Source organism: Muntiacus reevesi, chromosome 19 (assembly GCF_963930625.1).
Source record: "Muntiacus reevesi chromosome 19, mMunRee1.1, whole genome shotgun sequence".
Taxonomy (NCBI): Eukaryota; Metazoa; Chordata; class Mammalia; order Artiodactyla; family Cervidae; genus Muntiacus; species Muntiacus reevesi.
In genome coordinates this window covers 42,943,617-43,015,705 of record NC_089267.1, presented here as the reverse complement: position 1 = coordinate 43,015,705, position 72,089 = coordinate 42,943,617, and positions in this window count along the sequence as shown.

Below are 72,089 nucleotides of genomic sequence, written 5' to 3'. Positions count from 1 at the left end.
GCACAGCTGAGGTTATTGATATTTCTCCTGGCAATCTTGATCCCAGCTTGTGCTTCCTCCAGTCCAGCGTTTCACATGATGTACTCTGCATGTAAGTTAAATAAGCAGGGTGACAATATACAGCCTTGATGTGCTCCTTTTCCTATTTGGAACCAGTCTGTTGTTCCATGTCCAGTTCTAACTCTTGCTTCCTGACCTGCATACAGGTTTCTCAAGAGGCAGGTCAGGTGGTCTGGTATTCCCATCTCTTGAAGAATTATCCACAGTTTGTTGTGATCCACACAGTCAAAGGCTTTGGCATAATCAATAAAGCTGAAGTAGATGTTTTTCTGGAACTCTCTTGCTTTTTCTATGATCCAGTGGATGTTGGAAATTTGATCTCTGGTTCCTCTGCCTTTTCTAAAACCAGCTTGAACATCTGGAAGTTCACAGTTCACATATTGTTGAAGCCTGGCTTGGAGAATTTTGAGCATTGCTTTACTAGCATGTGAGATGAGTGCAATTGTGCAGTAGTTTGAGCATTCTTTGGCATTGCCAGATCTTCCGGGATGTCTTAATTTCACAGCTTTACTAAAAATCAGTTCTATTCTTCAAGTTCTAAAATTTATTTTGTTAAACATATAATGTCTAATATAATTTTTGAGATATTCAAATTCACCAAAACATATTCTCTTTCTCCAGCTGTACCCATCATTTTAGTGAAATTCAATGGATAGTCACACTGAAGTCGAAATGCCTATTACAAAATGATATCTTAAAGACAAACTTTTAAATTAAAACATGCCAACCTTACTCAAAAAGATTAAAATCATCCTTTAGGATACTGGTGGTAATACTTAGTTGGGTAAGAGGGTAAAGACCCCATAAGCATAGAACAATTCACAGAGAACAAACACTCATAGTTTTAAAAGGTAAAAATAATGCAAAAGACAAGAAGAAAAGCAGATGAAAGGAAGAAGGCAGAAGATATGGTCATTGCAAAGAAGAATTATTACAAGGTGGTCTTAAAACATCAGGGGAAAAGAATGATTAGAAAAATGTTCTGAAACTGAATCTAATTTATATACATATAATACCAGTAAGTTAAATGTACACATTTTAAATTGCAAAAGCTTTTTCATGTATGCTATTTTATCTTTAATCAGTAACTTTTAATGACATCACCTCATCTATTTAACAGGTTTTTGGTTTTTACTTTAAACAATTATGGCTATTATCACACCTACTGAGAATATAAAGCAGACAAGTATTTAGTCAATTGAAATGAATTTTTAAAAATAGCAATTCTTACATTCTTACATTGTTCAGTATTAAAAGATTTCAGACTACTTAATCTTATTAAAAAGGAAGCAATATCTTGTAGACATTTAAAAATATGGCTACTCTGATCTCTTAAAAATTTTAAGTATTTATTTTTAAAATTATTCCTGCATCCATTTACTCTGTGTCCTTTCACAATGATAACCTTTCATTTTCATCCCTTTTAATACAACATATGTAATGCCCTGGGTAGCCTAAAGTATCAATTAAGGTATGGTATGTGTTGTGAGGAAAACCATTCTCTACCTATGTATATAAAATTGAAATTCTTCCTTAGTCACTTTAAATAAAAGAAGGCAGAAGGCGGCTTTATTCTGTGTGTGTGTGTTTTTTTTTTTTAATTCAACCAAGGGAAAAAATTCTACAAGTGAAGAAAAAACAAGGAAGGTCATTCTGACAATATAACAGATGGACAGGCTCAAGAGGGAATGAGTTCTAGTATAATGTTTGACATTATTAACACAAATAGAATCTGAATTATAAAAAATAACATTAAAATTATAAGTGTAGCCACTAATAAGTGACATGAAATTTTGCAATTTCTTTTATACTTGCAAGGTTTCCACAATCATGAGAACAACTCAGTCTACATTTTAGCTGGGGGTAGGTGCCCATGGGCTACTGGACTAGAGGAAGTCACTTGACATTTCATCCTTGTGCATTTATGAATGATTTGGACCGCCTCCTTTTTTTCAGGGAGGGGTGGAGGAGCTTATTAATAACTTTCTGAAGCATTAATGGGCAGACAAGCATATTGCTGGCTGGCAAAAAGTGGCAGTTGCAGCAGAATGTTAGAGCCCCCTTGACAGAATTGTGGAACACATCCAGGGCCAAGAGCCATACAGGAAAGAATGTACCTTTTGGAGGCTTTGTCAATCAATAGGGTTAAAAGGTCAGTGTGTATCAATGAAGAAAATCTAAAACTCATTTCTCTTTGCTCTGATGACAGCTCTCAGACTGATTAAGATTATCACTAACCACACAGGAACTTTCACCCCTCAGCAATCTCAATGGATCAAATGCATGAACATACATGATAAGCAATTGTTTCATATTTTGTCAGAAAGTTTTTCCAAGGCTTGGAGTCATAAAAACCTCACTTTTGTTCAAAAATTATCACAGAAGCCTTAAAAACAAGATCAAAATTTTCTTTTCATTTTATGTAAGAAAGTCCAGCAGGGTTTAGCAGAAAGAACTCTAGCCTAGATCAGGATATTAGGCTGTTAGTCCTCATCCTAGAACTAACAGGGTAGGTGATCACACCACTGCCAACTAACAATTCTCTAAGATTAATATGTAAAATAAGAAGCTGACTCACAGTATTTAAGGTTATTTCCAATTCTGAAATACTAAAACCAGGATTTGCCTCCTTTAAACTTCAACATCGTTAACATTTCTATTAACCACAGTGTTTTGATTTCCAGTGAAACAAATATGAAGCGTTCAGAATTACGAACTGCATCTACATCAGGCTGAAACCAGCACAAACATTTTGCACTCCGGCCACCCCACTGCTCCTCTGCCTTTCTCGTTCTCTCAACAGAACATTCTTGCCTTGCTGCCCTTTCTAAATCTGGCTCAATTTGCAAACTCAAGCAAATATTCATAATTCCAAGAAGCCCCCTCTTGCAAATGACACTGAAATTCCTTCTTAAATTCAACTGCCCTTGTCATCAATAATGCACAGCTATATTTTGCCTTGTTAACTATCTTTGCCTATTATATTGGTCTTCCAGGAGGTAAAGTGAAATTGTTAGTTGCTCAGTTGTGTCTGACTCTTTGCTACCCCATGGACTGTAGCCTGCCAGGCTCCTCTGTTCATGGGATTCTCCAAACAAGACTATTGGAATGGATTGCCATCTCTTCTCCAGTGGATCTTCCCGACCCAAGGATTGAACCCAGGTTTCCAGCATTGCAGGCAGATTCTTTACCATCTGAGCCACCCAGGAAGCCCATGACTATATTGCAAATTCCTTCTACAGCAGGAACTGCTAAGACTTTTCTGGACCCTATACAATAGTTGGCAAAGTACCAGTGTGTTAGGCTTCCATAAATGTGCTATTGACTAATGAGTAGTTCAGTGTATGAATGTCAGAAACAATTACCATGCACATACCTCATAAAAACTGTGTATCACTTAACATTCCAATTCACTAGACCCTTTTCTAACCTTAAACAATGGAGTGCTTTTAAAAACTTAATCATCTTTGTCTGAATTAACTTTTAAAGCACAGAAAACAAGATGTAGAATAATATCTCAATAACTGTCTCACTAATATTGAGAAAGGTTTTTTTCCATTCTATTCTTTTCACATCTATTCTTAACATAACCTAGGAATATGCTGGCAATTTTTTTTTCTGACAATAGCTCCACAATAATGAGTATAATTTGTACTTCTATTCAGAAATCTATTTGTTTTATTTAATAATCAGGTCAATCCAAAAGGATTCAAACACATTTACACATCTGAAAATACTTTTTGTCAACTCTGACACTAAATTATTTTTTATAAAGCTCATTCCTATTCAGGCAACCTGGATTTTTATTTTTATTTTTATTTCCTTGAGTCTATTACCTTCTACTTTTACTAAGCAAATATCATTCAATTTTTGTATGGACATGTTTTCAATTCAACATTGTTTGAAGTGTTATTTCCTTCTTTCTTAACAAATCTTAGCCTAAAAATAATCTATTAGCATATTATCATTCACTTCATAAATGATGACTGAAATTGTGATTAATATCTCTGCAACTGGCATCAAGGAAATTTCCATAAGAATACACTCAAATCTCAACTTTACTTGAAGAGAGTTTCAGGTTAAATTTCTTCTCCATGTAAGAATCTCACTTTCATCATTTTTTTTATTTTGGAACATTCTTCTCCAAAAGGAGGAAAAACTTACTCTCTTTATGTTTGTGATATATTTTCAAACTATTGCCAGGCACTTTGCATAATAACTTACTGTATTTCCCATTTAAATAGAATTTATTGTCTGAACAAGGCAAAAATAACAGTTTAGTGAATTCAAAACTATCCCTCTAGGAGGGGACATATGTATACCTGTGGCTGATTATGTTGCTATGTGGAAGAAACCAACACAATACTGTAAAGTAATTATTCTCCAATTAAAAATAAATAACTTTAAATAAAAATTTTAAAAAAACTAACTATCCCTCTAACTAGGCCTCCCAGATGGCGCTAGTGGTCAAGAACCCACCTGTCAGTGCAGGAGACATGAGAGACCCAGGTTCGATCCTGGGTCCTGAAGATCCCCTGGAGGAGGGCATGGCAACACACTCCAGTATTCTTGCCTGGAGAATCCCAAGGACGGAGGAGCCTGGTGGGTTACAGTCCATGGGGTCACAAAGAGTCTGACATGACTGAAGTAATAAGTAGGCATGCACGCAACCCTCTAACTAGTAATTTATTTATCACAATCTAGGCCAAGAAGAAGTCTAGGCCAAGAAGAAGAAGTCTAAACTGCCTTTTTCACCTTTCTTATTTTATTTTTCCATTTTAATAATTACATAAGGAATAGAAGCTTATTTTTCTAAAAGGATTGGACTTAGTGAAATTACTTGCTTTACCACAATTAGGGCTCCCCACTTAAGACTGTGCCCACTTTTACAATGTTTGTATATTCATTTCTTCTCTTCTATCTTCAGTCTTACTTGTTATGATTTTATTTTCAAGCAAATGAAAGTAATGCAAGCAGTATTCATAGTTTACATTCAGAAGAAGATTCCACTTATATATCCTATAATGTATATCCATTCACACTTTTCTTGTGAGAAAACTAGTTATCTACATACAATTCCTCTGCTTCCAGCTGAGAACATTTTCCCACCTAATTAAAACAGAAATTCATTTTACCACATTTCATTTTGAAATTCATTTCAAAAATCCACTGAAAGCAATGTATAAGGCTGAATACAGGTATAATTATGGGAAAACAAATCATTTGCCAGAAAAACAGCTTACAAAGAATCAGGGATATTTGCCCATTCAATAGTTGTTCATTTAACAGATATGCTATGAAATGTAAGCTCTCTAATTATTCCAAAGACTTTTCCTAATGTTTTGAAGGATTTAAAAATATTGTACATATTTTTCAAATATAGTTATCTTTCTGCTGTGCTGTGCTTAGTCATTCAGTTGTGTCCGACTCTTTGCAATCCCATGGACTGTAGCCCGCCAGGCTCTTCTGTCCATGAGGGTTCTACAGGTAAGAATACTGGAGTGGGTTGCCATGCCCTCTGTCAGGGGATTTTACCAATCCAGGGATCAAACCCAGGTCTCCTACATTGCAGGCAGATTCTTTATGGTCTGGGCTACCAGAGAAGTTCCTAATTTCTCTATTTTAGATTTCACAGAATGAGGTACTCACTAAAAATTTATTCGAGAGAGTAAATTAAATTATCATACTAAATGAAGTAATTCAGAAAAAGAAAGACAAATACCATATGACATCACTTATATATAGGTTTGTGCAAAAGTAATTGCAGTTTTGCATTGTTGAAATTTGCTGTTTGATATTGGAATACACTCTTAAATAAATGTGGTTATGTTATACATCATTTTAATGTGCACCTCTCACTTTATGTATTTTTGCTAATGGCATTATTTGCTGTTATTTTATATTTATTTTAGACTAGAGAAGTGATGCTAGACAAAAAGCAAATTTGAGCAATTTTCTTATTCGAGTTCAAAATGGGTCATTAAGCAGCAGAGATAACTCTCACTATCAACAGCACTTTGGCTCAGGAGCTGCTAATAAACATACAGTACAGTGGTGGTTCAAGAAGGTTTACGATGGAGATGAGAGTCTTGAAGCGAGGAGTCAAGTGGCCGGCCATTGGAAGTTGACAACAACTAACTGAGAGGATCACTGAAGCTGATACTCTCAAAACTACAGGAGAAGTTGCCCAAGAACTTGAAGTTGATCATTGTATGGTGGTCACTTGGTGTTTGAAGCAAACTGGAAAGGTGAGAAGGCTCAATAAGTGGGTGCCTCATGAGCTGACCACAAATCAAAAAAAAAAAAAAAAAAAAAAAACATCACTTTTCTGTATCATCTTCTCTTATTGTAGGCAACAACAATGAACCATTTCTCAATCAGATTGTGATATATGAGGAAGGGTGGATTTTACATGACAACTGGCGACAGCTAGCTCAGTGACTGGACCAAGAAGCTCCAAAGCACTTCCCAAAACCAAACTTGCACCAAAAAAAGGTCATGGTCTATGTTTGGTGGTCTGCTCCCATTTGATCCACTACAGTTTTCTGAATCCCAAGGAAACCATCACATCTGTGATGTTCAGCAAATCGATAAGATGCACCAAAAACTGCAACACCTGCAGCCGGCATTGGTCAACTGAAAGCCAGCCTGATTCTTTTCCATGACGTCTGATCCTACATTGCCCAGCCAATGCTTTATAAGTTGAATGAATTGTACTATGAAATTTTGCCTCATCCATATTCACCTTACCTCTCGCCAACTACTAACTCTTCTTCAAGCATCTTGACAACATTTTTTTTTGCAGGGAAAATGCTCCCACAACCAGCAGGAGGCAGAAATGCTTTCCAAGAGTTCATCAAATCTGGAGGCATGGATTTTTACACTACAGGAAGAAACAAACTTGCTTCTTGTTGGCAAAATGTGTTGATTACAATAGTTCCTATTTTGATTAATAAAGATGTGTTTGAGTCTATTTATAAAGAATTAAAATTCATAGTCTGAAAAGACAGCAATTACTTTTTCAGCAGCCTAAATATATGGAATCTAAAATACGGCATAAATAAATCTATCTAGAAAACAGAAACAGACTCACAGACATAAGAGATCAGACTTGTGGTTGCCAAGGAGGGTGAGGAGGGAGAGGGGTGGACTGGGAATGTAGGGTTGGTAGACTATTGTATATAGGATGGATAAACACCAAGGCCCTTTTGCATAGCACAAGGAATTATATCCAATCTCCTGGGGTAAACCATGATGGAAAAGAATATTTAAAAATGAATGCATGTATATGTAAAACCAAGTCACTTTGCTATACAGCAGAGATTGGTACAACCTTGTCAATCAACTATACTTCAACTTAATTTTTAAAAGAGGGTGAATTGAGAAAATGCTTATAGTGCAAGTTGCAACTTTCTGTCTAACGTTCTTATTATAAGCTTAGATATGAACCAAACTCAGCATTTACCTAAAAGAGACTACAAAAATACAACAAGTATATACATTGCTTGAGTGACTGCATAGGGCAGTCCTCATGTCTGTTTCTTCAGAATAATTGACAGTTTTCATGTATTCTACCTACATCAAAATTAGAAAAATATCATATTTGGCTATGCAAAAATACATTTTAAAGAGGAAGAAATACACATATATAGGAAAAATAAGCAGAAACATAACTTCTTCCCCTGTGTGCCTTTTAAAGAACCTTGAACTAGACCATCTGTGTGTGCTTCACAATGAAACGCTACAGGCAGCCACTGAGTCTTTTCTCCATAGGTATAAAATGAGAAACTCAGAGAGCTATTGAACATTGCATTTTCTCAGCGGAACGGCTCACATGCATTTACCACAAGGGGTTCTTCCACTGAGACACACTGGGGAAATTCGGAGTGCTCGATGGCTTCAACTTTGCCCCCCATGGCACAGCGTTATGCAGGCTGCTGCAGTCAGCTTGGAGAGTTCCATAAAACAGCAGAAAGCACTTTTAAAAACCAGCAACATGATAATGATTGGAACTGAGCTGCTTTATTCTCGGACAGGCAAAAAGAAACCACAAACCCTCATTTTGAGATGCTTCTCTACATACTGTCTATTCTTTGCTCTGAGTCTCCAAAACGAGAAGGAGAAACACAGAGACTTTCCAAATAATGTTAGTGGTAAATATGTTTGTCTTATAGTACTGAATATTTCTGATGCAGTTATATCAAACATTCCCTGTATTCCAGGTTAGCATTTATTTTATCTGTTTATTTTAGCAAGAACAAGTTCAGGTGTTAAACCACAGTATGCCCAGTGTTTTGACTATACATTATTATTGAACAAACATGCAAACGTGCTGGTTTACAGCTTGACGTTCTGAATACCAGTAACGGTGGCTGCTCATAGCTACCATACTTCTTCTATGATCTTATATTTACACTAGTCTCAGACTTTAAACACCAGGAGGGAAAAACCCAAGTAGCAGAAAAGAGAAAAACAATATAAGAAAGACAACTTGGAAGTCATCTGTTCCATCTTCACCATGGGAGTTAATGGTAAAGAAACATTTTTCTAAAGAGTGCCATCAGTAGGTCTGTAACTACACCAAGGAATTACACAGCAGAGTATTTTGCAAGCATTGTTTAGAAATAACTGTTCAGCATAGCAGCCGTAATCACTAGCACATCATCTGACACTTATAAGAATGTATTGCTGCAACATTTCTCTAGGTAGCAAATGTTCTCAAAAACATTCCACATGGAAACTCAGCTATTCCACTACCAAAAAAAAGAAAATGATTCTAAGTGAAAGAAAAAAGTCAAAAGTCACTGTAGCCTCAAGTTCAATCAATATATGTGGTTACTATATCTCTGCCTTATTTGGCACAACTCTGTATTCTGTGGTACCTGGACTTTTTGCTCTGATATTTCCATTGTCTCATTATATAGAGTGTGTTTATGTTTGTACATATTACAATAGAGAAACCTGAAATTATATAACTCATATGATTTCTATAGTCCATTTTATAACACAATTTGAGTAACAGTCCAAATATGGAGAGCTGTGTGTGCATGCTTGTGTTTCTGCAACTGAGGGTCTGCAAACATACAAACTGATCTCAGTAGTTGAAGAAGTATATGTTCTATTAATGGTGTGTTTAAATGGCAAAATAGTAAAAAAAAAAAAAAAAAAAAAAAGTAAAAATTGTGTTTATTGTGTTTGCTATAACATTGCATGGTATCTGCAATTTTATGTTTTGTAGCACTAAAAAACAACCATAAATTAGTGAGATAACCATCATAGGAAACATTCAAGTCTTGGCCTAAATCACTACTGTTAAGGTTCTTTTTGCTTAGGTAGTGAGTAAAACTAGGTTACCACTATAATGGTGTCACTTGCTTAGAGTCTAAAGTTCCAGTCATTTCATATTACATATATATATTTACATATTAATCAAATATTCATTTTAACAGAGCATCAGTGTGATCAAGTATAATATGTGTTGCAAATTATTTACTGTACTTCAAGGATATTTGGGGGGAATGAAAGAAAGAATGTTTAAAAGGGCTAGAGAATAAATCATTTTTCATTTAACTTTATTTACTTTTCAAAATCAGACTCATATACATTCCTGCTATCTCGGAGTTGTTCATTCCAATCTGCTTGGTCTCACTTTTCTTTTTTGTATCTTGGGAGTCAGAACTACAAACTTCAGAAGTCAGTTCAGATGGTTACCCACAATTTCTCGTTGTAGTGCCCTTCGAGGTCAAATCCATTACAGCGTATATTCAGACTGACTCTGCACACTTAACTCCACTGGGCTTTCAGTGACATACTCAGCACTTCACCTAAGAACCTGTTATCCATGGATTCAGGAGATGTTAAAAATGATACATACAAAAAAATAAAGAGAGTGGGGGGGGGAAATGGGGTTCACACCTACACAGTACATTTATGATCAGCTAATCTACGACTCCTAAAATCATCTAAGATCAAGCCACATTTTGTAAAGATAATTTTTTTTAACCACAAAACAATGCCATTCCATTCCCAAATCACCTGGGCTCCACTCAGAGAAGCATGAAGTGTTGCCTCCATGAACTTCCTGGGAAGCACAGCAATATAATATTGTTATCACATAATTTGCCACTCAATAAGGGAATGTGCAGCAGATGATAAAGTTAGCCAAACATTGGCAACTGCTTTAGAAAGAGAAAACTAAGTGGTTTTCTTCTCACATAAGGAATACAAAACACTGAGCATTGTGAGTATGCCTCATGAGTTCCAATGACTTGGCTTCTTCTTGGAGGATTTCTCTTTTTGTTTCTTTTTTTATTTAAATTTATTTATTTTTAATTGGAAGATAATTGCTTTACAATATTGTGTAAATCTGCTATATATCAACATGAATCAGCCATAGGTATTAATATATGTATGTCCCCTCTCTCTTGAACGTCCCTCTCACCTCCCCTCTAGGATGTCGCAGGGCATCACATCTGAATTCCCTGTATCATACACCAAATTTCCATTGGCTATCTAATTCTATATATGGTAATATATGTTTCAATGCTATGCTCTTCTTATTTTAAAATATAATCTGATAAAGATTTTCTGAACTGACTCTTAATCAAGGAAGAGGGGCCCAGGATATGATGAACACAAATTGATGGATTTTACACACCATTCCTTTCATTTATCTTTCAATGCTTCTTAGGAAACCCAAACATTATTATAAAGAAAACAAAGGGAAAATATTTTAAATTGTGTCACTGTAAGTGACATTTAAAATGGAACAACAGACTGGTTCAACTTGGGAAAGGAGTTCAAGGCTGTACATTGTCACCCTGCTTATTTAACGTATATGGAGAGTACATCATGCAAAATGCCAAACTGGGTGAAGCCCAAGCTGAAATCAAGACTACAGGGAGAAATATCAATAACCTCAGATATGCAGATGACAACACCCTTATGGCAGAAAGTGAAGAGGAACTAAGGAACCTCTTGATGGAAGTGAAAGAGGAGAGTGAAAAAGTTGGCTTAAAACTCAAAAATCAAAAAACTAAGATCACAGCATCCAGTCCCATCACTTTATGACAAATAGATGGAGAAACAATGGAAAACAGTGACAGACCTTATTTTCTTGGGCTCCAAAATCACTGCAGATGGTGACTGCAGCCATGAAATTAAAAGACACTTGCTCCTTGGAAGAAAAGTTATGACAAACCTAGACAACATATTAAAAAGCAGAGACATTACTCTGCTGACAAAGGTTCATATAATCAAAACTATAGTATTTCCAGTAGTCATGTATGGACATGAGAATTGGACCATAAAGAAGGCTGAATGCCAAAGAATTGATGCTTTTGAACTGGGGTGTTGGAGAAGACTCTTGACAGTCCCTTGGTTTGCAAGGAGGTCAAACCAGCCAATCCTAAAAGAAATCAATCCTGAATATTCATTGGAAGGACTGATGCTGAAGCTGAAGCTGCAATACTTTGGCCACCTTATGTGAAGAGCTGGCCCATTAGAAAAGACCCTGATGCTGGGAAAGACTGAAGTCAGAAGGAGAAGGGAATGACAGAGGACAAGATGGTTGAATCGCATCACTGACTCAATAGACATGAGTTTGAGCAAGCTCCGGGAGATGGTGAAGGACAGGGAAGCCTGGCGTGCTGCTGACCATGAAGTCACACAGAATTGGACATGACTGAGCAACTCAACAATAGCAACAAATAAGTGATATTGCAAGAGCAGTAGATGACATTTTGTGCTTTTAATATTAAAAATACAAGAAAAGAGAAAGAGGGCAAAGCACTCACCTAGCATAAATTCAATGGTGGTTTGCAAAACAGCAGTGCTTAGGAGCCAGGATTTCCTTTTCCTTCCTTTTCTTTTTTTTTTGAAGCATAATTGACTTACAATATTATATTAGCTTTGGGCATACAACACAGTGATTCAATATTTTTTATACACTACAAAATGATCACTACAAGTCCAGTTATCCTGTTACTATACAAAGTTTTCACGTTAGTATTGGCTATATTCTCTATACTGTATATTATATACCCAAGTAGTACTTTTTATTTTATACTGGAATATTCACATATATTGCCTTTGAACATACATTGCCCATCTCCCAAACCACCTCGAGCAATCAAATTTGCTCTCTGTATCTGTGAGTCTGTTTTGTTTCATTTGTTCATTTGTTTTGTTTTTAGTTTCCACATCTCAATGAAATCATACAGTATTTGTCTTTCTCTCTCAGTTATTTCACTTAGCATCATACCCTCTGGTGGTGGTGATAGTTTATTTGCTAAGTCATGTCCATCTCTTGCAACCCGATGGACTGTAGCCTGCCAGGCTTCTCTGTCCATGGGATTTCCTAGGCAAGAATACTGGAATGGGTTGCCATTTCCTTCTCCAATGCATGAAAGTGAAAACTGAAAGTGAAGTCTCTCAGTCGTGTCTGACTCTCAGTGACCTCATGGGCCACAGCCTACCAGGCTCCTCTGTCCATGGAATTTTTCCAGGCAAGAGTACTAGAGTGGGTTATCATTGCCTTCTCCAGAATGAGGCACTGCAGTGGCTAATAGAGTTTTTCCACTAGAATGCACTGGTCATGGCAAACACCCTCTTCCAACAACATAAGAGAAGACTCTACACGTGGACATCATCAGATGGTCAATATTGAAATCATGCTGATTATATTCTTTGCAGCCAAAGACGGAGAAACTCTATACAGTCAGCAAAAACAAGATCAGGAACTGATTGTGGCTCAAATCATCAACTCCTTATTGCTAAATTCAGACTTAAATTGAAGAAAGTAGGGAAAACCACTAGATCATTCAGGTATGACCTAAATCAAATCACTTACGATTATACAGTAGAAGTAAGAAATAGATTCAAGGAATTATAACTGACAGAGTGCCTGAAGAACTATAGACTGGGAAAGATTGAAGGCAGGAGGAGAAGGTGATGACAGAGGATGAGGTGGTTGGATGGCATCACTGACTCAATGGACATGAGTCTGAGTAACCTCCAAGAGTTGGTGATGGACAGGGAGGCCTGGCGTGCTGCAGTCCATGGGGTCGCAGTAAGTCAGACACGACTGAGAGACTGAACCGAACTCAACTTTACTGAAGGTCTGTCCATACTGTCACAAATGGCAAGATTTCATTATTTTTATGGCTGAATAATATTCCAGCATGTGTGTGTGTGTGTGTACCACCTCTTCATCTATTCACCTATTCATGGACACTTTGGTTGTTTCCAAGTTTCTTGACTATTTAATCACGCTGCAATGAACATGGGAGTGCATATATCTTTTCAAATTGGTGTTCTCATTTTCTTTGGATAAATACCCAGAAGTGCAATTGTTGAAAACTATGGTAGTTTTTTGGTTTTGTTTTTTTTTTTAATTTTTGAGGAACCTCCATACTGTTTTCTATAGTGGTCGTACCAATTAAATTACAATCCCACCAAAAGTATACAAGGGTTTGCTTTTTGCTGCATCCTCTTCAATACTTTTTACTTCTTCTTGATAGTAGCCATTCTGACAGGTGTGAGGCGATATTTCATTGTTATTTGGGCTTGCATTTCCCTGATGATTAGTGACGTGGAGCATCTTTTCAAGTGTCTGTTGGTCTTCTGTATGTCTCCTTCGAAAAAATATCTATCCAGATCCTCTGTTGTTTTTTTAATTGGATTATTTCCTTTTCTTGAAATTGAGTTTGATGAGTTCTTTATATGTTTTGAATATTAACCCCTTCTTGGACATGTCATTAGCAAATATCTTATCTAATTCAATAGGTTGCTTATTCATTTTGTTGATGGTTTTCTTCTCTGAGCAAAAACTTCTTAGTTTAATGTACAGGCATATCTCATTTTATTGTGCTTCATTTTTTTGCACTTCATAGATATTGTGTTCTTTACAAATTGAAGGTTTGTGGGTTCCTTTCTCTTTTTTTTCTGTATCTATTATAGGTTTTTGGTTTGAAGTTACCATAATGTTCACATATGTCAGCAGTTTATTTTAAACTGACAGTCACTTAAATTTGAACACATTATAAAAGTACTACATTTTACACTCCTATCCCATTTTTGGTTTTTATATCATACTTTAATCCTTCTATTGTGTGTATCCCTTAACTACTTATTGTATTTATAGTTGATTTTATGACTTTCACCTTTTTACTTTCATACTAGCTTTCTAAATAGCTGATCCTTTGACAGTTTGCCTTTACCAGTGAGCTTTTCTTTCAGATATTCTCTTATTTATAGTTGTGGTCTTTTCTTTTACACTTAAAGAAGACCCTTTAAAATTTCTTGTAAGTCCAGTTTAATGGTGATATGCTCCTTTGTTTTTGCTTCTCTGGGAAAATTTATCTTTCCTTCATTTCTGAATGATAAATTTGTTAGATAGGTATACTTGATTGCAAGTTTCTCCGTCAGCACTTTAAATTTATCTTGCTATTCCCTTCTGGCCTGCAAAGCTTCTGGTGAAAATTCATCTCATAGTTTTATAGTGGCTCCTTGGCACGTGACTCTGTTTTTTTCTGGCTGCCTTTAAAATTCTCTTTAACTTTTGCCATTTTACAGCTGGAGGCTTGTTTTTTTATTTTTTTATTTTAATTTTTTTTTTCACATGAAAAGATGCTCAACTTTTGCCATTTTAATTATGATATGTGTCAATGTGGATCTCTTTAGGTTCATCTTGTTTGGGCTGTGTGCTTCCTAGACCTGGATATTTGTTTTCCTTGCTCAAATTGGGGCAGCAGGGGGTGCGGGGCGTGGGTTTCAGCCATTATTTCTTCAAGTATGTTTTATGCCTCCTTCTCCCTCTCTCTCCTCCTTCTGGAACCCCTACAATGAAAAAATTTGTATGACTTGTCCTGTTCCAGAAATCCTTTAAACTATCCTATCTTTAAATTCTTCTTTTTTATATATATATATTTTGATTGGGCAATGATCTTCCAGATCACTGCTCAGTTTTTCTGTAACATCTAATCTGCTTCTGATTCACTCTAGCATATTTTTTTCATTTCAATTATTATATTCTTCAGTTCTGCCTTGTTCTCTTATATTTCCTAACTCTTGAAGTTCTCACTGTGTCCTTCCATCTTCTCCCAAGTTCAATGAGCATTTTTATGCCCATTACTTTGAACTCTAAATGAAGTAAATTACTTCTACTTCACAAAGGTTTTTCTGGGATTTATTTTCTTGTTCTTTCTTTGGGGACACATTCCTCTGTTTCCTTATTTTATTTGATGGTATTTGTGTCTGTGAATTAGATGAAATCATTGCATCTCCCAAGTCTTCAGTGTGGCCTTTTATTGAGGAATCCCCTGTGTAGACTGCATGTGCCAAGTGGTTATGGTAGGCTAGCTGGAGCTAGAGTGGATGCTAGCAGGTGGGAGTTCCAAGACACACTGCACTGGGGCCACTCGCAAAATGGCACCAGGCTTTTCCTTGGAAGAAAGACACAGCCTGCAGCCAGCCACAGAATGTCTGAAATGGCCTCAAAAGCAGTATGGCCATCACTCCAGCCAGTTGCTCCTCTTCCCCCACTACCTCACTCACAGAAAGATGCCAAAAGTAAGCAGGAACCTCCCAGTTCCTCTCAACAGCTTGCATGCATGCATGCTGAATTAGTTCAGTCAAGTCCAACTCTTTGTAACCCTATGGTCCATAGACTGCCAAGCTTCTCTGTCCATGGGATTTCCCAGGGAAAAATACTGGAGTGGGTTACCATGTGCTCCTCAAGGGGATCTTCCCAACCCAGGGATCAAACTGCATCTCTTACATATCCTGCATTGGTGGGGGGTTCTTACTACTAGTACCACCTCAACAGCTTAACCTAATCAAATTTTAGAGGAGGTGAGGAGAAGGAAGATCCAGTTGATATGTTTTATCTTTACTTCCTCTACTAGATCCTATACAGAGTTTTTAAATACCAGCTCTAAACTTCAGAGAAAAGCTCCTCCTCTATTAATTTCACATTATAATTTCAGAATATCTTTTGATCTTTTAATCTCTTTTGACCTTTTATATGTTCTGACCACCCTTCGCAGCACACTCCCCAAATATTCTTTCCTAACCTTATTTCTTTATTTCTAGCATCTATTTCTTCCTTTCAAAATGCTTTTGCACAGGCCTTTTTCACCTAATATTTGAATTCCAGAGCCCTCTAAGGTTGTTTCACTACTTACCACATGTTTAGGTCCTTGCAAGCTAACAAGTTAGTCTGCCACAGTTTCATACATGGTGAAAGAAAACCCAAACTTCTGGGTCAAAGACAAGTAAATTAAATAAATAATTTTTTAAGTAATTAAGAATAAAGAAGTGTACTTAATTAAAAACAAATATATGACTCAGAGCAATTAGCACTAAGTAGCCAAATGCTATTAACATTCCACTTCCCCAAGCCTCAGTTCCCACACGGCAATCTGAAGGGATCAAGTGCCTCCTACACACACACTCCAGGAGAGAAACTGTGAGCCTAGGGAACCCAAATCTTTTATCATGGGTAGTAAACCTGCTCAACCTTTGCCCCAGAGGAAGACATTTATTTTTATTGCACCAGACAATAAGTAAACCTGTCCTTTGCTCCAGGAGACCCTAGTTCTATCTTTCAAAGCTGTTAGCTATGAAAACATCCAGGAAAGGTTAATCCAGAACAGAGGCAGCCAGGGGCTCCGCAATATAGATGTACAGAGGTTCAGGAGACCTATGGAGAATTGTCTTTCAATACTTTGTGAAAGTGTGAAAGCGTTAGTCACTCAATTATGTCTGACTCTTTATGACCCCAAGGACTGTAGTCACCTAGCTCCTCTGTCCATGGCATTCTCCAGACAAGAATACTAGAGTGGGTTGCCATTTCCTTCTCTAGGGGATCTTCCCAACCCAGGGATTGAACCCAAGTCTCCCGCATTGCAGGCAGGCTCTTTACTGACTGAGCCACCAAGGAAGCAGCAAGCACAAGGAGCCGGGCATGCCGGGCCTTGGACAAACTACTTATGCTCTCTAAATTTATCCTGCTTCATCTGTAAAATGCGACCAGCACTACCTTCCTTATCGGTCTGATGTGAAAATTAAAATTTTAAATGTACATTTAAAATGTTTTCGCTCACTGCCTGACTTGATATGTAGTAAAACACACACATAAAAAAAAACCTTAATTATGCATGTATTATTCAAGGTCTGTCCCTTTCTACCCAGTCTGGGCTGAGAAACATCAAAATTTACTTCCCATTTATTTCCATATAATACACGAGTGTTTGGTCACTTCCCACTACGAAAAAAAAAAAAAAAAAGTACTTTTCCCACTTTACAACTTTGCACATCCTCTGTCTGAAATCCCTCCCCATTTCTCACCATAATCCCAACCATCTTTCATGCCCAGCTGAATCTCTGCCAGTTCTTCAGAATTCTCAAAATCACTGCAGGCCCCAGAGAACGTCCCTTCTAGCAACTCACTACATTTGCATATACTCCTCAATAAATGCCAAACTCCTTTCACCTTATTATATTTACACACAGATGGATTTAATTTCTCCCAGCTGGTCTCTCACTTGACTTCTTTTTAACATTTCTGCATGGGCTTTCTTGCTTCCCAAGTAAAAGTCAATTATGTGTACAAAATAAATTATGTGACAATAAAGTACCACAATACAATTGTCATTAAGAACTGTTTCTTCCAAGTTGATTCAGGAAGGCTTTAATTTTTTTTTTAATTTACCAACTGAGTTTTATACATTCCATTCTCTCAATAGTCCTTCTAAATTTTTTTAATCCTGAAAATAACCATTCCATGTAGAAAATAGATGTGTGCTTTGTAACTTTAACTCTCTAAGTGAAACCAGAGTTCAGTAGAAACTGGAAGTTAATACACTCTTTCTGGGAAAGTAGCCTAAGTTGAAGTGAATTGAGAGTTCAGTGCAGGTGTCTACCTGTCACTGGAAATGCCCATCATCCCCAGTGTTCTGTGTTACCAAACCTTGCTAAAGGGAACAGGATGAATTAAGCTGTCATTTGAAATGGCATGAGTCGGTCCAATAGGCAATCCCATAGAGAATACAGTTTGGATCCTAGGGTAAATCCCCAGGGAAACATGTACCTCAGGTCCAGAGCAGTTTGCTTGTCACTCTGGCCATTTCCAAGAGAACTGAGGATAATTCCAAGCCTAGCGGCAGGGAAGGCAGCCAGGCTGCAAGAGAGGGGGCAGCAGCTGCATGTCAGCACAGGGCTGTGTGCGAGCTCTCCATTGACATCTGAGGGGACATAATCTTGATCTGAACCCATTTCCAAACTTTACATTAAAGAAAAACTACTTTTTATATTACAACATAGCCTGTACTATCAACATATGAACTAAAACAGTTAGGAGCCTGGTGCTTCTAGGAAAAGGCAAGGAGAACCTCCAGAGAGTAGCACTGCCCAATAGAACGCTCTGTGATGATGGAAATGTTCCACACGACAGCCACTAGCCACATGTGGCTATTGTGCACCTCAAAAACAAATCCTTTTATTTACTTTTAATTAAGTAACCACGTGTGACTAGTGGCTTAAGTATTGCATGGCATAGTTCTAGAACCTACTACACAGCTGCCCTTACTTTCATGAACATTGTTTCATTTAGCCCTCAAACTAACACTGTGAGACATGTTTTATCATATCCATTTTTCTCGATGAGGAAGTAGAAACTAAACTATTTCCAATAATTAGCACAATACTATATAACTAATATGTAGCTGAGCCAAAATTTAATCATATTTTTCTGATTACAAGGTTTAGTTTTCTCTTTTTTTCATTTGTACCACCTTGATTTTTCAGAATCAAGTGCAAATTCCCTGAAAGTGAAAGTGAAGTCGCTCAGTCATGTCCAACTCTTTGCAACCCCATGGACTATAGCCTACCAGGTTCCTCTACCCACTGGATTTTCCAAGCAAGAATACTGGAGTCATTTCCAACTCCTGGAGATCTTCCCAAACCAGGGATTGAACCCGGGTCTCCCACATTGTATGCAGACGCTTTATGGTCTGAGCCACCAGGGAAGTAACTTTGCATAAGTACATTGCAATCTGATACCAATCTATGCCTTCAGCCTCAACTTCACCACCATCCTTTCTAATCCCTCTATTTTAGGAATAATTTTGCTCTCCAAATCTTGATGTAGTCTCCCAACTCCTTGCCTTGCAATTCACAGCACCCATAATCTGAAAGAATCCCATCACCTCCTATCTCCCTCTGTGAGTGAAGAACTCCTGTATTATGTTCTTACTTTCTGCTTATATGTTCATCTCCTTTCTAGAATGTGAGTTGAAGGGAGGGTGCCATAACCACCTTGCACTCCCACGATGTAGCATAGTACATAGTAAATTCTCCAGAAGTATTTAGTGACACATAAATAAAAGGGAAAATGAAGATATAAATAAATTAAATTCTTCACACTTTCATAAAGCCTGGTAATACATGACCCTACTCTGGCAATGAGAATCATCTGAACATTGAGTATATAAAGAAGACAAGATTTCATACCAAGTATGTTGAAAGGCCTACTTTAACATTTTGTGAGGAGGAAAATGTATACATGACCGTGACTGGTCACGTACACCACCAGGCCTCACACTGGGTTACAAAGCAGGACCATCGGGCTGCCGAGGACCAGCCACCCCTGAGTGGCTGTCACCTGACACCCAAGTTCAAGGTGACTGGGTACTGCACAGACTGTCTAAGTTGAAAGCCACAGGCATGCTTTCCCAATCCTCAGATTAGTATCTGCTAAACCACTGAGGAAGAATACTCAACTGTGGGCTTTCCTGGTGGCTCAGATGGTAAAGAATCTGCCTGCAATGCTGGAGACCCAGGTTTGACCCCAGGGCCAGGATGATTCCCTGGAGGAGGGCATGGCAACCTACTCCAGTATTCGTGCCTGGAGAATGGACAGAAGCCTGGCAGGCTACAGTCCATGGGGTCCCAAAGAATTGGGCACAAATGAAGCGACTTAGCACATGTGCACTCAACCAGTGGCAGATGCCAACTTGGGGTGCTAGGTGGTCAGTACCACTGCTTCCCAGGATGGAAGTTCACCTTGACAAGACCAGGCATATGTTCTTCTGAGAGAAGACCCAGAAATGAGCTCCAGATTTATCTTCTGTGAGTATCAATTGTGGGTTGATTTACAAACAGGTCCATTATCACAGAGAAAGGAAATCTTCAAAGACCTCCCCTCTCACCACCACACTTGCACTCATACAAACATGCAGACCTAACAAGACCCCCTTGAGCTGCTACCTTGATGCACAGCCATGTTGCTGCCGAGAATTAATGGGATTGGGAAATTGACCAAATTTATATTTAGGCATTACTTGTTTTATTGAACTTCACAGGTACTATATTTTTTACAAATTGAAGGTTTGTGGCAACCTTGCATGAAGCAAGTCTACTGACATCGTTTTCCAACAACGTGTGCTCATTTCACATCTCTGTATCATGTTCTGGTAATTCTTACGATATTTCAAACATTTTCATTATTATTATTGTATTTATTATGGTGATCTGTGATCAGTGACCTTTGATGTTACTACTGAAAAAAAAAACATGACTTGCTAAAGGCTCAGGTGATAGTTAGCATTTTATAAAGTATTTTTAATTAAAGTTTGTAATTTTTAAAAGACATAACACCATTGTACTCTTAATAGACTACAATATAGTATAAACATAACTTTTGTATGTACTGGGAAACCAAGATAGTCATGTGACTTGACTAATTGTGATACTCACTTTATTGCACTGTTCTGCAACCAAACCTACAATATCTCTGAGGGATTCCCTTTCTTGGAACTCAAATGTTCATTGGGAATGTGAGCCAACTCTGAAAATCTTGAAAGAGCTCCAGATCTGTGGCTCTCTACCCTGGCTGAACATTAGCATCATCTGGGAGCATTTAAAAAATATACCCATGCCTGTGCCCCACCCTCAGAACTTCTGGTACAACTGCTCTGTGAGGAAGTCAAGGCATAATAGTTTATAGTTTATAAAAGCTCCCCAAGGATTCCAGCATTCATCTGTGGTTGAGATACAGAGCCCTAGCTCATGAAACCAGCAGCATACGCACCAGAGGTTCCCCAGGGAGGAGGGTGGTGTCAGATTTAGCACCGCAGCTGACTTTTGGGGAGCAAACATTAGAGGGTGGTGAGAAAACTGCACAGAAAGGAAAGAGCAGTGGACTTCAGCAGAAAAACACCAACCTAGAGCTCAAAGTGTACGATACATTCTTAAACCAACTCCTCTGCCCCAGAAACTGTGATCCAAGTTCCTTTTATCATATTAAGGAATTCCTGCTCCTATGATTTGTTTGTCGTCATAATTCAATTCAACAAACAATAATCAATCATTTACCATGTGCATTCACTCTTCTGGTCCAGATACTGAGAATGAGATTTTGAAACAACATTTAGAACCTAAGAGTCTGGCAAGAAAGAAAACGCAGTTTAATGTGAAGTGTTACTGGCTGAAATAGATACAAGTGTGAAACTCAAGTTCCAAGCATGAAGAAGGGAGTGTGTTAGATTAACTCTGTCACTCAGGAGTAAAAGCCAAAGGCCTCACAGTGGCTAGGAGCCCTGGATCAGGCACTCTGTTTTCTCTTCATCTCACGTCCTACGACGCTTGTGACGCTTGTGTCATTTATCCCAACCCTGCCTGGGAGTGCTCCTCACAGGACCCCGGGGCACACTCCCAACCTAGGGTGTTGCCTCAGGCAGCTCCTAGGCTTTGACTGCTCCTCTTCTAGCAGCCACATTGTAACTCCTACACCAACTTCAAGTCTTTCCAATGCAATGAGGCCTTATTTAAAACTGAGACCCAGCCAGGCCTCATCCCCACCCTGAGCACTCCAACCTTGTTTACCCTGCCTCACTGTTTTCACTGCATGTATCACATTTTACCATAATACATGGTTTACTTACTATGCTTATTAACTGCCTGAGTTCCTGCACCAGAATACAGACTCCACAAGTGCACAGAATGTTTTGCTCACCAATAAATCATAAGAGCCTAAAACAGAACCTGGCATAGGCAAAGCACTCCACACTTCATGTGGAATGAATAAATAAGGAGCTTAGCAAAACCTGCGCCTCACAGTAGTACAAGTAACTCCTCTTTCTGTTAATACAATCTGATTTGCTCTTTGGTAGCCAGTTTGCTCCTGGGCCGGTGCAGTTAGTAACAGCCCCCTGGTCTACCATGGAGACGTCCCCCCTACTTCTGTGTGAGGACTGTCAATCATCCATCACTCAGTTCATCCATCAACAAATATTCATTCAGCAACTATCATATGCTTCCTGCCAAGGACTGTGAGCATTCAAAATACTGACTTCAAAGGGCATAAGGCTCAGCAGAAGAGATGAAGTCAACACAGAGATGAGTGCAGTAGGAGGCAGGCTGTGCTGAGGCCAGAGGAGACTGCAGAGAGCAATGCAACTTTGGAGTCCTAAGAAGATACCTGAAGCATGACACCCAGGAAGGAAGCTCTAGCCCCTCTAGCTGTGGGTAGCTTGGACACGGACGACACTCATCAGCTCCTTTACCAAAGACAAGGTTTCTAATTTTGGCCTCTAGTAACCTTTCCCCTAGTGAGATGCCTGCCACAGGAGTGGAGAGATGTCATAAAGCTTTCTAAGCACACTTGAGCTGACTTTTCTGATAACCTTTACCTACCAAATCAGGCATGAAAACCACTGAACAATGGTTAAGACGCTTATTATTTTCCTTTTTTTCCCCAAGTTTAAGGCATTTGGTTATTCGTTCTAAGCCATATGCAATACAGTATGTTTCAGGAGAGGCCTGTGAAGCCCACCTAGCAACAGTTTAGCAGTTGGCCCAGTCTTTGCAAACTCACACATGTCTTCACTGCAAATGTAAAATAGATTGGATCAAAATGCATCATGGGTTCCATACGGAGGTGAGTGAATGATTTGTTCCTAGGAATAGAAGCCGTCAGACAAACAGCGCTAATCGCTCTCACCGCAGAGCAGTTGGTGACAATAACAGAGTTAATTTTAAAGAAGGGGAAATTAAATAGTGGTTGCAATAGTCCTAGCCACTCTTAATTATTGTGATGGCAAATTATGAACAATTTCCCGTCACTTTCCCTTCTAAAGCAATTATTGATGTTTGCCTTATGGCTGAACTGCGCTAAAAACTCTCTAAGCAGGAGGCTGTCTGATTTGATGCTTTGTGGGCTCATATTCAGAAAGCCATTTGGCCTGCAAAGTCTCTGGATTATCTGTAAACACAGTGAAAGGAGACAGTGATTGCATGAAGCAGAGGGAATGCTCCTGAATGCCAATAAGGCAAATGTCATGACAGGAACACAAAGCCAGCATTCCCTGTGACCTTTTAGATAGAAACCAATTTACTTTGGTACCATCTCAAACAGAAAATTATGGTGTAATTCTTCATGTCAATACATAATTTATTTTGTAATAAATAACCACCGCATATTTATGGAGCGCCTCTCCCCTGTTTTTATGGCGCTCTCAGGCAGTCTCTCCCAGCACAGGCCACCACCGCAGAATCATTGAAAGCTTTCTCTTTTTAAGACTGTTCTCTTCACTAAGCTTGGTGATGACAGAGGAAAACATTATAGGATTAAAAGCCACTTTATAGCCCTGCAAAGAAACCTAAGTTATTTATTTTCTTATTTTCAAATTACCTCACATCAGGTTGAAGGATTCATGAGACCAAGTTCAAAAAAAAAAGAAAATACCAAGAGATGCAGCATTAAGCCCTAGTCTAAAACACATTTCCTAATAGAGGAAAGCCTCTGCATTTAAAGCAGCAGTAAATTTTTGAGATTAGTCCTTTGTCTGTTTCTTCATTTGCTATTATTTTCTCCCAATCTGAGGGCTGTCTTTTCACCTTACTTATAGTTTCCTTTGTAGTGCAAAAGCTTTTAAGTTTCATTAGGTCCCATTTGTTTAGTTTTGCTTTTATTTCCAATATTCTGGGAGGTGGGTCATAGAGGATCCTGCTGAGATTTATGTCAGAGAGTGTTTTGCCTATGTTCTCCTCTAGGAGTTTTATAGTTTCTGGTCTTACATTTAGATCTTTAATCCATTTTGAGTTTATTTTTGTGTATGGTGTTAGAAAGTGTTCTAGTTTCATTCTTTTACAAGTGGTTAACCAGTTTTCCCAGCACCACTTGTTAAAGAGGTTGTCTTTTTTCCATTGTATATCCTTGCCTCCTTTGTCAAAGATGAGGTGTCCATAGGTTCGTGGATTTATCTCTGGGCTTTCTATTCTGTTCCATTGATCTATATTTCTGTCTTTGTGCCAGTACCATACTGTCTTGATGACTGTGGCTTTGTAGTAGAGTCTGAAGTCAGGGAGGGTGATTCCTCCAGTTCCATTCTTCTTTCTCAAGATTACTTTGGCTATTCGTGGTTTTCTGTATTTCCATACAAATTGTGAAATTATTTGTTCTAGTTCTGTGAAAAATACCGTTGGTAGCTTGATAGGGATTGCATTGAATCTATAGATTGCTAATCTCAAAAATATACAAGCAACTCCTGCAGCTCAATTCCAGAAAAATAAATGACCCAGTCAAAAAATGGGCCAAAGAACTAAACAGACATTTCTCCAAAGAAGACATACAGATGGCTAACAAACACATGAAAAGATGCTCAACATCACTCATTATTAGAGAAATGCAAATCAAAACCACAATGAGGTACCATTACACGCCAGTCAGGATGGCTGCTATCCAAAAGTCTACAAGCAATAAATGCTGGAGAGGGTGTGGAGAAAAGGGAACCCTCTTACACTGTTGGTGGGAATGCAAACTAGTACAGCCACTATGGAAAACAGTGTGGAGATTTCTTAAAAAACTGGAAATAGAACTGCCATATGACCCAGCAATACCACTTCTGGGCATACACACCGAGGAAACCAGATCTGAAAGAGACACGTGCACCCCAATGTTCATCGCAGCACTGTTTATAATAGCCAGGACATGGAAGCAGCCTAGATGCCCATCCGCAGATGAATGGATAAGGAAGCTGTGGTACATATACACCATGGAATATTACTCAGCCGTTAAAAAGAATTCATTTGAATCAGTTCTAATGAGATGGACGAAACTGGAGCCCATTATACAGAGTGAAGTAAGCCAGAGAGATAAAGAACATTACAGCATACTAACACATATATACGGAATTTAGAAAGATGGTAACGATAACCCTATATGCAAAACAGAAAAAGAAACACAGAAGTACAGAACAGACTTTTGAACTCCGTGGGAGAAGGTGAGGGTGGGATGTTTCAAAAGAACAGCATGTATATTATCTATGGTGAATCAGATCACTAGCCCAGGTGGGATGCATGAGACGAGTGCTCGGGCCTGGTGCACTGGGAGGACCCAGAGGAGTCGGGTGGAGAGGGAGGTGGGAGGGGGGATCGGGATGGGGAATACGTGTAACTCAATGGCTGATTCGTGTCAATGTATGACAAAACCCACTGAAATGTTGTGAAGTAATTGGCCTCCAACTAATAAAATAAAATTAAAAAAAAAATAAAAATAAAAATTAAAAAAAAAAAAAAAAAAAAAAAAAAAGCAGCAGTAAAATCAGGCAGTGAATCACCAACCAAGGAGAATTCTATCTTGCCCCATGCTTTCATCCCTCTAAATGCATCTGCTTCTTTGCAGGAGGTCTGGGGGCAAGCGCTGCCTCCCAAAGTCACCTCATTCTCTGTCTTTATAATGCAAATAGGACAAGTTCCGAGAAGCGGTGCCCTTTCCCCTGCAGGTCAGCCCTCTGAAGCTCCCGCAGGCTGGCAGTGACAGGAGACTCTCCCCAGCTGACAGCTGGTCACTGACCTAGCAGAAAGCAGTTGGTGGTCTTCCCTGAGCCTTGAGCCACAGGTCACCTCGGTGCCAGCCGAGCTATCACAGCACACAGTTAGCACACTTGGAACGTGGCCTCCGTCAAGGACAAGTGAGGCGGACGGAGTGGGGAACAGCCCCAGAGCGGTGGCAGCGCGCGCGGCGCACACACACACACACACACACACACACACACACACACACACACACCCCTCACTGTCACTCATTAGTCTGAATTGCATTCTTGGATAACTGAAGAGATTTGGAACCTTAGAGGCTAAGGCCCAGCATCCTTAACATATTTCAAAAAATATGGACAAAGAAGGCAACTCACATGACAGGAAAAAAAGAACAATCTACATGCTGCTTAGAAACAGACTGCTTTTGTACTGGAGCCTTCTGAATATCTGTTTTTAGACCATTCTAGTAGTAATGATTATAAATCTTTGTTGACAATGTGGGTTCCACCCCTAACTAACTTCTGTAGCTTAAGAACCCTGAGAGGTGGAAAAGTTAATATGAGACATTACAGTCATTCCTTTGGAAGTCAGCCACCACGCCACGTAATCCATACACACATACACCGAATCAAACCAAACAAACACATTTCTTTGGCTTCACAGGAGAGACAATAGCCTATGATATGAAGAAAATAAGGGCTCTGATTCAAATACAACATGTTGAGAAGCAGGCATCAATACCCAGAGAAGGTTTTACATAGCTCTCATATTATTTTTAATGAGTTGCTGTATAGAACTATCACAATGGAGTCCAGGATTCTCTGAGGGCTAATTGGCTTCCGTCCGCCAGCATGCCAACAGAGTAGTTTCTGTTCTGTTTGGAAAACAGATGCTGGGACCTAGATCAATGAATCAATAAGAACATAGTGGACATCTAACTGATACCCAGCAAAGACCTTTGCTACATATTTCAAGGAAATATTTTCTGACTACATAATCATCTCTGTGTCAGATGTACATGGTTCAGATAGGTATAGAAGACACATTTCTGATACAAAGTCTGGTGTTCTCAATTTATCCAGAGTAGTCAGAGTTTTTGTAATTGTTTTATCAAATAAGAACCAATCATGACATTTACTTCTTTGAAATTAAAGCATTACAAAACCCTTGTCAAATTATACATACAACATATTTTATGCATCTTTTCTTGCAGGACTTTGTAAAGAATAAGATTTAGGTGATAATAGTGTAGAACTATTGTTTAAAGTGATAAGTAAATTTAGCACTGGAAAGTAATAAGATAAAACCAAATCCTTAAACATCAAAGGTTTTATTTTATTTTTACATGTTGGACTGGAAGGGAAGTAACAAGCTTCCTTACAGCCATAATATTTGATGGTTTATTTTTAGAAGAAAAATAACTGAGTATTCTTCATCACTATTGAAGACAGAATTAGAATCAACTTATGGTAATATATGAGGAATTCAGATGCCTAACAGCAATCTGTATAATATGTGGCCTCAAAGATCACTTGGTTCAATTGTTGAACATATACAAGTGAAGAAGCCGAGACCCAGAAAGGCTTGGACTAGCACAAAAGTATGCTACCTAAACAAACAACAGACATTTATCTCATAGTTTTTGTGAGTCAGGAAGAGGGTTGCAACTTGTCTGGGTACCTCTGGCTCCAGGCGTGTCATGAGGAGGCAGGCTAGCTCAGCTCCTGGCCAGGACTGCAATCTCATTTGAGGACTCAGATAGGCAAGGGGTGTGGGGGATGCAGAAGAGAGGTCCAATTCACTTCCAAAATCCACTCGTGCGGCTGCTGGCTGGCCTTGATTCCTTGCCGCATGGGCTTCTGTAGCACACAATGGCTTGCCCCTGAGGAAGTGATCTGAGAGAACAAAGAGTTCCCAAGATGACAGCCAGTCTTTCCATAACCTTATATTGGAAGTGATATTCTTTCACTTTTGCTGGAAGTGATATTCTTCCACTTAGGCTCTTCACTAGAACAGAAGCAAGTCACTAGGTCAAGCCCACACTCAAGCGGAAAGGATTACAAAAAAGGCATAAATATGAGGAAGTGGGGACCATCGGAGACCATCTAAGAGGCTGCCTGCCAGGGCTACAACCACAATACAAGCCTCATTTCAAACCCAGTGTTCTTCCTCCTACCCGTGCTGGATTATAGCAGAGGATTTCCTGTTATTATAAAAGGTTACTGAATATTGGATGAGGTACTTTAGAAGATGGTAGAATCTCCAACTCTGGATGTCTTTTACAGTAGCACACTCTTTCACCTATTTGAGAAGGTTTCATTTTAATTTTCCTGGTAAGTAGGTAAATCATATATGGTGGGGTATAGATTGGGATTTGAGTAGCCACCAGCTAAGTAATTAAGCAGATAAGGCAACTAATTCTGTTTTCTAGATCTCATTTCCTTACCACCAAAAGTTGAAAATGGTACTAAGTTTCTAAGTTCACTTCAAACTACAGCAAGTAATAGGTCTCCATTTCAGTTACAGCTTTAAAACAATGGCTCTCATATCTAGACTGACCCTACATATAAATAAATTAAGTGATTATCCCAAGGATTTGACATATAGATAAATTAAATTATTATCCCCAAGATTTGACATAGAGGCAAAAAAATGTTCTATACCAAATTTGGCTTGAATTTCTACATTAGATACTCTTTTCTATTTGTTCTTAAAAGCTTCTGCTAAAATGCAAATGTGTTATCTAGGATAACAAATTAAACTATCATCCTCCATTAATATTTAACTGAATTTGTCTCTCTTGTTAACTAACATGTCAGCTGGTAAAAAAAACCAGAGAATTGGATAGAGAAACAAGTACATTTAAATAAAGATGGATTATTTTGCCCAAAAAAGTTTTTAGGGTTTGAAAAGACAGACTCTGATGAAGCTATGTATTAGGGAGTAAGACGTGGTCAGTATCCTCAATAGCAAAATATGCAGATGGACACATGGAATGACAGAGACAAATCTAGAGAAAATGAGGCTACCAATATAAGCAGACTTCCAAGGACATCCACCACATCCCTCTAAACCCTCTCAGGGGAAGGTCCTTAACACACACTCAGATGCTCACACTTACAGTTGCCCCCTGGATACTGTCTCTGGCTACAGACCATGAACTCCTTTATTTGCTGCTTACTTTCTACCTGTATGATCCCACCTACATATACTTCCATCTTTCTTCCTGTTAGGTCCTAAGATTAATTCGTAAATGTACTGTCTTGTATTTTGTACTCCCCGAGACTCTTCAGCATCCCACTCATGAGCAAACAGAAAACAACTGAATGAACGCCGTTGTCTAACCTGCCCACACCTACACCTACGCAACTGAATGATGAGAGAGAAGAACAAAAAACTGGACATGTTGTCTTCAGTATAAATTCATGATGACCAAAAGGAAAAATCCACCCTAACAAGCCAGCCGACTGCCAACATCTCTGAATACTCCAAACCACTTCTAATGTCAGAAATTCTGGATATGCAGGTCTCTCTGCCTAGAATTTGCCCAGCCACTTCTTTTTAACCTTCAAGTTTCAGTTTGAACTTCTCTTTCTGAAAGAGAGTTTCTCTAACCCTGTGTATACATCACTTCCGTATCCTCATTCAGTTAAAACATTTTACAGCATCTGTTTATTTCCCTCATCATACTTAAACACAATTAGTAAACATTTATTTACTTGTTTGTCATCTACTTATCATCTGTCTTCCACTCTAGACTGTACTCCTCAGGGGACCTGAGGCATGTTTCACTGACCATTTCTATCATGCACACCAGCTAGGACATAGTAGGTATTCAGTAAATACTTGCTGAATGAAAGAACAAATTAATGTAGTCTTTCTTTTTTCAGATAGGAGCAACCCTATCTACATATCTTCAGAATTCATGAAGCTTCTCTCTTTCTATTTATTTCTTTACTTAATCAATATTCTTTTAAACACAGACATTTCTAATGGAAACACTGGCACTGACTGCTTCAGCAGTATAAATGGCATCAGTAGCTGACATGGACCCTGCTGTTGCCACTAGCAACAATTAAGTTAGCTATATAAAACCAACACAAGAGCTGCAGCAACCTTTCAGTAAAATAATCATTCAGTCTTTCAGCAAACATAATACTGACCTGTGTGACTGTGCTTTTAGTACATGAGCAAGTGCTAAGCATTGTCTGCCCAAGACAAGGCATTAACATAGCTTCTGACTCCTGTTTCCACTGTTACTTAAGAAGGTTTACCTAATTAATTGATTTTATTGAATCTCTACCAAGGCATATTTGTTCCTTAGGAAGCTACTGAAAAAAGCAAAGGAGCTACTTTTGTAAAATCCAAGAAAGAGGTCTCGTGACCCCCAAGAAAGGAGGTCATGTTTTATGCTATGCATCATTGTAAATAAAAGTACAGTTGACATGCTATGAACTGCTGAATGCCAAGAGGTAGATATGAGCACATTTGTAGATCTCTGTGCTCAGGGAAAGGCATTTTATCTGAAACAGCAGAATATCCTCACCCCCTTACATCCATATATGCGATAGCTCTCTCCTGACCCCACTGGCAGCGTGCACTTTGTACACAGCAAGTATGGTAATTGCACTTCTAGAAAGGTAGAAGAGTCTAGGGAGTGAAGTAACGAGCTTTGGTATAATCCTCCACAGCTAACAGGCTGCTTGACACTTTGCCTCGGCCTATGCTCGCCAAAAAATTTCCCACGTACACATTATTAGGCCTGTTCTGCAGATGAGGAAATTAAATTGCAAAGAGTGATGACCCACTTGATTTTACACATTTGGAAACCTAAATCAACATTCTCTGAGGCCCACATGTGTGAAAGAAAATGAAAGTGAAGTCACTCAGTCGTGTCTGAATATTTGAGACCCCATGGACTCTAGCCTACCAGGTTCCTCCGTCTATGGGATTTTCCAGGCGAGAGTACTGGAATGGGCTGCCATTTCACATGTGTAGCATGGTTAAGAAACACAAGCAAGAAAGTGCACACGCTTGAACAAAAGCAATAGACATAGAAATGGAAATAAAGATAAAAGGACAGATTGAGATAAATTTACAGAATTGTAGGAATTATGACTGATTTAAGATAGAGTAAGGCAGATTCATGTACTGTTAAACCTGGCTTGGGGAATTATGAACATTACTTTACTAGCGTGTGAGATGACTGCAATTGTGTGGTAGTTTGAACATTCTTTGACATTGCCTTTTTTTAGAATTAGAATGAAAACTGACATTTTCCAGTCCTGTGGCAGCTTCTGGGTTCTCCAAATTTGCTGGCATATTGAGTGTGGCACTTGAACAGCATCATCTTTTAGGATTTGAAAGAGCTCAACTGGAATTCCATCACCTCTACTAGCTTTGTTCATGTGATGCTTCCTAAGGCCCGCTTGACTTCACATTCCAGGATGTCTGGCTCTGGATGAGTGATCACACCATCGTGATTATCTGAGTCGTGAAGACCTTTAGTGCATTGTTCATCTGTGTATTCTTGCCACCTCTTCTTAATATCTTCTGGTTCTGTTAGGTCCATACTATTTCTGTCCTTTGTTGAGCCCATCTTTGCATGAAATGTTCCCTTGGTATCTCTAATTTTCTTGAAGAGGTCTCTAGTCTTTCCCATTCTATTGTTTTCCTCTATTTCTTTGCACTGATCACTGAGGAAGGTTTTCTTATCTCTCGTGCTATTCTTTGGAACTCTGCATTCAGATGGGTATATCTTTCCTTTTCTCCTTTGCTTTTTGCTTCTCTTTTCACAGCTATTTGTAAGGCCTCCTCAGACAACCATTTTGCCTTTTTGCACTTCTTTTTCTTGGGGATGGTCTTGCTCCCTGCCTCCTGGACAATGTCATGAACTTCCATCCATAGCTCTTCAGGCACTCCATCTGTCAGACCTAACCCTTGAATCTATTTCTCACATCCACTGTATAATCGTAAGGGATTTTATTTAGGTCACATCTGAATGATCTAGTGGTTTTCCCTACTTTCGTCAATTCAAGTCTGAATTTGGCAATAAGGAGTTCATGATCTGAGCCACAGTCAGTTCCCAGTATTGTTTTTGCTGACTGTATAGAGCTTCTCCATCTTTGGCTGCAAAGAAAATAATCAATCTGATTTCGGTATTGACCATCTGGTTATATCCATGTGTAGAGTCTTCTCTTGTTTTGTTGGAAGAAGGTGTTTGCTATGACCAGTGCGTTCTCTTGGCAAACTCTGTTAGCCTTTGCACTGCTTCATTCTGTACTCCAAGGACAAATTTGCCTGCTACTCCAGATATCTCTTAACTGCCTACTTTTGCATTCCAGTCCCCTACAACGAAAAGAACATCTTTTTGGGGTGTAGGTTCTAGAAAGTCTTGTAGCTCTTCACAGACCCGTCCAACTTCAGCTTCTTCAGCATTACTGGTCGGGGCATAGAGTTGGATTACTATTATATTGAATGGTTTGCCTTGGAAATGAGCAGAGATCATTCTGTCGTTTTTGAGATTGCATCCAAGTACTGCATTTCAGACTCTTTTGTTGACTATGATAGCTACTCCATTTCTTCTAAGGGATTCTTGCCCACAGTAGTAGACACAATGGGTATCTGAATTAAATTTACCCATTTCAGTCCATTTTAATTCGCTGATTCCTAGACTGTAGACGTTCACTCTTGCCATCTCCTATTTGACCACTTCCAATTTGCCTTGATTCATGGACCTAACATTCCAGGTTCCTATGCAATATTGTTCTTTACAGCATTGAACCTTACTTCTATCACCAGTCACATCCACAACTGGATGTTGTTTTTGCTTTAACTCTGTCTCGTCTATCTTTCTGGAGTAATTTCTCCACTGATCTCTAGTAGTATTTTTGGCACCTACCAACCTGGGGAGTTCATCTTTCAGTGTTCTATCTTTTTGCCTTTTCATACTGTTCATGGGGTTCTCAAGGCAAGAATACTGAAGTGGTTTGCCATTTCCCTCTCCAGTGGACCACGTTTTGTCAGACCTCTCCACCATGACCCGTTTGTCTTGGGTGGCCCTACATAGCATGGCTTATAGTTTCACTGATTTAGACAGGCTGTGGTCCATGTGATCAGATCAGTTGATTTTCTGTGCTTGTGGTTTTCAGTCTGTCTGCCCTCTCATGGAGAAGGATAAGAGGCTAATGGAAGTTTCCTGATGGGAGAGATGACTGAGGGGGAAACTGGGTCTTGTTCTGATGTGCAGAGCCATGCTCAGTAAATCTTTAATCCAATTTTCTGTTGATGGGTGGGGCTGTGTTCCCTCCCTGTTCTGGTTAAACTGTGGTGGAAGTAATGAAGATGACCTCCATTAAAAGGTCCCATGCACACACTGCTACACTCAGTGCCCCCAGCCCTGCAGCAGGCCACCACCCACCCACACCTCTGCTGGAGACTCCTGGACACTCATGGCAAGTCTGAGTCAGGCTCTTATGGGGTCACTGCTCCTTTCTCCTGGGTTCTGGTGCACACGAGGTTCTGTTTGTGCCCTCCAAGAGTCTGTTTCCCCAGTCCTGTGCAAGTTCTGTTGGCTCTATGGTGGGGTTAATGGCGGCCTCCTCTAAGAGAGCTTATGCCACACCCAGGTCTACTGTGCCCAGAGCCCCCGCCCCTGCGGCAGTCCACCGCTGACCTGAACCTCCTCAGGAGACTCTCAAACACAGTTCTGTCTCAGCCTCTGTGTGGTCTCTGGGTCCTGGTGCACACAAGGTATGTTTGAGCCCTCTGAGCTTCCCTGGCGGGTATGGGGTTTGATTCTAAACGTGATTTCATCCCTCCTACCATCTTGCTGGGGCTTCTCCTTGCATGAACCATGAACCGTGAACTTCCAGATGTTCAAGTTGGATTTAGAAAAGGCAGAGGAACCAGAGATCAAATTGCCAACATCCATTGGAACACTGAAAAAGCAAGAGTTCCAGGAAAACATCTATTTCTACTTTATTGACTATGCCAAAGCCTTGGCTGTGTGGATCACAAAAAACTGTGGAAAATTCTTAAAGAGATGGGAATATCAGACCACCTGCCTTGCCTCCTGAGAAATCTGTATGCAGGTCAAGAAGCAAGAGCTATAACTGGACATGGAACAACAGAATGGTTCCAAATTGGGAAAGGAGTACATCAAGGCTGTATGTTGTCACCCTGCTTAAATGCTCGTCTGTATGAAGCACAAGCTGGAGTCAAGATTTCTGGGAGAAATATCAATAACCTCAGATATGCAGATGACACCACACTTACAGCAGAAAGTGAAGAAGAACTAAAGAGCCTCTTAATGAAAGTGAAAGAGGAGAGTGAAAAAGTTGGCTTCAAACTCAACATTGAAGAAAACTAAGATCATGACATCTGGCCCCATCTCTTCATGGCAAATAGATGGAGAAACAGTGGAAACAGTGACAGATTTTTTTTTTTTTTTTGGGGGGGGGTGGGCTCCAAAATCACTTCAAATGGTGACTGCGGCTATGAAATTAAGAGATGCTTGCTCCTTGGAGAAAAGTTATGACCAACCTAGATAGCATTATTAAAAAGCAGAGACATTACTTTGCCAACAAAGGTCCATCTAGTCAAAGTTATGGTTTTTCCAGTAGTCATGTATGGATGTGAGAGTTGGACTATAAAGAAAGCTGAGCGCCAAAGAATTGATGCTTTTGAACTGTGGTGTTGGAGAAGACTCTTGAGAATCTCCTGGACTGCAAGGAGATCCAGCCAGTCCATCCTAAAGGAAATCTGTCCTGAATATCCATTGGAAGGACTGATGCTGAAGTTGAAGCTCCAGTACTTTGGCCACCTATGCGAAGAACTGACTCATTGGAAAAGACCCTGTTGCTTGAAAAGACTGAAAATAGGAGGAGAAGGGGACGACAGAGGATGAGATGGTTGGATGGCATCACGGACTCAATGGATATGAGTTTGAGTCAACTCTGGGAGTTTGGTAATGGACAGGGAGGCCTGGCGTGCTGCAGTCCTTGGGGTCACAAAGAATAGGATATGACTTAGCGACTAAACTGAACTGAAGGCAGATTGGTTTCTGATCCAAGTAGGTATGTTGCAGTGTCACTCCCCAGAACAGAGGGAAAGAAGGACACATTTCAGGCAACTAAAGAGGAAAGGGGGAGAGATAAAGTAACATGTTTAGATCAGAACATTTGAATGTGGGAGGGCTTTGGTAAGAGGTTAAGAGTTAGATATAGGAGTGTAGCTCACAAAAAAAAAAAAAAGAAAAAAAGTATCAAGAAGAAGGTCAGTGATGTAAATACTGTTAAGGGTAAAGTAATATTTGCACTGAAAGCTGCATTGGAATTTTCAACTGGGAGACTACTGGTCACCTTGAAGAAAGGAATTTCACTTGCTGAGAGGTACAATCCTGGCTGTAGAAAAATAAAGAGCTGAATACAAGAAGTGAAGGCTAATTTCTCAGCAATTTTTGGCTATAAAGAAAAAACATACTGAATGTGTAATACCTAGAAAGAAATGTAGAATTTAAAAATTGTGATCTTTTTTAATTGTCCATTCTAAAATTAAATCATCCAAAAGAGCTGTAGAAATAGTACAAAGTATCCCCATATATTCTTAACCCAGATTCTCCAAATGTTAACAACTTATTGTATTTTCTTTATTGTGGGTGTATGTTTAAGTTTTCTGAATCATGTAAGAGTATGCTGCCCCTTTAACCCCAATATTCTAAATATTTCAGTATTTTACTAAAAAGCAATAACATTTTACTATAAACAGTACAATTATCAAAATCAGGACATCAACAGTAAAACAACTCAGATTGAGAGGGGCATCAACAAGATGGTGGTATTGGAATTTCTAGCAGGTTCCTCCAGAAACACCACTTTAACAACTATCCATACACAAAAATACCTTCAAAATTACCAAGAATTCCAGGTGAGGGGTTAAGCACTTAGGCAAATCACAGAAATAAGAAAAGATGCTTGAAAAGGGTGGGAAACATAGATTCACCCTATCCAGTTACCCAGATGCCCCATGCAGATATTTAAGACAGATACCCTCCCTATAGAAGAAGGAAGTAAGTGCCTAACTCTACCACGAGCATCAGAGCTGGTCCACCCAGCACCCACCAGACCCCTTCAGAAACCTTGGAGGTCAGGAGAGAGTCAGGTCACTCAAAGTGCTAAAGAAAAAACTTTCAAACCACGACACTTTACCAGCAAAGTTGTCTCTCAGGAATGAAACAGAGGCAAAGACAGACCCAAACAAACAAAAGCTGGGGTATTTTACCACCACTAGATCTGTTTTATAAGAAATTCTTTAAATTGAAATGAAAGGATGCTAATTAGTAACAAGAACATAGTGTTTCATTACCATACTGATAAAGGTAAGCATACAGTCAAATTCAGGATACTCTAATACTATAATAGAGTAGTGGTGTGTTAATAACAATTCTACTACAAAAGTTTAAAGGACAAAAGTATTAAAAATAACCACAAGTTCAATAATTTGCTAATGCACATGCAATAAAAAAGAAGTAAATTAAAACATCAAAAACATAAAATGTGCGGAGGGTAAGAGAGTAGAATCTGTGCAAGCAGTTGAAGTTAAGCTGTTATCACATTTAAATATACTACAATACCTATAAGATGTTTTATGTAAGTCTCACGGTAACCAAAAAGCAAAACCTACAGTGAATACACTAAAGATAAACAGAAGGGAATCAAAACATAACGTTACATAAAACCATCAATTCACAGAGAAAGACAGCAAAAGAACAAAAAACAAGAGAACTACAGACTAGCAAGAAAACAATAAGAGGTCATTAGTAAGTCCTTACTGTACTGTTCAGCTCAGTCGCTAAGTCGTGTCTGACTCTGCCACCCAATGGACTACAGCACACAGGCCCCCTGTCCTTCACTGCCTCCCAGAGTTTGCTCAGATTCAAGTACATTGAGTTGGTGATGCTGTCCTAACCATCTCATCCTCTGCCGTCCCCTTTCCTTTTGCCTTCAATCTTTCCCAGCACCAGGTTTTTTTCTAATGACTTTCCACTTTGCATCAGGTGGCCAGAGTATTGGAGTTTCAGCTTTAGCATCAGTCCTTCCAGTGAATATTCAGGATTGATTTCTTTTAGGATTGATTGGTTTTATCAAATTGGTGTTCAGCCTTCTTTATGGTCCAGCTCTCACATCTGTACATGACTACTGGAAAAACCATAGCTTTGAATATATAGATCTTTATTGGCAAAATGATGTCTCTGCTTTTTAACATGCTGTCTAGGTTTGTCATTTTTCCTTCCAAGGAGCAAGCATCTTCTAATTTTGTGACCACAGTCACAGTCCACAGTCATTTTGCTGCCCAAGAAAATAAAATCTATCATGGCTTCCACTTTCCTCGCCCCCCTCTATTTGCCATGAAGCCATGGGAAGGGATGCCTTACCTATAAATAGTTACTTTAAATATAAGTGGATTAAATTATCCAGTCAAAAGGCAGAGAGTGCCAATGAATTTGACAACTTAAAAGAAATAAATTCCTAGAAATATATCATATTAGGTATGATAAAACACATTGATACAATGAAGGATCAAATTCTTTTAATCACCTAAATATATGGGGAAAGAAACAAGTGACAAAATTCAACATCCATTCATGACTAAAAAAAACTCAGCAAGTTTGATATAGAAAGGATGTACTTCAACATAATAAGGATTATATATGACAAACTCACAGCTAGCATTATACTCAACAGTGAAATGCTTAAAGTTTTTCTACTGAGATCAAAAACAAAAAACACGATGCCCATTTTGACCACTGTTTTCAACATATACTGGAAATCCTAGCCAGAGAAATTAGGCAAGGAAAAGAAATAAAAGTGACCCAAATTAGAAAGAAGTACAATTGTTTGTTGATGATATAATCTTAAACATTGAAAATCCTTAAAAAAAATAAAAAACTCTTAGAACTAACAAATGAATTCAGTAAAGTTGGAAGGTACAGAATCAACACACAAAAATCATTTGCATTTTATACACTAACAGTAAGCTATCTGAAACAAGAAATTTTAAAAAAAAATCCTACTTATAATAACATTAAAAATAATACTTAGAAATAGATTTAACCAAGCAGTAAAAGATCCATACACTGAAAATATAAGATGAATGAAATTGAAGAATTCAGAAATAAATTAAAATGGCTCCCTTATTCATGGGTCAGAGGAATTAGTACTGTTAAAATGTCTGTACTATTCAAAGTCATGTATAGAGTCAATGCAATCCCTAACAAAATTCCAGTAGTATTTTTCATAGTAATAGGAAAAAACAATTGTAAAATTTGTACTGAATCACAAGAATCCACATAGCCAAATCAATTTTGAGAAAAGAAGAATGAATCCTAAGGAATCACACTTCCTCCTTTCAAGCTAAAGTACAAAGCCATAGTAATTAAAACAGTATGATAACAGCATAAAAATAGACACATAAAACAATGGAACAGAATCAAGAGCCCAGACAAACCCACATATACATAGTTAACTAATAAGTGAGAAAGGAGTCAAGAATACTCAAAGAGAAAAGGATAGTTTATTCAATAAATGCTGCTAGGAAAAGTGGATATTCATACACAAATAAATGAAATTGGACTCCTATCTTAACATGACTCACAAAAACTAATTCAAAATTAATTAAAGATTTAAATGTAAGACCCAACATTATAAAACTACTAGAAGAAAACTTACAGAAAAAACTTCTTAATGCTCTTGGCAATAATTTTTTGGACATGACCCCTAACAAGTATCAAGAATAAAAATAAGCAAGAGGGATTACTGCAAACTAAAAAGTTTATGCACAGCAAAGGAAACCATCAACAAAGTGAAAATGCAACCTATAAAATGGGAGAAAATATTTGTAAACTATATAAATATATTATAAGGGGTTAATATCCTAACTATACAAGGAACTTATAAAATTCAATAGCAAAAATAAATAAATAATCCAACTTTTCATGTGGCAAAAGGCCTGAATAGACATTTCTCCAAAAAAGACAGAAATTGCTAACACATATATGAAAAGATACTCAATGGCACTAATCACTGGGGAAATGTAAATGAAGACCACAATGAGATATCATTTCATAGCTGTTGGAATGGCCATCATCAAAAACAAGAGATGACAAGTGATGGTCAGGACATGCACTGTTGGCAATAATCTAAATTGGTATAGCCATTATGGAAAACAGCATGGAAAAACAACTAATATACAACACAGCAATCTCATTTCTGGACCTATATTCAAAGAAAATGAAATTGCAACCCTGAAGAGATATCTGTAACCCATGTGACATGTTTCATGTCGCAACAGGTAAGACATAGAAACAAGTATTCACTGACAGATGAAAGAATTTTTAAAATGTGAATTAAACGCTATTCACCCATCACAAAGAATTTCTGCCTTTTGTGACAACATGGATAAACTTGAGAGCTTCATGCTAAGTGAAGTAAGTCAGACAAAGACACATACTGTATGTTTCTACTTATATGTAGAATCTAAAAAAGCCAAACTCATGGAAATAGAGTATGGAATGGTGGTTGCCAGAGACTGTGAGTGGAAAAAAGAGGGAGATATTGGTCAAAGGTGCAAACTTCCAGTATAATACGAACAAAATCTGAAGATATAATTTACAGAATTGTGACTATAACTAATAATACTATATTATGTACTTGAAAGTTCTTAAGAGAGTAAATCTTAAATGTTATTACCAAAAGAAGATAATTATGTGAAGGAATGGAAGTGTTAACTAATCTTACTGTGGTAATCATTTCACAATATATACAAGTATCAAATCATCACATTTTACACCTTAAACTTGTACATGTTATATGTCAATACCATCTCATTAAAGCTGGGGAAAAATACTAATATAATATTACTATCTAATCAACAGACCTCAATGCAAGTTTTTTCCAGTTGTCTCACTGAAGTCCTTTTAGCAAAAGAAAAAAAAATTTATTCCATGCTCTAATCTAGAATCACATAGTGTCCTGTCTCTTTATTCTCCTTTAATCTAGAAGCCCCACAGTCTTTCTCTTTAATGACCTTGATATTTTTGAAGACAGTTCCTTAGTTTTGGTTTGGCCAAGGTTGTCTCACGATTAGATTCACGTTATGCGTTTGTTTGTTTGTTTTTTTACAGAAAAACCACAAAGATAATGTTGCTGTCTTCTCATCGCTTCATATTAGGAACTGCAGTTATCTCTACGTCTCATTCCTGAGACATTAACTGTGATCACTAATTCAGGTGGTGTCACCAGTTTTCTCCTCTGTAAAGTTACTAATCATCTCTTTGTATTAATAAGTGTTTTGTAGGAAAAGCTTTCAAGACTATGTAAATGTCCTGTTAGTCCTAAAAATATTCACCCACTAATTTTAACCTTCATCAATGATCCTTATCTGAAACATTAACAGGCGGCTGCCAAATTGTGACTTTCTAATTCAATTCTGTCTTCTATTTGTTGCCATGTGAGGAAGATTTTTCTCCATCACTTTTTCATTTTTCATGTATTTATTTAAATCCATTTGGACTCATGGGTCTTATTTTAATCTACAGGTGACTCAGTTACTCTCCCTATTTATTTTGGTGCTGAGGTTTATACAGATTTGGCCACTGGGAGCCAAGAGAAAGAAATGTTTCCTTAGGGAAGAAGGTTTGACAGGAGAGGTAAGAGAGTACACCACTGACGGGCTGAAGTGAGCAGGAGGAAATAGGAAGAGCCCAGGAAGAAGGATGCCTTCAGGCAGAGATGAGATAATTTATCCACTGAACTCATGGAAAAGAAAGAAAGATGATAGATGGGTAACGGCAGTGTTCAAGAAGTTGAGAAGTCTATAATAACTTCTATTCTGGGAAGGACTGTGGAGTAGGAAACAGTAATCTACTTCAGTATTCTTGCCTGGAAAATTCCATGGACAAAGGAGCTTTGTGGGCTTCCGTCCATGGGGTCGCAAAGAGTGGGACCTGATTGAGCACCTGAGCACACACATACCGGGAAGGAAAAAGTGAAATGGTTTGCAAGGAGTGAAGAGGCTGTGGAAGGATATGAAATCAAATGAAAATAGTGACAGTGTTACGGGGAACAGAGAGGCAGATGACTAGCAACCTAAAAGGAAATCAATGGCCCTTGCAGAGGTCTTATCGTTCTGACTCTCCCCAATCTGTAGAATTGTCTAAATCTGTTATATGTTTCCTATAACCCTGCCCCATATCTCCACACTGCTCACAGCCAAGCTGTAAAACAATTGCAACGATACACAGTTGAAATGTTTTAAGTGAGTTAAATAAAAGTATGGAGGGGGTAAGTAAGAGAGCCAAGTTTTAAAAATAATGCATTAATAATTATAAGCAATGAGATCATGTCATCTGCTCTAGCTAGAGAAGGTAGTAAAAACAAAAGAAACTGATAATGAAGAAAAATTGAAAAGGTTAAAGCCCTAGAAGTTCAAAAGTATTTGAGAAGAGACAGATAGGATGAAGGGAAGTGTAAGAGTTGAATGATGGAGGTTATGTATGAAAGATGGGACACTGGAGTTTAAGATAGAGATGCAGCATTTCTAGGTAATAGCAATGTCTTTTCATTTAGTACATGGCATGTCAAGTCTCACTTGGTTCAGCAAGAAAAGATGTAACACATTATTGACTCAGAAGTAGCACCTATTAAACCTTCATCATCCAGAACTCAGCCAACATCCAGAAGGTGAGCAAAAAATGCCAATAAGCAGCAGTGGTATAGATGAGAATTTATGCACCAATCTCATCCCTTTCACCACATTCCAGCTCCTGCCTCCCAAACAGAGAAACTGTTTTCCAAGGCTATATTATGTGCTATATGCATTGTCTCACTTCTCTTCTGTCTCTGATTTCCAATTATATTCCACAGAAAAGATAGAAAAATATTGCAAAGTAAATATAGGAACCCCAAAAGTAAACCAACATGATATCACCTAGGGAAAAGTTAAAGATCCCTCACAGAGCAGTAATGCCTTAAAGATAATCTTACAAAAGCAAAAATATTATATCCATTATATCCAATATAATATCTCCATTCTTTAGGTCCTGAGCCATCTAGAAATGGTTAACTGACTGACTATAGTCAGATCAGCAAATATTGAAAATATGCACTATATTTCAAAAGATTTCCATATGAAAGAGTAAAATAGAAAAGGCATTCAGTGCTTTAAAGGGGATAAATTTCAGCAATTTGTGATAGTCATTTCTGGAGAAAATTGTGAATCTCCTTGAGACCAAATACAAACACAGAAGGACAGAGTTCAGTGTAATGTTTATTGGACATTTTCCATCACGCGGGAAACATGGTAAGTCAGCTCCTTAAAGTGTTGTATTTCTTGTAACTCTTAGAACAACACCTTGAGTACCATGTATGTGCTATCGCTTCCGTCTTGTCTGACTCTGTGTGACTCCATGGACTATGGCCCACCAGGCTCCTCTGTCCATGGGATTCTTCAGGCAAGAATACTGGAGTGAATTGCCATGCCCTGATCCAGGGAACCTTCCCAACCCAGGGATCTAATAAAGGTCTCCCACATTGCAGGCAGACTCTTCACCAACTGAGCCAGCAGAGGTTTTCCCAGTTTAATGGCTGAGAAACTATGACAAAGTCAGGATTCAAACTCAAACTCCCTGCTTCCAAAAAGCTGTTTCCTTAATGAATGTGTTACTGTGACAAACATTCTGGTCTTTAAAAAGTATCCAACATAGGCAAATTCCAAGATAATTAAGACCTTGTACATTTAGCACAAATATATTAATAAAGTTGGTATACATGAATGCAGTCTAAATATTTTACTTGAGGATAACTGTATACACAAAATGACAAAAAGTATATGACATTGTTTAGAGCTCTTATATTTTTGAAGTTGTAAACTTTCTATAATTTTCCAGGAAAACTATATCAATAGGTGATCTGTCATAATCATTGATGATATATAAGGTATTAGATCAACACCTATTTCCTTGGCAAAATCTAGTTTGAGTCCTTGATGCATTGACTTTAGTTGATCTTAGCCAATGTAGAATCAAAAATAGAATCAAGAGGATTTTTTTATATCTTTTGGAAATATCCTACCAAAAATGCTTTCATAAAAAATGGAATGAAAGCAAAATGATAATTCACTATAGTTTAATATTTTATATCTCTTCACATAAATTAAAAGATAAGAAACCATGAATGATTTGGTTTCAAAGAGACAGTTCCTGGTCATTTCTTATGCTTTATCCATGTTCTGTTTACCAAAGCATTTTTGTCCTTTTCTCCTTCACAAAAATATAGAGCCCTGTAAAATAGAAAGCCACAAAAACTCTTGTGCAGAAACCAGGTATTATTCAGTATTTTCCCTGAAGTTCTTCTAGTTCACTCCATTTTCATATTACAACGTTTCTAATATTCTCATCCAGGCTTTTGTAATGATCAGTCTAGATATGCCAAGCCAGGGCATAGAGTAGTTTTCAACTACGGGAGAAACATCAATGAGCTAAGAAAACTCATTTCCTGTGTGTGCCAGATGTCACAGAATACCTGACGGGTTACTGGATTATAAACTGAGAGGGAATACCAGAGAGAAGGAAAGAGAATGGGTATCATACTACCCAGATCCAAAAGTCCTTTTGAGGGAGCTGCTTGATAAGGTAAGAAGCCTGAACTAAAACACAGGTTCCATTCCCCCAACGCTAAACAATTCCTCAGTTCAGAAATGTCAACCAAATCAACTGTTGGGGGCTGCTTAAGTAAACAGAAAAGGTAGTTGTGTTTGCCACACTTAAACTGATTATTTTGGTGTTAAATGAATACAACCATCGGTACTACACATATATGTGTGTGTGTGTATATATATATATTTGATTTTCATTTACAAGGCATATGGGAGGTATGTGTGCATGCATTACACATTTAATAGATGATCACGGTACTATTTAAAGCTAATTTTCTAACACAGGTTTTAAATTGGCATTTTTAAGAAAATTACAATGACCAAAGAAATCTTGAGATCATGAAGCAGTTTGCTGGTTTGTCTATAGGAAGTTGTCTTAGAGCAACACCTAGTGGTTCCTTGGACTCTTCAAATAAACGCTAGGATCAAGGAGTAATTTAAAATGTTCCTTTCAAGAAATTTTAAGATGTAGATAAACGTAGGATAATGTACACTCACTGCTTTTTCATACTTTGAAAAGTTGTATTTACCATTCACTTGGTACAAATTAAACCCCAAATGCTGATTTCAATTAATTTAGTGTTCTATCACATGATTTTTGCAATAACTAACAAAGGTATGCATATTTTGTACAAAGGCATTATTCTATACCAAAAATAACTTCACAAAAAGCCATTGTTAAGAAGGGGCTAACTAAAAACTTGAAATAACTTATGTAGCAGCTACAGAAAGATTCAGTAAAATATTTTTAAATCATCAAAACCATGAGGTTAATTTGAATCTAAATGTTATTATATGAACCTCTAGAAATTGTTAGCTTTGTTTTACATACTTTTCAGGAAGTTTCAGAAACGTGTCTTGTAATTCTGGGAAAATCTATTCTCAGAATTTGGTGGTGAGTTTTTAAAAATCCTTTTTTTGGTCATGCATGATATAGAAACTCCTTCACCTTTTCCAGTATTATAATCATAAGTGGAGAAATTCTAATGTAATCATTTGCAGTGTCTGCAGAGGACTGCCAGACCACCATCTTCAAATTGATTCAAGAAATGTTGACATTTATACCATTCCCTGGTCGTGTTAGAATCATTGTCAGCAGCGAGAATTTGTGAGGCTTTTGTTTTATGTTCTTGTCAAAATCTCTGTCGCAAAAATGGGGCCAAAAAAGTTTAATGCTTTATGTGCTCGCTGAGAGATGATAATAACCCCAGCTTCTCTGACCTCCTCAGTGTTTGGAAATTTAGTGGCTGGTTCATTTTCCTCACTCCTTTTGCAGCCTCAGCAGCCTGAGAAGCCAAATCATCAACCAACCAAAATGCAGAGTACAAAACTGTTCCAGTGCATTCTCTCCTGCTATCAGCCAGTTTGCAGTGCATCTCTGATCTCTCCACAGCCAAGCACATAACTTAAACCTTTCCCAATCACACTTTAAATATAATGGAGAGCAAACACTAGCATTTCCTTCAGAAACATTAAAATGTCTGATGGCCTTCACAATCAAGATACTTCATGTTAAAACCAGAGGTTTTTAAAACCAAGTCCAGTTACAAATTATGTATCCCTAAATTGACTGTTGTGTCCCCAGTGTGTAGCCCAGTCAAAGGTGTTTTCCATCTTTCTCTGCTTATGTTGTAGTTATTCCATTCAACTATTGTTTACCTGAAATATCAATGCCAAAATCACAGATTTAGTATTTGGACAAACAGGGCACCTAGGTAGGGACTGAGCCTTATTTTAGCATGAGCTGGTGGAAAGCACTGATCACCTCAGGAAGGAATTCTTGTAGGAATATTTCATGTTTCCCAACAACATAATATAATGTTACCTGTTACCTGTAACTATAGAAAAAGGAATTTTCTTCACCAAGGCCATCCTTCAATCCAGCACTGCAGGTCAACGCCCTTTGCTCCCTACCCAAGTCTACCTCCTTAATACTGATAGAGAGGCATCCTTTTCACAGCATCATACCTCAATTTCCATCTTCTGCATCTGTCCACAAAAAAAGAGTCAAAAACAATTTCAGGGAGTATAACAAAAAATTCAAAAATTTCCACAAATTATTTTGTTAAGGATGAAGTTTGTTAAGTTTTAACTACATAAAATTAATCCTGGTTGATTACACTGCAGGTGTCATTTGTCCAGCTGGTGCCTATTTATTGCCTTCTACTTTCTGTCTAAGATCCATTTGCTCTTATGCCAATCTATTTTGGGGTATAATTAGTTACACTCAAGTATGAAAGCTCTTTGATTGTAAGTCTAAATGGTAAATAATGTGAGTTTCCATCTTTCTTGTGATAGCCTAGAAGTAGTACATTTTACCCTAGCATTTTCATTTATGCATACCTCAGCATGTGATTTGTAAGTTTTCTTAATGCATCAATAAAACCATGATGTTAATTTCCTTATTTTACACAACTACTTAAAATCAGTGCAAATACTTCGTTAAATGACAAGACGATGTTCTAAGATTAATTCCTTCTACTCTGGCACAATAAGTATATATTGTGAGAACTAAGCCTGTTTAAAAGATCCAAATGGGTTTAGTATTCTGCATTTAGAAAAGCCCAAGCAAAACAGTCGAAAGAAACACCAAATGGTCCTCAAAAACATCTATTGAATTCATACTCTCCAGGCAATGCTTTCTAAAATGTAGAATTTCATCAGTTCTGAATTGAAAAGATTGATCTGCTTGTCATGTTGAATAGACTCTAAAAGTAGTTTAAGCAACAATTGACCCCAAGCACAGTACCAGCAAGTCTTCTGGGCATCAGGCTGAAGGCAGCTCCAGATTTCTAAGATAACTGAAATTGTCTCTGTTGTGAAAAACAGCAAAGCAGCGCACAACAGTCTGAAATGCTCAAGAGGATTTTCATAATTACAGCTAAGAGGAATGAGATTTACTGGAAGCTGCATTTATATCAGTATGGCTGTGTCTTTCCTCACAATTCCTTATGCTTAAAAAAATCAATTCAATCCACTTTTCATAATTCCATTTGCTTCCTTTTTTTCTCTCTGAATACTAGCCACTAAATTTAAGTCATATTACAAAAGGTAACTGTGAAACTTTTTATTAGTAGTTAATCCATTTCCACTACTGAGTTGTAATTTTTGTCAGCTATTTCACACTCCACTCCATCCAAAGGACATAGGAATGTACTAGAATTCACATGCTTTAGCCACTGATGAAACGTTGAGGCGAGATTCAAAGGAGAACAACAGGTATAACAATAATGAGCAAAAATGCTTTCTCTAAATGAAGGGGAAGGCTGCATGTGAGCTATGCAAGATATGTGAACTGAATACTAAACATACCATTGTGATATGTCAGAAAATGTTATGTTAAGAACATAAACCACATGCTGCTACATTCCTTTATATTAAGAACCGCATATTCCTCCTTATTTGGTCTAGGACCAGTTTCTTCATTCTGTTCTTTCAGCTCCTTCTGAAGGGACTTGTTCTCCAGTTCAGCTCCTTGGATGAACAAAGGAAGAGCAGGAACAATGCAGCCATTTTGCAGCTGACACATGTTGCTGATCTGCTGACTCACCTGGCTGATGTGCAGAAACACCCAGGCTCAAAATAAATTACCTGGATCTCCTTCAGCAGCTTTAACTCCTGGACCAGGTACCTGGGGTTAACTCTCTGACAAAGGGCCCCAGCTTCCGCAGGACAGACTCATCAGTTAAGCCAGAAGCAACAGGAGCCAACAGGGTTTGAGTTCATCCTGTGGGTTCCAGCCTGCTCGTGATCTCACCTTCCTAACTGCCTCATCTCTGGATGTCAAGCCCCAGCAGCAGACGTGAAGACAACAGCCTTACAGAGACTGTTGAACTAGACTCACAAATTCATAAGCCAGTTCTCTGTAACAAAAACAAAAATAACTTTATAAATATGTATCCATACAGTGTTTATATACATAATACAGATAGACATAAATTCTGCTTCTGAGGTTAAAACCTGACTGATACAGAATTTGGTTTGAAAAATACAAGTGTTTGAAAAATCTCATCCATATAATAAGTTTTTGTTGTTGAATATTTTAGTGACATTTAACTTTTGAAATAATTTTGTGTTCAGGCTGAATAGGATTCCTGAAGTTTTCAAGACTGGCCCTGCTCACATTAACTAAGACCCCAGGAGTCGTATTATAACCATGATCCAAAGGCTAGAGCAATAATATTTGAAAACAAGTAACTTTTAAAGGAAAAAGAGGCTTTGGCAAGTGATATTATTGATGTTTAGTTGATAAGTCATGTCCAACTCTTCGCTACCCCATGGACTATAGCCCTCTAGGCTCCTCTGTCCAGGAGATTTCCCAGGCAAGAATACAGGAATGCGTTGCCATTTCCTTCTCCAGAGGATCTTCCTGACCCAGAGACTGAACCCACATATCTTGCACTGGCAGGTGGATTCCTTACCACAGAGACACCAGGGAAGCCCCTTTGGAGAATGCAAAAAGAAAAGGCAAATTTCAACTACAAGAACAGTAACTGATCAGGAATGAATGGTGGGCCCATTTGCATGGAATTGGAGATTGTTGTAGCCACGCGTTCTGGGAAACAAACCCACTCAGAAGGACAATACAGAGAGTGGAGTGCAGTTTATTACACCGGTGAGCCAAGGACCCTGACCAGTTTTCCCAAAAACCTTATATACCCTAAGTGTACCTGCCCAAACCCACCTGCCCAAATTCTCTGAAACTAGTCTAACAAAGGAAAAGAAAGATACAATCAAAGTTAACCCGTGATTCATATGCCTTAAGCCTAGGTAGTTAACAGTGGACGATTATCAATAGGCCTGTGGTCATACCCCAATAAGCACAATAGAATTTAAGATTCTATTCAGTTACACAGATAATTAGGGTATTCTTTTAGGCAACAGAGAGTCTAGGTATGAGCCCTGGGGCTTTTCCATCCAGGGGGCATGGTTTTCCAGTTGGCATGTTGTTTCCATAGATACTGGGCTTATAACTCAAAGTCCACAGTCTGGCCCAAGATGGAGTCCTGCTTCCAAGATGGAGCCTGTTCTGTCTGTTTCCTCCTTAAGGATTAGTGTCAACAAGAAAAACTGCAGTTGACTGAATCTTCTATTCTGAGCTCTTTGGATGCCTTATATTGTAATTAGGTTGTAAAAATTAGAAGATGAGGCAAATGCAGCCATTTAGCAAAAAGTTACAGAAAGCATAAAAAGAAATAAAGTTGTATTTTCAACATACTGCTTTGAATATTTATAACTTTTATTTTTCCTTCAGAGCACATTGGTTCATTGTTGCAGGTATCAGTTAGGGGCATCAGCTTGATTTCTATCAAGAGGAGTAACTTTCCACTAAACTACAACGATGTTTCAGATCTTACCAGCAGCAACAAACGTAGTTCCAACATAGTCCTTTCTACACTTGTCCTTTTTCTAGTTTATAATTTGATGGCAATATTTATGGCATTCTTTTTCTTAAACTCAGTAACAATTGTTCTCCAACTGTTTTGTAATTTATTTTAACAAATTTAATTTCCTAAGGAGATCAAACCAGTCAGTCCTAAAGGAAATCAACCCTGGATATTCATTGGAAGAACTGAAGCTGAAGCTCCAAAACTGTGGCCATCTGATACAAAGAGCTGACTCACTGGAAAGACCCTGATGCTGGGAAAGATTGAGGGCGGGAGGAGAAGGGGACGACAGATGAGATGGTTGGATGGCATCACTGACAATGGATATGAAAATGAGCAAACTCCAGAAGATGGTGAAGGACAGGGAAACCTGACATCCATGGGGTCTCAAACAGTTGGACATGACTAGTGACTGAACAACAACAACAATTTTTAATTGATACATGTTAAACAGAAAACAATTTTATTCAATATGGCTCCAGCCCAGATAAATTCTTTGTAAACAATATTTTGAGAATTTTACTATTCTGATTATAGCATACTATAAACTAAATTGAGTTCAACATATTTCAGGAAAAAAAAATGCTCTCCTCAAATTTAATTTTCCTATTTTTGTTTGGAACACATTGCATCAGAGATAAAATTCATTTTATAATGCATCTAATTCTTAGGCATGAAGTTAGATGTCTTTTCAAAGATTCTTACATCCTATTCCTTATTAGATTACATACTAACACAAACTCTTTTGGTCATACCACTACAAAATGACTTTTCTCCAATCCATAATGATGCTGTTATCCTGATTAAAAAGAAAATATGAGAAATTAAAGTTTACTTTTGACTCTAATGCAATAACCATCAATCAAGGTTGTCACCTTTTTGATCATTTTTATTAGAATTTTATACCAATATGCTACATTGAAGCTGTTTATTTTATATTCTACTTTCTCCATTAGTCAATTTTACTGTAAACATATCTTCCTGACATTCTGTAATAAAGAATGCTCTACCTGCAGATGTAGTTTATCCAAATTCAAACTAGATCATTGTTCAGTCTTACATTACTTGGCACTGCCTCTGTATTATTAAATTACAGCATTTTTTTCCCTAACATACTTAGCATTTGCAAAAGTTCAGATTGTTCTTTTTTAAAAGAGAAACTATTCTTCAATGTCAACCGACAACAAAAGCAAAAATACAGAAATCTATTAAAAGGAAAAAGGAAAGAAGTAGTGATATTATTAAAGATAAAGTGTGAGTCATTATCTAGTCATTTTGATGTAAGGGCATTGGTGTCCAAATATCATAAAATTAAAAACAAAACAAGCATGAGTCTTCAACATTCTCAAAACTTCTTTCCTCCTACTTTATTTTTAACAATAGTTAAGAAAAAAAATTGATATTTCAGAAGTATTAGAAGAGCTCAACTTTTCTATTCATGTTATAATACCTCTCTCTAGTTATGGGGGAGAAATATAGATCTTCTGTTATTAAAAAACAGAATCTTTTTAGTGAAGATAAGAAGTGTCAAATTACACTGTTTCCTAGACATGTAGGTTTTAATAAAATCCTCCTAGAAATCTGGTCAGGAGATGAAATTTTGGCAGTTTACCCAGCCTGCATCATAGAGGTGATCTAAACAAACTTTTCAAGCTGAGATGCAGCACCCTCACTGATTCTGAACACTATAGCCTTAGAGTCATTGCAGACCCTTATTAAGATGTCCAATGTGCTTGATTAAATTAGCACATTTATACTCAAAAAATTAAATCCCAACTCTGAGAAACAAAGCCAAAATAATATCAAATACTAATACCTTGCTCACCAGACACTTTGAAGACTACAGTAATGTAGAATACACATTTGTTGCCTTCACACTAAATTTGAGGAAACAGGCCATACACATTTTCCAACTTGGGCTCTACAAGCAATAGGTACACAGTAGACTTTATTTCTATAATTGTTGTAAGAAGAAAGAAAAAGATAATTACTATAGAAGAACCAACTAGCAATGTGGAAAATAAGCAATAAGGAAATTCAGAGACTGGAGAAAACAAATTGGTTTGGCATCATTAAGAAAGGCTTAACAGCAGTGAAGCTTGAATTTAATCTATAAATGTAGTAAAACTGAGACTAGTAGAGAAGAATGAATAAGGTTTTCTGGGAATATGGAAAGACAGAGGTAAAGGTATGGTGGAAGGGAGCCCCAAAATTTCAGTGGTATAAAACCATCACATTTATATCCTCCTGGTGTAACAGTTCAGTCTGATATTCCTATTCGGTGTCTTTCCTCCATACACAATTCAAGTTACTAGAGTCATACTGTCTTGGAGTCCCCCTGTTCCCCGAGGCATCAGAGTCTTCTCATCCAGGCAACAGATGGACAGAAAGAGTCCAGAGAAGATTTACTCACTTCTCAAGTACCTTGCCTAGAACAAACACACCGATTTTGCTCACACTGCTTTGATAAGTATTAGAGAATGACCAGATCTGGATTTAAGCAACCATTGGAAAAATGTAGCTCCTACCTCAGCTGTCACTTCTCAGTGAAAATTCTAGACTTCAAAGGAGGAACACACATTTTCTTGGACCGTTTTCTATCTCTGTCACACCAAGACTGCCAAGAAGGTACAGAAGGTAAAATGCTCATCTTTTCCATCACCTAAGTGAGAAAGTTTCTTCAATGTGCTATAACATGCTAGAATATATAGACCTGGAGAAGATTCCAAGCCAGAGAATGAAATAATCAAAGCAGCATTTAAAGAGGGAAAACAGGCAGTGGTATCCAGCAGGACTGCAAGTAAAACAAATATTTTCCAGAACAAACAAGAAGGTTGGCATAGGCTACAGAAAAGCCTGGGAAGAAGAGATATGGTCCTAAGTAAGAAATGAAATTGGTCCATGATTCAAATGGGAATAGGGGTAGAGAACGAAAAGAAGACAGACAAAGGAAAGAGGAAAGCAAAATAAAATGTCAAATATTCAAACTTACATGATAGGACCCCTAAGTGTTACCAAACTCGGGTTTGGCTGCTCAGAGCTCAAAAGCCAATACTAGAGAGATGAGGGCTAGTAGGAACAGAAAGATTGCTTTATTCAAGAGATCAGCAATCTGGGGATTAGGCAGACTTGTGTCCCAGAACTAACTCAGAAGATTCTGCTTGACTATGGAAGCTTTTAACGGTAAAAAGGGGAAGTAATCCCAGTTAATTATTGAGGTAGGGGGTCAGATTTGTCACCATCTCCCATTGCGAGCAGATTTCTTGTCTCCCTATGATTTTTCTTTAGATGCTATCTTGTTCACACAGTTTGTTCATGAGATTGCTGTAGGGGAAGCTGGAGAAATGATTTAGTCATCTCTTAGTTACTTATTCTTCATTTCTACTTCTTTAATTTAAGGAAAGAATCAACAGGTTAGATGAGGTATTGTATATGATCAAAAGATTCGAAAGGTATACTTGGGCCAGAGGTTAGTTAGAACATAGCTTTGCTAAAGTGACAAGACTAAAGACCTCCTGCAGACAAAGAGTCACTTACAAATCCCCACTGTCAGACATCACACCATTTCCATGGGATTAGAGGCAAAGGTCTGTCTTCTGTAACTTCTTCATGCAGACACAGGGCACTGTATTCTTAAAGTGGAAGATGCTGACACGGATCTGTGACCTTTCTTTGCTGATAGTTTTAGTTGCCTGCTTACATATATCAACAGAACAAGCTGCAATTCCATTGATGCCCACAAGGATATAGATTATTATGAGCAGTAGTGTTCATCCCATTCGCTTGAGGACAGTTCTTGGAATCACGCTCACCACAGTTTCATTATCGCTCAGGTTGGAGCGGTTTATGTCATGGCTACGTTCTGGTCATCATGATCTAGCTTTGTCCAGCTGGTGGCCGTTGTAGTATCTGGAAAACAACTCAGGAAAGTGCTTTAGACACTGAAAGAGTCTGTGACTCTAGTGTCTCTGCTCTTTTGTGACTCAGGGTGGCCTGGGAGATTTCAGTTTTTCTACAAACAAGAAGCAGGTGATTTGGAGGGGACTTTGTACTTGGGAGCAAGAGGGAAACAGGGTTCTGCTTGGCTTCATAAGGACAAGTAGAAAGTAATTTTAGAGAGAGAAAGATGAGTCCAAGAATATTTCAACTGCTCCATGAGAGCCTCTGGTGGTCACACAGGGCAAGATGAAGATAAGAAAGGACCAGGAGAAAAGGCCGTGTGTTCTGACACTCACCACGGTGCAGTTTTTCCTGAACTACTACAGTATCTGCAGGAGGCAAATGAACTACTCTGTGGCATGCCAAATCCATTCTTCTTTGCCCATCTACACAATCGATACCAATCGCCATAGCCAAATTGATCCTGCTGCAACTCACATCAATTCTTAGAAGACTGAAAAGAATGGATTGGCTGTGCCGTAGGCCAGCCATTTCACATCCTCAGACATGCTCTATGCTATCTCAAGAGTTATTAAGCCAATGGAAGAGGAATTCAAGGTCCCCACCCTGTTCATTTTATTCAGGCTCTAATATCACATTAATTTTTTTTTTAAGATCCATAGCTGCCTAAGTACTTGTGATGTGAAAATTAAGAAAATTTGTTTCAATTTTTTAACCAAGCTGATAATATTTGAGTATCTTCTACATGCAAGGCTCAGTCTTGGTTAAAAAGTTTTTATTGGCGAATACTCCAACAGGAAGAGAAGTATATTGACACAAATCCTTTGCAACTCCATTCAACAAACAGTCAGTCCTATTAGAGAGAAGAAAGCGACGTAATGAGTATGTCCTCTATGCTACGTACAGCTCAAGTGCAATTATGTCACTTGCATCTCAGATTAGCCCAGGATAAGCATTCTAACTCCATTTTAAAGGAGCTTAATAATTTATCCAAAGTGATACCCAGTAAGTGACAGCAATGGCAATTAAAGCTTTGGTGTGACCCAAAGCTGAGGGTGTTTTGACACTACAAAGTTTTTCCTGTGGACCTAATGAGGCCCATTAAAGCAGCCATGTAAAAAGCCAGTTCCTGCCGCCATATGATCAAAAATCTCAGACCAGCATCATCTTGCACTCCTTTAATTCTGACACTGAGAATCAATTCAAGTTAAAGTCAACAAACATCTCCCTGGACACATAATTATACTAATATAAAACAATTATTATTTTGAACTTTGAGTATAAAGAAGGTCAAGAAAGCAAACTCTAGTTTATTACTCCTAGTTCATCACTTTGGTCTGTGAAGCAGCCTGGAATCTGCCACATGTAGTAAGATGTGTCCATGACAAAACAGAAAAAATATACAGCCACCTGCTTAGAAAAGCAAACCTGCCGTGGGGTCCAGGTCAGTCCATGGCCCAAAAGGACATTTCTGTATCCTCCTCCATGGATAAGCAGGACTCAGAGAACCCAGGAGACTCCAGTAGGGTGGCATCCCAAAGGCTTGGACAGGACATTGCAATATCCCCAAGATCATCTCCAGCAGTATATGTCTTCCAAAGGCAATCATTTGAGGCAAGTACCATGTCAGAACTAGCTAGCAGGTTTGGAATCTGACTTGCCATTCAAAGAGGGTTAGGCAAAGAGGTTTCAGATCTCAAGTCAATATAGACAGAGATTAAGGAAAAGCTGAAGAGAGGGGAGGCGTGACACAGAGCCAAAGGGCAACAGAGGCTCTGTCGTTTTTATCTGGTGTCAGGGCAGAGCTAGAGAGGATTTTAAAAGCTGGCCACGGACCGAGAACATATTTTACCTTGCAACCTGAAATATCTACAGGCTGTGAAAGATCAAGGAAAATAAAAAGAATATTGTTATTGAAAGGGCATCACAGAGAGAAGCATCATTTCAGAGTCACCTCTGAAACAAATAATAGAATAAGCTCCATCAGCTTCTCTCTAAGCCTTTGTAATTCTTCCTCCCCCAGCACATACTCTGGGTCAAGTAACAGATCATTTCTTTTCTAAAATTCACTGGAATGTGTGCCCTTCCTTTGTATTACATTTCCTCAACACAATAAAATAAACTGTACTATGGAGTGTGTTAATTTCCTATCATCTTTGGAAAATCATGCTAATAAGACATTTAGCGAAAAGAGTAGTTGCCCAGTAAGTGGCAGTAACATTTTATGAGTGCCACTGTGAAAACTATGAGCGAATATGTTGACCTTGAAAGTTCCAGCCTTACCGTGAGCACAAGAACAATGACACAAATATTCATTTAGATGAATGCTTACCACGCTTGGCCTTATCATTTTGAGCTTCCCACATTTCAATTTTCTTAGTTATGCTCAGAAACTATGGTTTGTGATGGAAAGCAAGAGAAGGATATTGTTGCCATGGTAGCAAAAACATTTTTTTTCTCTCTCTCTAAAATAGTATGTCAGAGACCAGTGGGGGCAAAAAACAATGCTAACTGCACTTGCAGAGAAAATTAAATTTAAATACAAGTTCTTGTAATTTTATCAAGTGTTATTTATATATCTTTCCATCTTAATGTGCAAGGATGCCTTACAAGGGGCTCACTAGTTAAAGTACAGGTTACTTTCCTCTGCTTTGAGCAAGCTGTTAGTCATGCAGAACACATCATTTACAATCCATGAAAGAATGAAGGCATCCAGATTTACAATTGCATAAAATGATATTCAAAATAAGTTTTTAAAAACTGCCTCTGCTTAATATGGTTATTTAAAAAATAACAAGCAAGCAACTACAACAATAACAACAAAAACAATGACTGTTATCCCTTTGAATTCCTTTGCCTGTCATTCAAATGGGATATTACCCTTTTCAGGACTGGCTGAATTACGGAGACTAATGTACAAACCTATGCTCTCACATTCCCTAATGCATTTCATTTTGGCGGTATTACTTTTGCAGCTACTACCTTGACTTCCTGCAAAATAAAATCCCCCAAATTTCCCTCCATTCATGGAACTGCTGACATTTTAAAATAAGAAAACCCAACGGTAATGCTGCTATCTTAATTCTGCAAAATACTTTCCCGCCAAATTCACACATAAGCCATCCGTTAGAATCAGTCACCTCTCCAGCCATTGTTATAGCTCCTGTATTCCCATCCTCAGCATACTTTCTCCTTTATGTACTAAGATGAATGTCAGTGTCAGGTCTTTATAGGAGCGGGTGATCTTTTTACTGTGTATTTGAAAACATGTTCTTACTTCTTGTTTCTGCTCCATGATAAAAATTCTAAATCACAAGTGTTTGTTTTTCATATAGATGCGCTTGAGAAAATCAGTTCAAGGTGTGTTCTAATGTAATTATCATCTGTATGTTATCATATGTAAATGTACTTAAGACATTCTTAAATGTGTTATTTATTTCTCTTACTGTGTTCATTTTATTGATGCATTTATTAAGATTTATTTAGAAATTAATCTATTCCCAGTCTTCATCCCAAAGCCAGTTTATCCTGTGAGACTTGGCTCTCAAATAAATCTTTTCCTGAGCAAAGAATGGACAGACTGATTATTGTATTACAGGGACCAATTATATTACTCTTCCCTGAGAGAAATAAAAAGTACAGTCCTTATAGCTCAGTTTGACTGTGGAGAAGACTTTCTGCCTGTTCAGTGTTTTTCTTTAGCACCAACACAGGGCGTCAGTGAATTTCCCTTTGTGATTATAATCAAATGGGTTTAGAAGTACAAGAAACCAGAATGACCTTTGGAGAACAGGTCTACTCCTAACACCTATAGCCCCCTCAACCATCTGACAGAAAAGAATAATAAAGCAATATTTTGATTCTTTGAGGAATCATCATAGAAAAAGGGGGTCTGTTTACGTGAGTTAAGTTGGAACTAGAGGCAGTGAGGTGAGATCGAGTGGCAGCTTCCTGAAGAAGGAAGGCTTCCCAGGAATAACACAGATTACTCTGAAGAGTGCTCTGTCTTTTGAAAATAATTTTCTGCTTTCCTACATCTTTATGATGTATAAATTCATTTGGTAATTGTACTTTGGAATGTGATTTAAAGACTGTGCTTCAATCAGGGCCTAAAAGCAATGTAGGCTCCAAGCCTACTCCATCTTTGGCCTCATCTGTGACTGCTGTCAATAGACAGGCCAAAAATGATGCAAATGGTTAAAAACAATGGGCTGCTATAGCCATCTCCTATTTGCCTCTACCCAAGTCTCACATTGATTATTTTTGGCATCTCATAGAGACTGTATTAAACTGAACTGGGTAACCAGTTGCTGTCGGTGATGGTGGTTTAGTCCCTAAGTCATGTCTGACACTTGCAACCCTATGGACTGTAACCCACCAGGCTCCTCTGTCCACGGGATTTCTCAGGCCAGAAAACTAGAGTAAGTTGCCAGTAGCTTGCCTCCTTCTCCAAGAGGTCTTCCTGATCCAGGAATCAAACCTGCATCTCCTGTATTGCTGGCAGATTCGTTAATAACTGAGCCAACAGGAAAGCCAACCAGTTGCTGATAAGATACATTAAACAGGAAGAATTATTTCTGCATCTCATTTTTAGCTTCAGCAAAAATATGAAGATGATAGGACACAAACTAATCAGCTGACAGCCATACAGAGAAGATCCAGCAAATCAACAGAAGAGGATGTCACCATGCATAAAGTAACAGAGGGAGCTGGTACCAATGTCATCGTGCCAAGGCTGACCTGGGCCCCGTGGTTCTTATCCTCCCTTCTTGCCATGTGAACCACCTGATGCTGCTCTTTTTTTTACCTTCTCATCTAGTTGTTTTTTCTTTGTATAACTTTGCCTCTTTTCATGAGAAAATATCATATTTTTACCTTCATTGTATAAAAATATTTTTTACTCAACTTTCTTTAAAAGTGGCTTTTTTTAACCCCAACCGCATTTGTTCACCTCCAATTTACTCCTCAAATTTCTGAAATTAGTTTCTTCCTTTCCCCAATACTTGTCAGAAACTGCTATCGATGTAGCACTATCTAAATTCAGTGACCTCTTTTTGAATGTCTCACTGGACCTTTATGTAGAATCTTGCATTTCTCTTTTGGAAATGCTTTTCTTTAACTTCTATAATATTCAAGACTTTGTCTTCCTGCTTCTCTGAATGTCTCTTCTTCATTTCAATTTCTTAAATATCAGCATTCCTTGGATACCACCTTTAATCTTCTGCTGTCCTCAATTTACACTGTTTCCTAATGGAGCATCATATAGTATCCCATGGCTTCAACCATTCCTGATGATTTTGGGGTATGTATTTCTATCTATAGCCTGATTTCTAACACATATGCAAAACTCCTGAATTTTTGATAATAGCCACATGAAAAGTGTTAGTCACTCAGTTGTGTCCAACTCTTTGTGACCCCCTGGACTGTAGCCAGTAGGTTTCTCTTTCCATGGAATTCTCCAAACAAGAATATCGGAGTGGATTGCCATTTCTTTCTCCAGGGCTTCTTCTGGACCCAGGGATCAAATCTAGGTCTCCTACATTGCAAGAGGATTCTTTACTTTCTGAGCCACCAGGGAAGCCCCGAAATAGCCACATGAGTGTCATGCAAATACTTTGAAGTTCGAATGTCCCAACAAAACTCATTATAGCAAAATAATTTTTTTTTCTTTCACACACTATATCTTGTCATCATCATCTAATCAGCTCCCAAGCTAGAACTCTCAGAGTAATCCTTAACTCTTTCTTCCCTCAATTTATATACCAGATTAGTCTCCAGTTTCAGAAACTGGGAGTACGCATTTAGAAACTTACATAGTAATCTGACACTGCTGCAGTACCCACCATTTTATTTTTTTACTCATTCACATAGGTGGAATAGAATACTTAACTAGTGAATAATAGAAGAGTGATAACATACCCTTACTATTTCTTATGTGGATTATAAAGTTTTGAGACTCAGATCCACAGTTTAGAGTAGAAGAGCTGCCACAAGAATATAATGAGTCTATAAAGCTAGAAAAACAACTTTCTCAACCAGGAAGTAGTATACCAGGGTCTATTCCATTCTATGGCATATAAAACAGATTGTTTGCCTATATATATCTGCCCTCACTCCAAATGAGGATGTCATGTACCTCATTGAACGTGTTTTTTAAATAAGTATTTTGTTTAAGCCAGAAAGAATGGAAAATAAAGCTGAAAAGAACATGTGCTCTATAAAGGCAGGGGCCACGCCTACCCTGTAAACCAGCACATATCATGTTGCAAATGGCAGATGCTCAAGATAAAGGCAAGGATGGCATCAGTACTCAGATGGTATAATGAGTAACGGAAGGCTGCAGCTCCCTGACTTTCTCTGCCAGCAAAGCAAAGACAAGAGTGTCTAAGATTTACTTTGTCCATAGGTAGAAAGCAGTAGTCAGGAGAGGCACTGCTTTTAGAAGAATAGCAGATCACCCTAAAGGAGGCATTGCATCCCGTGACAACTATGCTCCCTGTGATCAAGAAACATCATATCCAGTCCAGACAACTGCCTTTTACCATGCCCCTTAGGACAAGTTGAGTATACAAGATCAAAGCATAACTCAGTAAACCTGATTCCAGAGGGAACAAAGAAACACACCTTGATGGTTTGACATAATCCAGACATAAAATGTGGACATCTAGCACAGGTGTTTACAAACAAAGGCTCATCATCTATTTTTAGAAAGAAGATTCTTGGAGCCAGGACACCCATTTGTCTACGTATTGTCTGTTGCTGCTTTCAAGAATTGAGTAGCTGCAACAGAGACCATTTGCCCCACAAAACCTAAAATATTTACTCTCTGGCTGTTTCCAGAAAAAGTTAGCACATCTTCTGTCCAGCAGAATCTATCAACTGCTATTTTAGTTCTTTGAAACTGAGTTTAAGAAGCGCAGAGTTCAAAGTCACATGTTGAGAAAGTACCTGCAAAACAGATATATTGTCAGTTTAGGACAGATCTATACAATTTGATAATAGCTGTGTGGAAAGATAGTGTTTTGACAGCGTCTGCTTCAGTCAAGCCCCTGGATGTTTCTTCTTTCACTCTGACTATAGCTCCTGAAAAAACTCACAATTAAAAAGCATTATGCAGGTGGTTAACTTGACCAATTAACTGTCTAGTCCATATTTCTTTCTTATATTTTAGATTTAAACCCAAGTAAACAATAGACCTGAAGATGTAAAATAAAATACTTTGCAGCAAAATGGAGCCTAACAGTCAGAGAAGAAGGTAAACAGTTCTGACAAGAACGTGAGTGATTAATTAGATTTGTCACTAGAGCTTGGTGATTTACTAAACACAGGTTAAACTTCACAGAGTCAAGGTAAACACAAACAAAGCCTTAAATTGCTGATACTTTTATAACAGTCTGCATTAGTCAGGGTAACATATAAACCCAAACATCTCAGCAGCTCAATACAAGAGAAGTTTATGTCTCATCTACAGTCCAATAGAGATATTCTTGGTCAGTAAGCAAGGCTTCTCCCTGCATGATTTCAGGAGAAGGATCCTTCCTCAAGCCCAGAGCTACATGGGTGACAGCACCCCTGGGTCAGGGCTAGAAATGGCCTATATCACTTATACACATAGCCGCATCTAACTACAAAGAAGTCTGGGAGATGAAGCCTAGCTCTGGATCCAAACTATAATTAGCCAAGCTCCTCCATACCCATTGTCAAAATGTGAAACCTAATTCAAATTCGCTCTGCTGATCTGAAAGATGCAAGCAATTTTCCAGGGATTAAACCAAGAAACATCTCTGGAAAGCATACAAATATCATTAGAATATGCAAGGAAGAAGCTTGATGCCACTGACTCTAGACATTTCACCTAGTAATGCCGCCATGTGTATGCTGACCCCATCTCCCAGTTGGGACAACTCAAAATATGCTCTTAGTCATCTTCTTCCATGCTTTCTACCTCACATTATATTTAGCTGCAGAGTGTATTGCTTTAGCAAATTCAAGCAACACTTAGATGTGCCACTAGTGAATCAAAGTGAAAAACTATGATCCCTAACAATTAAACCCTAAGGTCACTGCCATTATCTCTTTTCTGCTGTCCAATACTCACAGACCCTGTCAGCTTAATAGAGATGCTCTTTGCTCTGGTTCTTGTGCTCTTTGTAATTAATGGATGTTTAATGCCTCAACAAGGTTCAAAGCTGATTACTGCAGCCTTATCTTCTAGTGTCAGGATATCTGTTTACTTCAGCTAAACAAAATGCTTAGACTTTTCAGATGGACCAGGGCCAAGCCTGCTCTAGGCCCAAAGATGCAGTAGGAAGTAGGACACAAAAGTACATCACTGCGGCACAGCCAGAATGGCTTCACACGGTGGTGGGTAGACCGTAGCGTACTGACGTGAGAACTCCACCAGCCTAAGAGCTTAAAAAAGAAGAATACTGCTCTAGCCTTTTCTGACTTGGAAGATTTCTCTTTCCATAATGAGTCTATTGGCCACTGAATTATGGACTCACCTCCAAAACGAAGTGAGAAAGCATCTAGGACCTGGGTCCACTGATTTACCTGCACCCTGATATCATATATCCTTTGCTTATTTGCTATTTCAGTAAAAACCCAAAGTGAAGATCATTTAAACTAAGTATACTTTATTATTCTCATCAACATTCTAACTCAGTATAAACTTTCTGAGTCTGGTCTAGCTCAGGTTCCTCATATACTTAACTCTATCTCCTCTTACAAGCTCTTGATAGTTATCGTCACCAACGTGCTAGATATTTCCCACAACAATCACACTCAACTTGACAACTTCTGTTCCATGTTACTCCCTATTAGAACTTAATTACACTAATCGTTTTTGTAGTTACCTGGCTTTGGAACAAGGGTCATGTTTCACTCTTCCTTGTCCTCACTGGTCCTCTTACATTCTAGCAGCCAATAAAGTTACACTGTATCCTTTGCTCAGTCAGGGTGCTACAAGGCAAAAGGCTGAATTAACTCCGACTAGTTAAGTAGAATCAGAGCTCATTTAACAATGATGGGGAATTCATAGACTGCCCAGAATGGCCAGAGAATGAAACCAGGGAAGCAGGAACAGTGCCCCAGACTGTGCTAAGCACCTATCCTTGGAGGATGCACTTGCCACCATCTAGTGTAACAATCACAACAGTTCACATGAAGACACCAAGAATGCTGGACCTGGATGTTGCCTGCAAGAACCGTTGCTTCTGTCTGATGTCTCTGGGAAATTGGTACAAATCACCTGCATTTCTGCTATGACTGCTCCTTCTGCACTGTCCTCATCTCATATCACTAATGCTCAGTTCAATGTCTTGATTGGGTGGTTCTGATTTGAGAGAGCTCTGATTCCACAAGGAACCACAAGAAAATTGGAAACATAGAAAGAGGTTCAGATGCTTGATGTTTGAGGCAGATACTAGGTTTTCAATGCCCATTCTAACCCATTTTTGTCTTTGAAATCTCACTTTCTTAGAAACTCTTACAGAAATTCCGTTCTGACTGATAAAATAGAAGCAGTGCTGTCTCTTCTGCTTTATTCTCTTTATTTGAGTATAAGACCAGTTCTTCATAGGGCATTGGTGACATGTATGTCACTCACAGACATCTTAGTTCCAAACAACATAGAATCTGGTAACTGGAATTGAGAATTATGAAATCAGCTTACTGAGGGCTAGGAACTTGCTAGCCTTTAAAATGTAGTGGTGAGACATTTGGTCACACTTGTCACCCACTGAATGCAGAGTAGACAGCACCCAAGATAGTGATAGAAGAGATCCACAGAGTTGGCATATGCTGATCATATCGTAAAAGAGAGGGATGAACCAGGGTAGAGGCAGCAGTCTGCAAACGGAAATTGAGTGAAATGCCACTTTGCTAAAGGCGGGGCCTTCTGCCTGAAGCCTGCTGTCTAGTTTCACTAAGGGCCTCACAGTGCTGAGGCCCACATGTATGAAAAAGCCCAGTCTGCTGCACCTTGACCTGTGATTGTTATAAGCAATGGCTGGAAGATGTGACTCTAAGTAGTAGATAGGTCCATGTCCTCAAAACATTTTCAAGCATTGGAAAAGATGGTTGAACTGGAAGTGAGAAGGACTCTGCTTCATTGACTATATACTGCTGAAGTCTGCACTCTGGACTTCCAGACTTCTCACTCTACCCGGCTGAGGTTACTCTTTTATAGTTGACAATTCTATCTGACACAGGGCCAATCGGAATGGCAAATAGACATACATCATCTTGTGAACTAGTCCTCCCATACTATATTCCACTCTACCCTAGGTGTTTTGCCCTGACCTCCAGATTCCTACAGTAAGGATGGCACCAACCCACCATTTCTCCTATTCTTTTTTGGGGCTCATAAACAACTCCACATTTGAAGCTGCAGCAGATCTTCACTCCTCTAGCACAATGCCTGATAAACAAAGGTTGATCCATACACATCTATTGGAACCTGAGTAACTGGAAATCACACTGGCCAAAGAATTGGAAAATTATTCATCAGTTCCTATCTGCCAGGTTCAACAGGACAAACAAACAATTCTGGCAGTATTTCTGGACTTTAGGCTTTTTATTCTGGAAGAAAAATCTATTTATTGGCTACTAATAGAAGCACAAGCTGGAATCAAGATTGCCGGGAGAAATATCAGTAACCTCAGATATGCAGGTGACATCACTCTTATGGCAGAAAGTGAAGAGGAACTAAAAAGCCTCTTGATGAAAGTGAAAGAGGAGAGTGAAAAAGTTGGCTTAAAGCTTAATATTCAGAAAACTAAGATCATGGCATCTGGTCCCATCATCTCATGGGAAATAGATGGCGAGACAGTGGAAACAGTATCAGACTTTATTTTGGGGGGCTCCCAAATCACTGCAGATGGTGACTGCAGCCGTGAAATTAAAAGACGCTTACTCCTTGGAAGGAAAGTGATGACCAACCTAGATAGCATATTAAAAAGCAGAGACATTACTTTTCCAACAAAGGTCCGTCTGGTCATGTATGGATGTGAGAGCTGGACTGTGAAGAAAACTGAGCACCGAAGAATTGATGCTTTTGAACTATGGTGTTGGAGGAGACTCTTGAGAGTCCCTTGGACTGCAAGGAGATCCAACCTGTCCACCCTAAAGGAGATCAGTCCTGGGTGTTCATTGGAAGGACTGATGCTAAAGCTGAAACTCCAATACTTTGGCCACCTCATGCAAAGAGTTGCCTCATTGGAAAAGACCCTGATGCTGGGAGGGATTGGGGGCAGGAGGAGAAGGGGAGGACAGAGGATGAGATGGCTGGATGGCATCACCGACTCTATGAACATGAGTCTGAGTAAACTCCGGGAGCTGGTGATGGACAGGGAGGCCTGGCCTGCTGCGATTCATGGGGTCGCAAAGAGTTGGACACGACTGAGCAATTGAACTGAACTGAACTGAATAGAGGGTATTGTGAAAGTCCTTCCAAAAATTATGAAACATTACAAAAAGTATTATTTTAGTTGTCATTATTTTAAAAAACCCATAGAAAACCAAATTAGGTTGATACATAAAATAACAGTAACATGGAAAACATTACTACCTATACAACTTCACTGTCAGGTAGAATATACTGAAAGATACTAGAAACATAATCACCGTTTAATTTTCAATGTTAGGACTGGACCAGAAGATAGCAGTTCAGGAGGCAGAAATAACTATCTGCTGCTTACTGTGTCATAACGAAATACATACCCTGTAATTACCTGATCAATATTTACTTGCTGATTATATAGCTTTTCACATGGTTGCTTGAATCCAATAAAATAAAGGAAAAGCAGTTATCTTGATTTTCCTAGGAGATAGATTAGTCTTTTTTGGAAAAGTGAAAGAGAAGTCGCTCAGTCATGTTCAACTCTTTGAGAACCCGTGGACTGTAGCCCACCAGGCTCCCCCATCCATGGAATTTTCTAGGCAAGAGTACTGGAGTGGGTAGCCATTTCCTTCTCCAGGGGATCTTCCCAACCTAGGGATCGAACTCAGGTCTCCCACATTGCAGGTAGAGGCTTTACCGTCTGAGCCACCAGGGAATCCCCAAAACTTTTTTGGAAGGTCTTCCTTCTTGGCTTATATAGTCCTGAAAATCGCTAATATTTTAAAGCCATAGGAGCTCTTGTGGCATGAGCTTGCATTTGTGAACTTCAAATTTCAAAGTCAATCCCCAGCGGAAAAAGATGACCCCTTTGTCTGAAGTCCCGTCCTACGTGCCTGCACTCCCAAATAGCAGGACAGTATTTTTCAAGACAAATATGATTGCTTGCATTTTTAAACTTGTCACTTAACGTGATTAAAGATAAAGACCAAAGTATTTGAAGCTGCTCCCAAATCCCAAATTCCAAAATTCTGCAAAGACTACTAATATGGATTTGTGGTTCTTTAAAATTGTCTTACAGATTGCAGGTAAAGATGCTCTAAACTCTTCCGTGTTTTTATTTTTCAGCTTTGCATTGTAAAGTCTCTCCTGTGAATTCACTGGAGGTTTACTGAGGTATGCTGGGATCATCATTTACTTTGAGAATATGAAAGGGTCTAGCTAGTGAGAAGACTGAGTTACTTTCCAGAACAGCACCTCAGGATCCAATCTTCAATCTGAAATGTGACACCATTCCCAACTATGGCAGATTTATTGTTTTGCAGGTACAGTGAAATTTCTTTGTCTTGTATTTAGGAAGCCATCTGCTCCATGTAAGGTACTTTAAGAATTCTAGAACTAAGGCATCTATATTTGGATAAACAAAACTGAAAGAAATCTCTGAGAGAGATTTCAGACAAGAAGGAAAAATAATACTATAAAGTTTCAAAGCACATCAAAAACCCAGCTTCTCTGTTCAGTAGACTTGAGTATGAAGAGGGCAAAAAAGATCTAGCTGATTGAATTTAATTTGGAATCCTTTTGAAAATTGCTATACTTAATGGATCTATATATTTCATGATCACCCTAATTGTTTCTAAGATGGACAGAGTGAAACAATTAAATATTGTTTGAAAAAATACAACCTAATGGCATGTATGATACCACTGTCATTGTTGAAATAAGAGCAAATAATGCATACACCACTCATGGCCACTAATAGCATTTCCTTCATATTTAAAAACAGCATAAGCATGGTATTGGTTTCAGACATATTTACATGTTTCAACAACACATAGTGAAAATATGACCTTTAAAGGTTTAAAATTTTTTTCCTAAACCAATCCCTTATCACAATAAGCAGAGAAGAATAAAACATACATGGCAGCAATGTATAATCAGAATCTCTCCAGTCCCTTATCACTTATACTCTAAATATTTCCAAAAAGGAAATAAGGCCAAGTAAGAAAAGCTGTAGAGATGTGTGTGTGTGTGTGTGTGTCTGTGTGCGTGCATACAGATGCATATGGAAGGGGGAGGGAACAGAGTGTTGGAAGAGGGTATAAGCTGTGCCTATGAACTCAGCATAAGAAAGGAATTATATTTTTTGCAGAAAGGTAAAAAAGGAAGCATAATGATTTCCAGAGCTTTTATTTTATTAATAGATTTTGTAACATACAAGTGTGTTATCAGAGGAATCCATAAGATAATGTGTCAAGCACCTAGCACAGACTCTGGCACATAGAATATTCAGTATTTATTCATTCACTCACTCATTCACAAGAGACCAAGTACTGTCCTGCTAAATGGGAATCTGAAATCTGAATAAATTTCTCACATAGAATTTTTAAAGGAATAAAAAAGAAAATGTTAATGGCTAGACCTCAAATGCAGTTTTACAAAGACCCAGAAGCTTCTGGGTGTTTTTCAAGCCCATCTTTGATAAAAAGTCACAGACTTAATGTTAAAATTTGGATTCTGTGAAGGCATTTCTACACAGAAGTAAAGTACTACAGGTTATACATGAAGATTTCTAAAGCCTGGACTTGACCCAGTACTAGAACTGAGAGAGTCTATTCTGGAGGAATAGAAGTTTACGATGAAGTCACTGAAAAGAGTTTTCAAGATTGATATCCATGGCCTTTTTCTGAAGTTCAGGTACTTTAGATTGTTGATTAAAGTATCAATTTGCTTTTGGTAACAAAAACGGACATGTAGTTTGAAGCCCTCCTTACCAGAGTTATCTTTCCTTCCTAGTTTTAAGGTACCTGAAACCTGAAATTCTACTGTTAGAGATTTATTGCACTGAAACAGAAATGTTCTTCAAGCATCCTTTGTGATGCTTCTATTATCATGCTCCTTACACATGGTTTATCTGTCTTTCTTTAATAGATGTGAACATGTTTTGTTTCCTTTTCCATAATCCCAGAAGTCAGCACAGGGCCAAGCATATAAAAAATACTCAAATGCTTACATAGCAAACGGATAAATGTGCAATTTCCAAAGGTGCAACTCTTTACCAAATGGTGAAGAACTACCCATAGATAATATGAATGTTATTTAGACTGACACACCCTTGCTGTCGTGGATAACCATGAACATACCTGCCAGCAGCACCACACTGCCTTCAGGAAGGAGCATTAGACATGTTCAGCCACTCAGACAAATTTGTCATTAAAGCTGTAGAGTCTGACAATACAAAGCATGAAAAATACTACCTTTTCCTGGAGAAGCTGAGGGCAGGTATTATCAATCAACTACTTCTGCTATAAAACAATCATCCCACAACTCACCATGCACTTTCACAGGCCCCAGGAAGTTTAGCTACCAAACGCACCCCTGACCACAAAATCAATTCACCTGTGAAATGAAATAGTTTGCTCGGATGGCCTTGGTCTTAGACAAGGTTAAGAAAGAAAGGGCCAAAGAGTCTAAAACATATCATCCATCTCCTTGTTTAATGAAAATCAGGACATCTAATTACAAGCAATTTTTTTTTTTTTTTTTGCTGTTTTACTTTTTTTTTTTTAATTTTTTTTTTTTATTTATTTTTTTTTTCCAGTGGGTTTTGTCATACATTAACATGAATCAGCCATAGAGTTACACGTATTCCCCATCCCGATCCCCCCTCCCACCTACCTCTCCACCCGACTCCTCAGGGTCCTCCCAGTGCACCAGGCCCGAGCACTTGACTCATGCATCCCACCTGGGCTGGTGATCTGTTTCACCACAGATAATATACATGCTGTTCTTTCAAAACATCCCACCCTCACCTTCTCCCACAGAGTTCAAAAGTCTGTTCTGTACTTCTGTGTCTCTTTTTCTGTTTTGCATATAGGGTTATCGCTACCATCTATCTAAATTCCATATATATGTGTTAGTATACTGTAATGTTCTTTATCTTTCTGGTTTACTTCACTCTGTATAATGGGCTCCAGTTTCATCCATCTCATTAGAACTGATTCAAATGAATTCTTTTTAACGGCTGAGTAATATTCCATGGTGTATATGTACCACAGCTTCCTTATCCATTCATCTGCTGATGGGCATCTAGGTTGCTTCCATGTCCTGGCTATTATAGACAGTGCTGCGATGAACATTGGATTTTTTTATCTTATATCATAAAACAACTTAAATCATCAATCAGTGAAATTCAACAAAAAATAAACTTTGAGTGCCCACTAAATGCCACAGAAATGAAACAACTAAGAGTTCCATTTTAAATGACCTAATAACACAAAAGAGTTATTTTCCACTGTTGTGAGTAACAATTCAGGAAAACCAAAGCTTGAGAACTTCTGGTCTCATAAAGAAAGTAAGACAAATAGATAAGAAAGAATTATATGAGGCAAAAATAGAATAAGTGTCACAAGAGAGCCAAATATTGTATCAATAATATCTCTTTAGGATACTTCTTGATATTTTAAAGACATTTAAGAAAAGAATCAATACTTTCATTACAAATAAAATACACATGTAGATGGTAAAGGCTTAAAATATAGCTCTGGCGGCCCCACTCCCTGAGTCTCACACCACAGAGCAGCAACTTCCAATTCTTCGGGCTACATTATAATATGGATCTCCCTGTTTTTAAATAATAATGTCAAAGTGTGTCCTGGTTTACGAATTTATCTATTAATTCTCTTTGTGGTAAATAAAGATTGATCTCTTTATCCCACTACCTCATTTTCCTTTTTAAATTTTCCCAGCATAGTTATTTCACAATATTTTAGGTTGACCATCAGTGTTCACTGCTAAGCAGTATTAAACAGGAGTATTATGATTATATTTCATTTCTGTTCAACTTTGTGCTTTACTTAATTCAAATTGTCTTGTTTTCCATTTAGCTCAATATCTCCATCTCTAATCCTTTCCAAATATTCCAGTTTATCTGTGAAAATGCCTCAACTTTGTTTTCCACATAGTTCTTTGTGTAGTTCATTTTGTCTTTCACATTAGATTGTGGATCCATTCTATTCCTCTCTACCATCCCCTACCCAAACGGTACCTTTTTGTCTCCTCAACTCTATTCCCCTGCTCCAATCAGCTGTAGGTACTCTCAAAAACTGCTGTGTAAGTGTCCTAGGACTCTCTCTTGTATATGCCCATGGTCTTTCCACTGTTACCTGGATCTCGGGTCTTCGTTTTCGGTCTGTGACTTCATTTCATTGAAGAATATCCTTGGTGATTGAGACAGGGTGCCTCCAAGGCACAGTCACAGTACTGGCATATCTGAGAATATCTTCATGCTACCTTCATACATAATTGATGGTTTGCTTCCACACAGAACTCAAGGTTGGAAATTATTTTCCCCCAGAATTTTGGGGACATTTTCCCTGTTGTTGTCTAGCTCCCAGTGAGTAGTTAAGATGCCAAATGCCACTCTAATCTGAAACACTCCTTTTCACTGCAGAACTTCATGTGACACTTGTTTAAAACCACCATTTATATTTCTTCACCCTCTCTCCTTAACTCATTTCAGTTGGGCTTCCTTTGTCATCACTCCACTAAACCAGGTCTCACAATTATCAGAAAGGCCTTTCTCCAGCCATTTGCATTAATCAATTCTCTGTCCTCAACTTAGTTGAAATATCAGTGGAATTTGACATGGCTGAATGCCCCTGCCTCTTTAGAACACTTTCTTCCCTGAGCTTCTATAGAAAAAAGTTATCCTTACCAACCCCTTTCTCTGACTTCTAATTATTGAATTACAGTGGGGTTTGCTCCTTGGCCTCCTTTTCTGTAGTCTTTCTCAGATGGTCAGTTCCATGACTGAAAAGAGCTCCCACGTGTTGATATCTCTGACTTTGTCTTGAGCTTCAACTACCTGCTCAGCACCTTCACTGACAAGTCTAAAGAGCATCTCAAATTTAACATGTCTGAAGCAGAACTCTTGATTCTCTGTCCCACATCTGCTCCTTCTGCCAGGCTTCACCATCTCAGTGAATGGCAACTCCATCTGAAACCAAAATTGATGCCCAGACCTAGGCATCAATTCAGACTCTACTCTTTCCCTTGCACTCCATATCTAGTAAATTAGGAAGTCCTGGTTGGACTAGTCACAAACTATATCCTAAATCTCAAGTCGAAGCTACCATCCTGCAACTGACTATTCCCACAGCCTCCTCTATTTCTTGGGCTCTCACACCGTCTAGCTTCAGGGTTGATTGATGGCAAGTGCTGGCAGGGACCGAAGGGCAGCCCCCTCACGGGCTTCAGCTTCCATCAGGGAACACTCTGAATCTTCACATTGTCCTTCTGGGCCTTAGGGTAGTACCAGTTTCTTACTGTTGCTAATCTCTGGGTTTCCTTGACAGCCTATTTGACTTCCCAGCTCTTCCAGCAACAATACAATCATCCCATGTTAAATTCCCTATATTTGAAATTCCTCGACTTCTTTCCATTTTCCAACTGGATTTCAACTAAAACCAATTCTATTTACTTATTATTAGCTTTGCCACATTGAAATCTAAATGAAATCATGTAACCTACATGAAAACAGGGAACTGAGTGCCCAGAACACAGCCTAGCCTATTTTGTATACTCAATAAATATATTTTAAATGAAAAAAGTGTTCAAGAATTTACATACAATAACAAGTTCTTTGGATTATATACAGTTAAAATATAATAACTATGATAAAACTTGGAATTTTACTAGGCTCATCAGAAATGTTTAGTTTTACAGAGCAACCAGAGCAACTAAAGTCATCAAAACCAAAATTTTTAAAAAATCAAATTAAAAGTAAATAAAAATAGGCAAAGGGTTCAAATGACCTGAATATAAAGAAATTACTTTCTGAAGGTCATTTCATTCCATTAATTTGGGTACCAACTTCAAGTTATTTTTTAAAGTTTATTTTATCTATAAAATACATGCTTTCATTAAATGCATCATTACTTTTATGACCCTTGTAATCAATCTTTTTCCCCTTCTAAACATGAGAAACAAACAAGACAGACACAAACACTTATATTGATGAGCTTTAAAAAATACGTGGGAGATGGCTTAAGGGAAAAGGAATTAAAGATAGCTTCATGATAAAATCTACATTCAGGGCAGAACTTAAATGACTAAGGATTCTGAGAGTATTTCACAGCTCAGAAAATACTCAATCCAAAGTAAAATGGACCCTGAGCAGAGCTTGTATAAAAAAAGAACAGATGAGTAATTAAGGCCTACTTTAAGACACTAAACTCTTTTCAAAAAGAAAATTGTGATCAGGGAGCTTTTTTTTCTCTTTAAGTATAGGGATTTTTTTAAGTGGTAAAACAGAGATTGCAATTTGAAGGCCAGCTGATTGCACCTGCCTCACAGGCTGGTTTTGTTTGTCAACACAAAGAGTTTTTTTTTTTTTTTTTTTTTTTTCACTTTGTTCAGTTTTTAAATTTGAATTTGACACTAACATTAACAAATAAGGCAATTCCACATAAACATCTGGAAATCTGATTTCTCTCCAAAATTAACCCAGTGCCACGATGGGCTTACCTGAGCAGCAGATGATCCTTGGCCAGACCAGGCTATCTGGATAGCCCATCACTTCCCCTTGGGCCTGATATTCACCCACTTTAACTAATTTAAGTTTCCTGCTTGGTCCACTAATGGTTGGTATTCACACATGCTGCAAGAAAAGATTTCATTTCACTTTCTGCTAATTCAAAATGTCTTACATTTTCAAATCAGGGTTACTTCCATTTTTACTTTACACAAAGGCAGTTCATAAGATGGAATCCTAGGGTCAGGGACTTAATGGTTGATGTTTGCAAATTCAGATTGAGAAGTCAGGTAAATAAAGGACTTTTTATTGTCACCCTGGTATTTAACTTACATGC